Source organism: Apium graveolens, chromosome 8 (assembly GCF_009905375.1).
Source record: "Apium graveolens cultivar Ventura chromosome 8, ASM990537v1, whole genome shotgun sequence".
NCBI classification, from domain to species: domain Eukaryota; kingdom Viridiplantae; phylum Streptophyta; class Magnoliopsida; order Apiales; family Apiaceae; genus Apium; species Apium graveolens.
In genome coordinates this window covers 59,582,868-59,654,956 of record NC_133654.1, presented here as the reverse complement: position 1 = coordinate 59,654,956, position 72,089 = coordinate 59,582,868, and the positions used below count along the sequence as shown (strand labels likewise).

Here is a 72,089-nt window from a genome sequence, read left to right as displayed (position 1 = left end):
GACTTGTTTTGTTTTTATTACGGGCTCTATCTATTTAAGTGTTTAAATAAGATATACCATAGTTTAGAGTAAAGCTTTTTATGTATTATGATGAGATCATAATAGTGAGACCTAAAAGATGATAACTCTAAACTAAAATAGTTCCTGATCATAGGATTACTAACTGGTAATTAATAATCCGCAAAGACCGGTACATACTATGCTTGCTTCATTATGAAGGATGTCTGTTCTCATAGACATTTGTGTGGTGACACTATAGCTAGTATGTAGGTGCTTATTATAGAATAAGTTCACTGAACATGACTCGCACAGCTGAACAACTGATGGAGTTCACTCACGTGTCAACAGTTGTTCACATAGTGATAGTTGTACAAGTATCCTTAGACTTGAGGTCATCATAGTCATCTTATGTACACTGAACTATGCTTTGGTTTAGTTCTTAGTCTCCAGGGATAATTATTAGGGCTCTACTGGGTATAGAAATTTGTACACGAAGATAGTGTATGATCAATAAAGGATCTACCCCTTCCAGTGAAGGAAGCGAATGTTCAAGGCTGATCCACTTATGCTAGTTCAGGAATCTCTGGCCAGAGTGAATGAAATTAGAAAGGAGTTTCTAATTTGCATAGAACTAAGCATAGTAAATGGTAAGCAAGTGATTAAATTAGATAGGCTTGACACAAGATCCATGCCTTGTATTTAATCAGGACATTGTAGGGTAGAAGGAGTTTATTGTACGGTAACTATTCATTGAATAGGTTCTTGGTATTCTAAGCAGTGAATTCATATTATCCGGATAGTCGTGATATGCTGAGAAGTATCCCTCACGATGTAGAATAAATATGATTAACTAATTAATCATATTTCATAAATTAGAGAATTTATATAAATAATGATAAAATAGTTTTATTATTATTTATTTCTACTACCGGCTTAATATTGAACCTACAGGGTCACACCATAAAAAAGAATGATTTAATGGTGGAGGAATTAATTAATAATGGCCGATAATTATTTATTTATGAAATAAATAATTAATTGGCAAATTTAATAATTGATTAAATGAGATTTATTTGATTATAAATTAATTAAGAAAAGTTCTTAATATTATTAATTAAGAATTTAATTTTTGGAAATTAAATCAATAGAGATAATTATTTCTAAAGTGTTTAGAAAAAGGATTAATAATTAAAAGGTGTTTTAATTATTAATGAGAATAATAAATGGGTTAATAATAATAATATTTTATGGGAAAATTTCAGCTGAAAATTTTGCCTATAAATATATTATTATAAACCCTATTTTTATTCTAACCCGAACCCAAAAATTTTAGAAAACCTAATTCTCTCCACCTCCTCCTCCTCCTTAGCATCGTTTTCTTGGTGGATACCGGTGGAGTACTTCACGTTTGAGGAGCAGCTGTTAAGGATCTCCGTTCGTTGCTTTTGGATCGCTATTAAAGGTTAGTAACTGATTCATATGTTTTAATCACGATTTATATGCTTTTATTTGGATTTTATATGTGTAAAAGTGTTTTACCATGCCTCCGCTGCGGTTAAAATCCAACAAGAATTTGGTGTATCAGGTGCTTCAATTATAAGAGATTTTGGCTGTGACTCCACATTTATTGGAGCCACATCAACCTGACTTTGAGAAGGCGCAGTGACTGTGTCTTTAGCACCAGTTTGCACAGTGTGTGAGCCCTGTGCATCCCCAAGGGTTTTTGATCTTTTCTTTCTAGCATAAGTTTGTGGTGAGCTAGTGTCCCTACCCCTCTTGGCATGTGCTCCTGGTTGGGAGCTTGTTTCAATGGTAACATCCTTTTGGGAGGATGAAACCAGTAATGAGCTAATATCCTTATTAACAACCACAGTTTGTTGGGAAATTATGGTGTGGCTAGGTTTGGGTACACTTCTTCTCACCAGCCTTATCCTTAGGGCTTCTTTGATTTTCACCCTGTCCCTCACCTTTCTTGCCCACCTTCACACTCCCCTCTTTAGGTTTGGTGGTTTTTACAACTGATTTCTTTTGAAAGAAATCAGAGGGGGCTTTCTTAGCTTTGGATTTAGGAACTTTTATTGGTTTGGTAGCTTGGGTAGGCAACTATTTGGTTATTGACACAGTTGCCATATTTACACTAGAAAACAAAGAAATTTGTGAGATTGGAAGAGTGGAGACAGAAGAAATTACCTCACTTACCTGAGGTCCCTCCATTACTGGAAAGTAGTATAAGGGAACCTCCTTGTGATGGTTTACTCTGTTTAAATCTGCAACGATCCTTCTTTCTTGAACCCAATAATTTAACTTGTTGGTTGGGTTCTCAATCACAATATCTTCAATAAGATGGTTAGCAAGTATCATAAGGAATCTAGCATAATAGACACTTTTACCTCTCTTGTTGATCTCTCCTAACTTAAAGCCTAACTCAAACAAAACCAAGTCACTGAAATTGAAATACTTAACATTGACTAGCATGTAAAGCATGTTAAGCATAGAAATGTTTATAGAGTCAAAGTTACTAACTTTACCAGAAAACACCTTAGTTACTACATCACATAGATAACTTCATTCTTTCCTAAGACCCAACCTTCTAATTTTACTTAATTTAGAAGTAGTGAGTGCAAAGCCCATGGAATTAAGCATATTAACAATGTCAATGTCTGTGTGTGGAGCAGTTACAGTATTATCAGGAACCTTGAAGCATGCTTTAACAATATCACTATCTATGCAAAACTGCTTACCTTTCAGGTTGAATGTAATGGTCTTATCTTTCGAGTTGTACATTGTAGTTGTCCATATTTCTTTAACAACCTCACAGTAAATGGTGGGTGATTTCAGCATGGCATAGTTGAGTTTGCAGTTCTTCACAAAATCCATCATTTTGTGATAGTCACCAGACTGTTAAATCTCCTTGTTCACCAAAGCTAAGAAGTTGTTTTTCTCATAGATATAACTAGTTTGAGACATGATTTTTACTACAGGCGCCATTGTTAGAGGTTTGGAATTTGCAGAGAGAGCTTGCTTTCGAGAAGAAAGAAATTGGAGCAATTGAATCTTGAGAATGATAAAAAATGAATAAAAGTGAATTTGCTTTTATACTATCTCAGAAATTAACTGTCAAAAATAATAAAGTAAAATAAAGTAACCAATAAAAATTTCCCAAAATAGTCGTTTAAAAATAAATAAACTGTAAAAATTATGTCACTTATCCGTCGTGTCATGCTTACAGACTGTAAGTATACTCAATGGATAAAGTTCAGAGAATAAACGGATAGGATTGTGACAATTCGACGGATGAGGATAAATCAGTTATCCGTCGAGTTATGAAATATTCCAAAAAAATAATTGATTTTATTGATAAATTATATTCCGACAGATGATCAAACTCAATGGATAATTATTATCCGTCGGGATGTAAATTTTGACTTAGCCAAAATTTCATCCAAAACAGAAAAATCAAATAAATTTCTGGATAGACAACCACTTGCAAAAATATCTGAAATAATTCAAGAGAAATTAAGCATACCTAATTCACTTACCATCCTTGAAAAGGTGGATTCATCAAGTGGTTTGGTAAATATATCTGTAAGTTGCTTTTCACTTGGAACAAAATGAAGTTCCACAGTACCATTCATCACATGTTCCCTAATAAAGTGGTACTTGTTGTCTATGTGCTTTGTTCTTGAATGCTGTACTGGATTTTCAGTGATGCCAATTGCACTTGTGTTATCACGAAAAATAGGAATTCTGTCCACTTGTAGACCATAGTCCAACAGTTGGTTTTTCATCCATAAAGTCTCTGCACAGCAACTACCAGTAGCAATATATTCAGCTTCAGCTGTAGAAGTAGAAACTGAGTTTTGCTTTTTACTGAACCAGGACACAAGCTTGTTCCCTAGAAATTGACAGGTTTCTGTTGTACTTTTTCTGTCTATTTTACAACCTGCATAATCTCTTGTGAATTGATTTTCCAAAAGGAACTTTGATAAAGTATCATACCAGGCTCTAGGTGCTTGCTTCAGTCCATAGAGTACTTTCAAAAGATAGTAGACATGATTTGGGAAATCTGGATCTTCAAAACCAGGAGGCTGATTGACATAGACTTCCTCCTCCAAATCTCCATTATGAAAGGCACTCTTGACATCCATTTGATAGACCTTGATATTGGCATGGGCTGCATAGGCTAAGAAAATTCTGATGGCTTCAAGTCTTGCAACAGGAGCAAAAGTTTCATCAAAATCTATTCCTTCTTGTTGAAAATAGCCCTTCGCAGCCAATCTAGCTTTGTTCCTGACTACTACGCCATTTTCATCCATCTTGTTTCTGAATACCCATTTGGTGTCAATTGGATTCTTTCCTTTGGGCTTGGGTACCAGCTTCCGTACTTTATTCCTTTCAAATTGGTTTAGCTCCTCCTGCATAGCTAAAATCCAATCAGGATCCAACAAAGCTTCTTCTACCTTCTTTGGTTCTTCCTTAGATAGGAAGCTGCTATATAGAAATTTTTTCTTGAGTTGCTCTCCTTGTTTGAACTCTAGAAGATACATCACCAATGATGAGCTCAAAGGGGTGATCTTTTGTCCATTTTCTTTGTTGAGGTAGATTAGCTCTAGATGAAGAGGCCTCATTGTTGTCTTGATGTGTAACTGAGTTTTGATTATTAAAAACTCCCTCTGAGTTTATGGATCTTTGATTTGATAAAGGGGAACATTCTGTAAGTGATCTATTCTGACTTTCAGCTTCTTTTGATGACCCGACGGATGTGCACTTTGAGTTCCGACGGATGAAGCTGATTGTCTCCCGACGGATAAGGCAGATTGTCACCCGACGAATGAAGCATTTTGCAACTCGACAGATGACCCGGTGGATGGTGCATTTTGAGTTCCGATGGATGAAGCTGATTGTCTCCCGACGGATAAGGCAGATTGTCTCCCGACGGATGAAGCATTTTGCAACTCGACGGATTGTCTACCGATAGATGAAGTATTATGAGAATGCTCATATATTGTTAATTATTATGCATGTTATATTGGTGGGCTTGTTGCTCACCCTTGTTTTATTCTTTTATCACACAACAACAGCTAGACAAGATAAACAGGACCAAGCTCCCAATTCGCGAGTGGATAGGAAATGTTCCGCAGTTTCCTGTAGGTGTTGATGTCGTTATAGCTGAGGTAGGAACTACCAATAGGCTAGGATTTCAACTTTTGATGTACCAGACTTATGTATATTTATGAATTTTAATAATGGCAAAGAATCTGTAAATTTATTCAGAAACCCTTTTGAGGTGTAATGACTTATAATTGTGGAATAAAATGACTTGTGTTTTTTTTGGTATTCATCTCTGAGACTATAACTTGTGGTGTGTGTGTATATTGTGGGGTCACAGTACGCAGTAGTTGGTTGTTTATTAAGATTAAGTGTTATTAAGGGAAATGGAACTCGTGATAACCCGGATCCCCGACCCCGGATTTGTGGGTGTTACAGAAATGGTATCAGAGCTAAGCGTTATAAACCTCAGAGATGATGTGTCGTTAAAATAACAAGTTCACTAAGATAATAAGAACTTTTTCCAAGTTCATAATCGGACTACCTAACGTAGTACTGACAGTTAAAACCCTTATGGGAACCCTTATAAATATTGTGATAGAAGCGTAGTTCGTTATCGTATATGGTAGTTGGACTCCGAACCCTGAAATTCAAGAGCAATAATACGATGATGTTTTACTACATATCAAGGATCGGATTGTGGATCCGATGGAGCACCCTAACGAGGGACCGGATGATGTTCATATTAAGGATGTAGCGGTTGAGGATGTTATCCCAGAAGGGATTGTTGCTGAAGAAGATTATGTGGAGGATCCTAACAAGACTAAAGAGATGATCGCTAAGGAATTAATAACCGTAGTCACGGTGACTACCAGAGATAGGATTGGCCGATTACTACCATAGGATTGTTCAAGTTTGCAAAGATAGCAGCCCCTTTAACGCGGCTTACTCGTAAGACTGAAAAGTTCAAATGGACAAAGAAATGTGAGAACAGCTTCCAAGAACTGAACCAAAGATTGGTGACGGCCCCAATGTTGGCGTTGCAGGATGGAAAAGGAGATTTTATGATTTGTCGTGATGCTTCGCAAAAGGAATTAGGGTGTGTGCATATATAGCACGATAAAGTAATCGTGTACACGTCAATACAATTAAGGGAATATGAAATTTAATATCCCACCCCTGATCTTGGGCTCACGAAAATAGTTTTACCTTAATGATTGGATGCACTACTTGTATGGAGAGAAGTGCGAGATTTACACAAACCATAAGAGCTCTAGTATATGTTCACGCAGATAGAGCTCAACATGCGCCAGAGGAGGTAGTTAGACCTAATCAAGGAATACTATTATGAGATTCTTTATCATCCAGGGAAAGCCAATATGGTGGCTAACGCCCTTAGTAGAAAGGAGAGACTCAAGATGATAATGTCTTTGGGAGAGTTGATAAAAGATATTTTGAGAAAATGGAAATAGAAGTGAAGGTAACCGGAGCCGGTACCGAAAAACTGTTGAGATTTGAAATGCAGCCTGAATTACTGGAAAATATCGTATGGTGCCAAGAAAAAGTGATGAATGAAGGCAGAGAGCCAATGACTGGAGAAGAGATTAATACTGAGAAAGATGATAAGGGAATATTGAGGTATTCTTACAGAATTTGGGTTTCAAATGTTCAAGAACTTAAACATGAGATCTTAGATGAAGCCATAGTTTGAGGAATAAGATTTAGGGAAAACCCTGAGTATGATAGTCAGGGAGGCCGCCATCAAGAAAGAAGGAACCCATAACATAATGAAGTGAAAAATAAGGATTTTAACATATAAGATAACCTCGATTATGGGAGAAGGATGAAATATTTCATACTGAGAAAACAGAAATCGAGCAAGATAGGGAGAACCAGGACGGTACTCCTATGGGGAAATTCATGGACCTACCTAAACAAAACGTACACTTTTATCCCCAACCACCACCCTGAGGAAACAATGCGGTGGGAAATTCTTTCATGACCTTTAAGTCGCTAAGCTCTCAATGTTCCAAGGAACAGGTTGACCCAGTCGAGGCAAGAGCCTGGTTAAAGGAAATATAGTAATCATTTGAGATTCTACATGATTGACGAAGCGCAAAGGACTGTTTTTGTCACTTACCCTCCTATAAGAGAGGCCACCCGTTGGTGAAAGGCCAAGAAAGACGGCACCAGAGGTTATAATAAACTGATTAAAGTTCAGTCAATTATTTTCGGGAAAGTACTACCCAAGGTTATAGAGATAGTGTAAAAGCTTTAGAGCCAGAACAAAGGCGGACGAGTATGATGAATTATGAATCCTAGTTGTAAAAGTTTTCAAGATTCGTCCTGAGGACATGAATCCCAGAATGACGTGATGTTTGAAGTCAATGATTAGTGGGTTCATGAAATGATTGTAATAGAAAGGAAAATAAAAAGAAACTGAAGTGGAAAGGAATATAAGGCAATAGAGTTTGAGGAATGGTAAGGGAGTTGGGTATGAGGAAACCTTAAAGACTCATAGTAATAGAAATAGAAAAGTATATGATCATCAGGATGAGGGTGATTCGCCATTAGTTAAAGTTGATGGTTGAAGGCATAAATGATATATATATATATATATTTATCCCCTTTAAGTTGGGAGTGTTTGAAGACACTTCGAGATAGATTGATGGGCTGATAAGAAAACACGGATGGACTAAGGAGAGAGGAAAGTAAGAAATTAGGAAATTGGATGAAGGAAGTGACCTTTAAGAATATGAGGTGTATGTAACACCAGTGACTTGATATCCAAAAAGGGAGACTCCATGTATAAAGGATATCCCAATATTGAGATGACTGTTGAGATAAATGACAGAGTTAATTGAGTAATTAGAACTAAAACGTTCATGTTGAACACGACGAATATCTTCCAGAACATCCTTGTTATCGTTACCAAATCAGATAAGAAAAGCGGATAACCATTGTTATCTTTTGGAGGCCATATGGATTGACCTCATTTTGAATAAGGATGTTATTGTGAAATTAGGCATAGATTGTTGAGGTGAGAATGATTGAATAAGATACCTTTATTAGGGATATATGACTTGATTTATCTATGGAATGATGCAAGTACCTTTTAAAGGTGGAATTAAGGATAGAACCTCGATAACTTGAGATGAACCATGGGGGGGAATGCATAAAGGTTGGCATTTTACCCTTAATAGGGATATTATGAGTTTGGGTAGTATGGAATGAAGGACTAAGGCAATGACAACCTTTAAAGATCAGTGGAGAAAGTTTTCAGAATTATATAGACAATGGTTCTAGTATTAGTAAATGGTATCTTGATATGCCCTGTACCCAGGGTGTACATGATGAAGGATTCAAGGATAACCTTAGTGGTCTTACAAGGAGAAAGATAATATTCAAAGTTCTGAAGAATAGAAATTTTGATAAAGGAAATATGAAGTAATTATAATAATGCCAAGTGGGGCACGTGTTAAACCATGAGAAAGTATGGATCGAACCAGTAAAGGTCGAAATTGTTTAAGGCAATTAGGACCTAAGATAAAAGACATCCTGAGTATGATTGAGAGTTAGTCATGACAATGCTCACATCTAAAGACTGAGGCAATAACTTATGGATAAATGGTGGTATTTTTTTCTCACCAAAGCTTAAGGAAGAGCATTTTCACACAAGAAGTGATTGGAAATGAGGTAGAAAATTTAGTTGAAGATTAATCTAAAGACATTGATTATAAGGAACTATTACTATCAGGAAAGGCCAATGAGGTGGCCGACACTCTAAGTGTAAGAAAGCAATTATAGGCGCTCATACCAGAGGAATACAGTGATAATGGTTAAATCCGTGAAGGTTGTATTATGGTTTGAAAGATTGACATTCCTTCTGATGATTGTGCGATACTCAACCGTAATAGTAGTTTGGTAAAAATTTAATTCATGTAATCGCCGTGAGCGGGCTATCAATCTTAGAAGGTCCTATCTTGAGATAAGCCAGGACCATGTTATGAGAGGACTAAATGAACCTTTGAGCTTCATGTTTCCTAATAAAGACATATGATTAATAATGGTATTAATCTAATATCGTTGCTTTCATTGAAACTCTTCTGCAATTTTATTTGCTTTATGTTATGTATGTACGTCAGGATCAAGAGTGTTCTTCATGAATCGTGAATGGTGATTATGTTACCTCCTTAGAAGAATTTGATACGACAAGTATGGACTCCGTATGGATAGCTATTAAGATTCCAAGGAAAACGAAAGACTATCGTAGGTCCGCGGTGGACTATAGTAATGCAGTAATGATTCTGTTAATAATAAGATGATAACAATCGGGAGAATTGTATTTTAATGGATTTCGAGATTGAGTACCACTAATTGGGTCGTGGTGGTGTATAAGTTATCATTGATAGACTAACTAGTGGATTATCTACCTGTTGAATATTTATTCCTTCTTATCGATAAAGAGTAGTATTACGATACGAAGAAGGTTGCGGTGTAGCAATGGATTCTAGTAACGATGAGGTCTAGAATGAAATCCCAGATTTGATTTTCGCTGTCAGGGGAGTTTCAACGGTGATTGTTTATAAGCTCGAGCAAGAGCATGGGTCCATAGAATGATGGACGGAATAGTAAATATTCAGGCATGTGAATTGCGATGCTACAATACTTGATGTTGAGATATATACATATATATGTTTTGTTCTCTTGTGATAAACCTCTATAGTTCAGAGGTAGATTCCAAGCCAGATATTTTGTGGCAATATTTTTTTATATAATGCTCTTAAATTCGTTCTTTTCTCTCCTTTTTATTTTGTATAAGCTGAGAAGAACAACCCTTCCAGAAGGGGAGGTATTGCCGAATGACTATCTATCTGTGTGATAGAAGCCTAGTAGGATACCACATGTTGTTTAATTGCCTGTTAAGTACTAGAGGCTGGCCACCTTCTGTACTAACTATGCGATATAACAAGTGTTCATGATCATAGTGATCTCTCAATAAATTCTTTTACTTTTATATGATTGATCAAGCTTCCAAAGATAGAAGCATCTAGAAAAGGAATACTCTAAGTGTGTTGTATCCAAATTCGAAACATGTTCCTGCTACTAAGGTCGACGAAATTAATAGAAGGTTATAGAACGCTAGAGAGTAATAGTATAGCCAGAATGGTATTATGAAGGGAAGATAGTAACGCTTACCGACTGGAAAAGAGTGGGTATTGAGAAGCAAAATCTATAGTGCTAGAAGCTATGATGAGAGTCTGTGCAATAAAATTGAAAGAAATTTAGAATGATCACTTAACGCAGATTTAGTTTTCTTACGATAATAGATCGTATGTCAGTATCGAGATGTCACCTTATGAGATCCTTGAGGGAAGACAATGTCGATCTCCCTTATGTTAGGATGAAGTTGTAGAGCGCAAGGTGCTCGGACCAGCAGCGGTCAAAAGGACCAAGGATATAATAGATCTAATCAGAGGATGGCTGGTAGTAGCCCAAGATGGACATAAGAAGTATGTTGATTTGACAACGAAAGGACAATGAGTATGAAGTAGGGAACCTAGTATTGTTAAAGGTATACCCTTGGAGAGGATTGATGAGGTTCGGAAAGAAAGGGAAGCTAAGTCCATGATTTGTTGGACCCTTGGCTATATTAAAATATATTGGGAAGCTGTCAAATGAACTAGCCCTACCCCCGAACCTACAACAAGTCCATAACATGTTCCACATATCAATATTAAGGAAGTATAATCCGAATGTCAGACATATAGGAGAATACAAGCGCATAGACATGCAACCAGACTTGACCTATATGGAGCAACCAGTGAGGGTTATGAATCCAAAAAAAAAGAACAAGTGCTTAGGAACATGGTTATCAAACTAGTTAGAGTTTGGTGGTAGAACAACAATGTGGGTAAATTGACTTGAGAGTTAGAAAGAGCAATGCTAGAAAAGTATCCCCAATTGTTTTCTATCTGATTCCGGGACGGAATCCTTTTAAGGAGGGGAGACTGTAATAACCCCGATTTTTGGAAATTTTTGAAAACCTGATGAATAGTAACTTTTGCTGACTATGCTGATTTAGGAAAATTATCAGACCACGCTATATAGGAGTACTGTTATGGAAATTCTAATATCGTGTTAGTATTTCATAAAGTAAATGAGTGTATGTAAAGGTCGTTAACATTCGAATCTGGACACTTTGATTTTTCCCGAAAATCCACCAGATACCAAAAGAATTGAGTATAGGTAACATGATTAAAAGGATTTAAATTCAAGGATTATAAGAGAGGATCATAAAAGGAATATAAAATATTGAGAAAGGTTTAGGGGAACAAGTAATAAGATCCTGAATATGATCCCTCAAACGACGAACGAGAACAAAAGTTAAGCGAACCGTATAACAGATAAGCGGTCATTAGTTAAGTAATTAAGGGTGGATGATGATGTCATCACACCACAAGGAGAAGACATGTGTTAAAAAGATGACACAAGCATGGTGACATAAGCATGACAAAGAGTTTTGATTTGTTGGTTGATTTATAGCAAAGTAAAACTTACCATGGTAAAAATCTAAAAGAAAGAGAAGCAACCAACATAAATCATAAAACATAAAAATTAGAAGTTGACTTTTGCTTCCAAGAACAAAAGCTCTCGGCCAAAACAATACCAGCAACTTCAAACTGCCATATCTCCTTCAATACTCATTCAAATGCTGCATTCTATAGCTCATTGGAAAGATGTTGAGATGGCCTACAACTCTTGTTCACAAGTCTCATCCAAAGAAGCATGGTAAGACCCTTATTTTTACAGTTCTTTCAATCAGACTTTTAGAAACTTTAAAACATAACTTTGTGTTCTTGATTTTTTGGAAAGATCAAGCTTGTAGGAGGTTAGATTAAGGCTCCCTAAGGCTTCCTAGCAACTTAACACCTACCAAGGAAGGTATAAACTTCAAACCCTAGCCTTTAATTTATTTTTTAGTAAGTTTAATGGTTGGTTTTGTGAAATGAGAAGAATGGATTGTGATTATTAGTAGTTTGGTTTGATTTGGAAGTGTTTTGGTAAGTGAAGCTTGATTATAGTTCATAGATCTTGATTGTGGTTGTTTGAGTTGAAAACCTTGGAGTTTATGGACTGATGTGGTATGGTTTAGGTGAAATTTTGTTGTATTGATGATTTTGAGTTGGTTGGGGGTTAATTGGAGTGGTATGAACATGGGTAATCGCGTAAACATAGCCGTCGTAATGCCCGTTTTCATTCAACTGCTTGTTTTAGTGTTCGGGACAGAAATCCAACTGACTAATCTGTAACTTTGCCATGTTTAGCTAGATTGTGTCGTAAGCTTCATTTTGATATGTGGTTCACTTGAATCCGATGTACGGTTTAGGAGAAACGACCGTTTTAAGTAACGGCGTTTCGCGAACGAACTGTTACCCCTTGCTTTACTTTGAAACCTTGATTAAAGCCCTTAAAAGACTAATTGGAGTACGAAACAATTATGTAAGATTAATTGGTCAATTGTTAGAGTATTCGTGAAAGAGTCGCCTTAAAAAGTTAAACGGTTAATTTTATAAAAATGGTGGAGACGAGGGTACTCGAGCGACTTATGTGAATCGTTAAGCGCAAAAGCGACTTATAAAAATGGTTAACGTCTAGTTTCTTAAGCGACCATGGTTTAATTCCAACTTATGTTATTGTTCATAGGTTACCGGACCCACTCTAAGCTTAAGTCTACCCCGGAACGTTCAGGCAAGTTTTCTACCCGTTATACTGTTGTTGTGATGTATATATGTATATGCATTATCTTGTGATAAGTGCATGATTGTTATTAGAAAATCTTGCGATATATTGGAGCATGTTGATATGATATATATGCATGCATGTTTCGTGATCTTGATATCTTGTTATCGATTCAATTGTTTATAAACTGCATAATACCTATGCTAGAGATAGGTATTATTTGCGTATACCCTTAGTATAGGGGACCCAGAGTTGAACATTTTTCTAAACCGGGAGGCGATGTTCCCGAGTATATTATATATATATAGTTTTCAAAATTATTAAACGAATAATATTTATTTGATAGTTTTATATTATAAATGAATATTATTTTGAATATTCATTCGAGGACTTATGACTCCGCTTATTTTATTTAATGAATATTATTTTGAATATTCATTCAAGGACTTATGACTCTGCTTATTTTATTAAATAATATTCTTTAATTTATTAAAGAATAATATTTCGATATTTGCCAAATTATTCAGAAAATAGTTGATACTATCAAATCATTCTTACTTTAAATATTTCCAGAGATTATTTTCAAACTTTATAAAAACTATTTTTGGAAGGTTAGAGCAGATCCTAAAACTCGTTTTCAAATTTAAGATCTTCCTTTCGAAGGGGGTTTAAAGGCTCGCTCAAAAATCTGAGGGATCCGGCTCCGTGATGTATTTTTATATTCGCAACAAGGTTGTTGTTTTGATAAAAGAGTTTTTGATTACTTACCCAACACTCGGGAAGTAAAATTCTTGGAATAAGTTAATCCATTAACAGGCATCACCTGGGAAATATCGGTGAGTTTTCCTTTCCAACTAGATACAACTTCTTGGTGGAGCCGTATCAACAAGTTTCTACTTGGGGAAAGGGGGGATGAGCTTTACGTTTCAGAGTCATGGATTTCATCTGAACTAGGAGTGGCGTAAGTGGTCGAGTGGCGCCGGCCCAACCTTATTATATTGACCCAAATGGCCCGGAAGTTCTGCTAAGATGGTCCATTCCTTAGGAGTCCAGTGTTCAGTTGACAAGTAAATCCGACTGTTCTCCTCTACATGTAGAAAATGGTGGGGTTGCACTACTGCGACTGATCATCGTGAGTGGTCTTCCTGGCGCGGCAAACTCCCGTAATGATTTCATCATCCAGTTTGGATATTTCTGCAACACTACCCAGAGCATTTCGATAGAAAGGCTTCGGATGGGTGATTGCTGAAGTGTTGACAAGGTCAAATGGTTATAATGATGTTTCCATCAAATGAAGTATCTCGTAACTTCATTTCTTTTAAACAATATTTCAAAGATTGAATCTATTCAAGTCTTATCTTGTAGTCTCATCTATGTGATGAACTTTTGGAACTGATTATAGCTTGAATGGTGGTAGTTCGAGTAGTATTCGGAAAGAAAGTATATTGGAGTATCTTGTAACTTCATCTTTTCAGCTTATATCTAGTTAACGATTATCTTATGCATGACAAAGATTTTCAGAAAAACGTTGAGACAAGGTTAGATATATGAGATCACCTTGCAACGATATTTTTATACAGTTATGAACTGGAACTCTGTGTATATTATACATGTCAGAGGATTTCAAAGATTTTGAAAAGTATATATGTATATATATACTGAATATTTTGCGACTTTGTCGTACTAAGATATCAAACTGGGTTCATTTCTTCTTGACCAAGACTTTCATGAGTATTATGAGAATGCTCATATATTATTAGTTATTATACATGTTATTTTGGTGGGCTTGTTGCTCACCCTTGCTTTATTCTTTCATCACACAACAACAGCTAGACAAGATGAACATGACCAAGCACCCAATTCGGGAGCGGATAGGAAATATTCCGCAATTTCCTGTAGGTGTTGATGACATTGTAGCTGAGGTAGGAACTACCAATAGGCCAGGATTTCAACTTTTGATGTACCAAACTTATGTATATTTATGAATTGTAATAATGGCAAAGAATTTGTAAATTTCTTCAGAAACCCTTTTGAGGTGTAATGACTTATAATTGTGGAATAAAAACTCCCAATTGTTCCTGACTACTACGCCATTTTCATCCATCTTGTTTCTGAATACCCATTTGGTGTCAATTGGATTCTTTCCTTTGGGCTTGGGTACCAGCTTCCGTACTTTATTCCTTTCAAATTGGTTTAGCTCCTCCTGCATAGCTAAAATCCAATCAGGATCCAACAAAGCTTCTTCTACCTTCTTTGGTTCTTCCTTAGATAGGAAGCTGCTATATAGAAATTTTTTCTTGAGTTGCTCTCCTTGTTTGAACTCTAGAAGATACATCACCAATGATGAGCTCAAAGGGGTGATCTTTTGTCCATTTTCTTTGTTGAGGTAGATTAGCTCTAGATGAAGAGGCCTCATTGTTGTCTTGATGTGTAACTGAGTTTTGATTATTAAAAACTCCCTCTGAGTTTATGGATCTTTGATTTGATAAAGGGGAACATTCTGTAAGTGATCTATTCTGACTTTCAGCTTCTTTTGATGACCCGACGGATGTGCACTTTGAGTTCCGACGGATGAAGCTGATTGTCTCCCGACGGATAAGGCAGATTGTCACCCGACGAATGAAGCATTTTGCAACTCGACAGATGACCCGGTGGATGGTGCATTTTGAGTTCCGATGGATGAAGCTGATTGTCTCCCGACGGATAAGGCAGATTGTCTCCCGACGGATGAAGCATTTTGCAACTCGACGGATTGTCTACCGATAGATGAAGTATTATGAGAATGCTCATATATTGTTAATTATTATGCATGTTATATTGGTGGGCTTGTTGCTCACCCTTGTTTTATTCTTTTATCACACAACAACAGCTAGACAAGATAAACAGGACCAAGCTCCCAATTCGCGAGTGGATAGGAAATGTTCCGCAGTTTCCTGTAGGTGTTGATGTCGTTATAGCTGAGGTAGGAACTACCAATAGGCTAGGATTTCAACTTTTGATGTACCAGACTTATGTATATTTATGAATTTTAATAATGGCAAAGAATCTGTAAATTTATTCAGAAACCCTTTTGAGGTGTAATGACTTATAATTGTGGAATAAAATGACTTGTGTTATTTTTGGTATTCATCTCTGAGACTATAACTTGTGGTGTGTGTGTGTATATTGTGGGGTCACAATACGCAGTAGTTGGTTGTTTATTAAGATTAAGTGTTATTAAGGGAAATGGAACTCGTGACAACCCGGATCCCCGACCCCGGATTTGGGGGTGTTACAACAGACCTTTGTAGTAGACTCGACAACTTCTACGTTCACTTCCTTCTCCGTTTCTAACTCAGCAACCAGTGCTATGGACCCTCCTTTATTCCTTCCTTTCTCCATCATCTTATCTTGCTCTATTTCAAGCTCATAAGTCTATAAGATGCCATATAGTCTCTCTAAAGTAAACTCCTTGTAATCTTGAGAGTTTCTCAATGACACTGTCATTGGTTTCCATTCCTTTGGAAGAGACCTAAGGAACTTGAGATTGGAGTCTTTTGTTTGATAGACTCTTTAATGCAACTTCAGAGCATTTAGTAGTTTTTGAAATCTACTAAAAATGTCAATGAGAGACTCACTATCTTTGTGACGGCCTCAACCCCGGGGTCAGGAGTTGACGTCACCAAACTCAATTACCAAAATATAAATAACAAGATTATTATTAAAATATACTAACTTGACCCCAAACCAAGATCCGATCCAGGTTTAAGTATGATTCAGGTTCACATTATTACAAACCATTTATTCCACATCTAACACACTCTAAATTTATTCAGCAACTCCTCAGACCTCATGGTCTGATACAAACTACCTCAGGGGAGCCGGGTCTTGAAGGGGCGGGAACATGGGTATGTCTGACTGGTCTTCTAGGCTTCTGCGAGATATACATAACAGTTTGCAAGGGTGAGCATAATCGCTCAGCAGTACCAACATATGAATAACGGAATAAAAATAGTAATGTAACAATAATAGGAACAGAGCTGTAATCATGATATCAACACTATATAAAGAAAATCGGAGATAACTGGATATCAATAACTAGCATGCTTTTATCAAAACAACATAGTAGTGTATTGTGTAAATACCAGGGTCCAATTTTAGCATGCTATTCATAATTATAAAACCGTTGTATCAACTACTTATACCCTTACGGGAATCACAAATCCAAATCAGATACATAACGGATATGTGAAGACAGCTGATCAGGCTATCAACACCAGACGGCTCGAACTGCCATCCCATTTACCTGTTCCGGAACTCAGAGACTAGCTAGGTATATAACCTACTGGACTAATCGGTTATATATTGCGCGCAACCGAATTAGTCTCTTACGCCACCTCAATAGGCCTACTCTGGCCCCTACGTATACCATATCTGATCGTTTTATCCAGTTTTCAAAACACTTGTACCTATCTCATTTTCAAAACCATTTATTTAACCAGCACACATATAAAATCCAGTTCGCAATTTATTTCATTCGAGATAGGTACCTTTCGAAGTTACTTTTCCCCAAAACAATTTGAAAACAGTGATTTACAACTACAGGGGATACGTAACTTAAAACGTTTCTGTTTCATTACGAGAATAAAAAATTTAGCTATTCATATGTACTGAACCATAAAAGAATGGTCAGGGGTACTTGCCTTGCAACGCTTTACAAAACCCTAAGTAGCTTTCACGCTGACTTCGGTCTTGGGGAAACTCGACTGGGATCTACAAATACAGAATAACCTATTCAGTTATACTGACATGCTTGATATCCTCAAATCCTAATAACCCAATCCGATAACCCGACTCGTATAGTTATTATACCCATAATCACGTAATCACGTAATCCGAACATAAATAGGGGTAACACGAATAATATAAATACGTACGTTTACAAATACATTTTTAGAAAATTTTGGCAGCACTCCTTTATTTATAAGACTTCCCGTCGATTACAATCGACGTCAACAATTACAATAATCCACAATATCAACTCCACCATTTTATACAACGTACATCAAAATGCCATTCGTAAATAATTATTTAAATCCAAAAGTATTTTTTGTAAATCATTTTATTTATTTATAAAATTTAGGACTCAGAACAACGTCATCGCCGTCCACCGTCCGCTCGTAACGAGTCATCGCGGTACGGCGGCAAAATTCTCGGGGTACCCGGTAATTCAGATTCCAACCAAAATTTTGCCGATTAATTGAAATACTTTCCGCATGAAATTAAGTATTTTATTTCATAAAATTCAACTGAACCAATTTCCTGCAGAAAATAATTAAGTTAACTAAATAAAAATTTCAACAGCACACGCACACAAGCACGCACACAACACAGACACGACCGGAAAGCACAGGGCAGCCGGAAAACGACAACAAAAACAAGGCTACACAGGAAACTCAGGCAACACACCACCACAATCACAAGTACGCACATATATACATGAATATATATATATACATATACATACAACCAATAAACCACCAAGCTCACCGGATAAAGGCGACGGCGGAACCACGGCGGCAATCGGACAACATCGAGAAAAGCCGAGGAAGAAAGTGGAGGTGAGGAAACAAGAGAAACAATGAGCAAAAGAGAGAACAGAGAGAGAATCGATATTGTTCGAGAGGCACAGCCGAGAGCAAAGGGAAATTGATGTTTAAGGGAAGAAATATGGCCGCCACACGTGTCCTACAAAAATAGGATACGTGTTGATTTATTAACACGTATCCCTGAATACCCGGAGACCCGATCTTTTATCCCGACTTTATATTTTTAACGAACAGAGTGTAATTGAAAACATATCGAAATAAATCCCAACTAGTCTCAAAAGATCAGAAATATCCTAGAGTAATTAAAACATAATTTTTGAAATTTTAAAAACAATTTTAAAAATACAATTTATACCCGCTCTTTAACCATTAAACGAAACAACGTGCGGGTGAAATTAATTCCAAAAATTCCCAAAATAATTTTAAAATTCTCAGAAAAATACGAACTTAATAAAATATGAGTTTCATGATTTTTGAAGATTTCCTGAATTAAATATGGATTTTACACATAAACACAATCTGGAAAATCATTTAAAATAAATAATTAATTAAATATTGATTTCTCAATTTTATAAAGTCCTAAGAATAATTATTGAAATTATAAAATTATAAAACCAATTTTAGAAACCGTCCAAATATTTTTGGAATTAAAACTGCAATAAATTCACTTTTACAAGCGAAATAAAATCGTATAACTCACTAATAAATCACACAATTTAATCCCACATATCAACATATCACAAATTATTAAATATCAATCAATAACTACTGCCAAAATCATTACACACATTTTATTTAATTATTTAAACCTTTATTACACTTTGAATATAATAAAAATAAAAGAATATACCCGAGTCGTTATATCCTTTCCCCCTTAAAAAGATTTTGTCCCCAGAAATTGACTTAGCTAAACAAATGAGGATATTTATCAAGCATGTCTGATTCTAATTCCCAAGTAGACTCTTCTACTCGAGGATTTCTCCACAAAACTTTTACTATAGGGATCGACTTATTCCTAAGGACTCGTTCCTTACGGTCTAGGATTTGGATCGGTTGTTCCACATAGGACAAATCTGGCTGAAGCTCAATCGGTTCATATTCTATGACTTGATTAGAACTAGGGATATAGGGCTTCAACATAGATACGTGGAACACATTATGAATGTGCTGCCACTGCGGTGGTAATGCTATTTCGTAAGCAACCTTTTCCACTTTCTTCAAAACCTCAAAGGGTCCTATAAATCTAGGGCTAAGTTTACCCTTCTGACCAAATCGTACCAACCCTTTCCAAGGTGATACCTTTAGTAATACTAGAGCTCCTATCTCAAAGTCCATATCCTTCATATGCAAATCTGCATACTTTCTCTATCTATCTTGGGCTGCTTCTAACCTTTTTCGAATCAACACTATTGCATCTCTGGTTTGCTGAACCAACTCAAGACCTAACACTTTCTTCTCCCCTACCTCATCCCAATATAACGGTGATCTACACTTACGTCCATACAAAGCTTCGTAAGGCGACATCCCGATGCTGGCATGATAACTGTTATTATACGAGAACTCAATCAAGGGTAGGTGTTCATCCCAATTACCCTTAAAATCCAAAACACAGACTCTCAACATATCCTCTATGGTCCGAATCTTTCTTTCCCTTTGGCCGTCTGTCTGAGAATGATAAGCGGTGCTCATATTCAACTTTGTTCCTAGGCACTCTTGGAATTTAGTCCAAAACCTGGAATTAAATCTCGGGTCTCGATCTGACACTACAGACACAGGCACTCCATGTTTGGTAACTATCTCATCCAAGTATAACTTAACTAGCTTTTCCAACGAATACCTTACATTGATCGGAAGAAAATGCGCTGACTTAGTCAACCTATCAATGATTACCCAAATAGCATTATAATTTGCTCTCGTCCTTGGCAATCCTACTACAAAATCCATAACAATCTCTTCCCATTTCCATTGAGGAATCTCCAAAGGTTGCAACAATCCACTCGGCCGTTGATGTTCCACTTTCACCGTTTGACACACATGACATTTACTTACCCAATTGGCAATATCCTTCTTCATTCCTGGCCACCAAAAGTTTCTCTTCAAGTCTTGGTACATCTTAGTACTGCCAGGGTGGATAGAAAACCTAGAGTTAGGTGCTTCGTGTAATACTTCATTCTTCAATTCTGTTACATTAGGAATCCAAACTCTGGATGAAAATCTATACAAACCTTGATTATCTTTTTGAGTACACAACTCTTCTCTCGTCAAGGTATTCGACTCTTGTTCCATAACTCCTTCTTGATACCTTTTGATCTTTTCCATCAATGTCGGCTGGAAAGTAACTTCATTTAGTTGCTCTTAATTTTCCCTAGGTACTCGAACCTCAATCTCCATTCTTTCCAAATCTTGTGCTAGTTCTTCCGCAATCTGAATCATATTCAACCTTTCTTTTCTAATTAAGGCATCAGCCATCACATTGGCTTTCCTGGGTGATAATTAATCGAACAATCGTAGTCCTTGATCAGTTCCAACCACCTTCTCTGTCTCATGTTCAAATCCTTCTGTGTGAATATGTACTTCAGGCTTTTATGATATGTATAAATATCGCATTTCTCTCCATACAAGTAGTGACGCCATAACTTCAGAGCAAGCACTATAGCCGCCAACTCAAGGTCATGAACCGGATATTTCTGCTCGTGAGGCTTTAACTGTCTGGAGGCATAAGCAAGAACTTTATCATGCTGCATTAGCATACAACCCAATCCTTTCAACGAAGCATCACTATAGATCACAAAGTTTCCCGTCTCATCTGGAAATGCTAATACTGGAGCCGTTACTAATCTCCGTTTCAATTCCAGGAAACTTTCTTCACACTTTTCCGTCCAAACGAACTTCTCATTCTTCTTAGTCAACTTAGTTAATGGGGATGCAATCTTCAAGAAATCTTTTACAAACCTTCGATAATATCCTGCCAACCCAAGAAAACTTCTTATTTCCATCGGTGTCTTCGGTTGCTCCCACTTTGATACGGATTCAATCTTTACTGGGTCTACTTTGATACCGTCCTTACTCACCACATGTCCAAGAAACTGCACTTCTGTCAACCAAAACTCACACTTGGATAACTTTGCATACAATTGCTTTTCTTTTAACTTCTGAAGAGCAATCCATAGATGCGTTGCATGATCTTCTGGATTCTTTGAATATATGAGGATGTCATCAATAAATACGATAACAAACTCATCCAAATACTCCTTATATACCCTATTCATTAAATCCATAAAAGTCGCTGGCGCATTCGTCAATCCAAATGACATCACTAGAAACTCACAATGGTCATACTTTGTTTTGAATGCAGTCTTGGGGATATCCTCAGGCTTTATCTTCAATTGGTGGTAGCCAGACCTTAAATTAATCTTTGAGAAATAACATGCTCCCTTAAGCTGATCAAACAAGTCGATGCGTGGCAAAGGATACTTATTCTTTATCGTCAACTTGTTCAGCTCTCTGTAGTCAATACACAATCTCATGCTTCCATCCTTTTTCTTCACAAATAGCACTGGAGCACCCCACGGAGAAACACTGGGTCGAATGACTCCCTTATCCAATAGTTCCTGAAGTTGCTTAGCCAATTCTTTCATATCCATTGGGGCCATCCTGTATGGAGCCTTAGAAATTGGTTCAGCTTCAGGTATCAAATCAATGGATAATTCTATCTCTCGATCAGGTGGCAACCCTGGTAACTCTTCTAGGAAAATATCAGGGAACTCTATCACTATAGGAATCTCATCCAAAGTAGGGGTCTCTTCCTTCGTATCCACCAAATGAGCCAAATACGCCTCACACCCTTGCCGCAACAATATTTTTGCTTGCATTACTGAAAGGAACTTTTTTTCATGCCTCTGTCCTTGGTAGCTGACCCTTTTATTATCTGGGGTGTACATAATAACTCTCTTTTTCTTACAGTCAATATTTGCCTTATATAGAGACAATCAATCCATACCTAAAATAATATCAAAGTCTCCCAACTCGAAGGGTATTAAGTCAACAGGGAACATATATCCGGAAATCTCTAAGGAACATTTAGGACAAAATTGACTTACGGGTACTTTATCTTTATTAGCCACTTCTATGGTCAAAGGTTCCTCTAAGTCTTCCAACATCAATTGCATTTTATTCACACAATTCACAGATATAAAAGATTTGGACGCTCCCGAATCAAACAAGACGTTAACAGGTACGGAATTAAGAGAAAGTGTACCTGCAACCACATCGGAATCATGAACTGGAGAATTCTTGGTCATCTTAAAAGTCCAAGTTCAAGCAGTACTGGTTGCTGGTCCTTGGGACACACTCCTTCCAGCATTACCTTGGGTCACAGACTTGCAATTTCTAGCTATGTGTCCCACTTTGCCGCAACTGAAACAAGTTACTGAAAGGAATATGTCCTAAGTCCAATCAGGTATTAGGATTTAGGAATAACTCTTTATGTAATCTGTTTTGATTTCATTGATATTAATAAAGACTTGTTTTATTTTTATTACGGGCTTTATCTATTTAAGTGTTTAAATAAGATATACCATAGTTTAGAGTAAAGCTTTTTATGGATTATGATGAGATCATAATAGTGAGACCTAAAAAGATGATAACTCTAAACTTAAATAGTTCCTGGTCATAGGATTACTAATTGGTAATTAATAATCCGCAAAGATCGGTACATACTATGCTTGCTTCATTATGAAGGATGTCTGTTCTCATAGACATTTGTGTGGTGACACTATAGCTAGTATGTAGGTGCTTATTATGGAATAAGTTCACTGAACATGACTCGCACAGCTGAACAACTGATGGAGTTCACTCACGTGTCAGCAGTTATTCACATAGTGATAGTTGTACAAGTATCCTTAGACTTGAGGTCATCATAGTCATCTTGTGTACACTGAACTATGCTTTGGTTTAGTTCTTAGTCTCCAGGGACAATTATTAGGGCTCTTCTGGGTATAGGAATTTGTACACGAAGATAGTGTATGATCAATAAAGGATCTACCCCTTCCAGTGAAGGAAGCGAATGTTCAAGGCTGATCCACTTATGCTAGTTCAGGAATCTCTGGCCAGAGTGAATGAAATTAGAAAGGAGTTTCTAATTTGCATAGAACTACGCATAGTAAATGGTAAGCAAGTGATTGAATTAGATAGGCTTGACACGAGATCCATGCCTTGTATTTAATCGGGACATTGTAGGGAATAAGGAGTTTATTGTACGGAAACTATTCACTGACAGGTTCTTTGTATTCTAAGCAGTGAATTCATATTATCCGGATAGTCGCGATATGTTGAGAAGCATCACTCACGATGTAGAATAAATGTGATTAATTAATTAATCATATTTAATAAATTAGAGAATTTATATAAATAATGATAAAATAGTTTTATTATTATTTATTTCTACTACCGGCTTAATATTGAACCTACAGGGTCACACCATAAAAAGAGAATGATTTAATGGTGGAGGAATTAATTAATAATGGCTAATAATTATTTATTTATGAAATAAATAAATTGGCAAATTTAATAATTGATTAAATGAGATTTAATTGATTATAAATTAAATAAGAAAAGTTCTTAATATTATTAATTAAAGGATTTAATTTTTTGGAAATTAAATCAAGAGAGAGAATTATTTCTAAAGTGTTTAGAAAAAGAATTAATGATTAAAAGGTGTTTTAATTATTAATGAGAATAATAAATGGGATAATAATAATATTTATGGGAAAATTTTAGCTGAAAATTTTGCCTATAAATACACTATTATAGACCCTATTTTATTCTAACCTACATCGTTTTCTTGGTGGATACCGGTGGAGTGCTTCACACTTGAGGAGCAACTGCTATGGATCTCTAATCGTTGTCTCCGAATTATTTTAAAAGGTTAGATTCGATCCCTTGAATTTTTATTCACGATTTATATGCTTTTATTTGGATTTTGTATGTGTAAAAGTGTTTTGCCATGCCCCCGCTGCGTTAAAAATCCAACAATGGTATCAGAGCATAGGTTGTATGCATATAGATCTGTGGTAAAAATTTCAGAATTTTATGTGCTTGTATGAATTAATTATGATTTTTACAAGTTATATCATGGATTAATTTTGTCTGATGAGAAATCGTTTCTCAGAATAATTTTGAATGTTGATCTGGGTTCTACAAGTGTTGTAGATCGTCTGGGTATTTTTTTTCATAATTTTATGATGTATAGATTTTTTATTATGAATTTTTGAAGTTGTTTCAATTAAATTCTTAATTAAATAAAGATATATAAATAATTATATATATATATATGAATTGTATGTATGTATATATCTGTCATCTACTTGTTGTACTGCTGCTGTGAGTTGCACGGAGAAAGACAGGAACAGGACTGACAGGCGCGGAAATCGATGCGAGAAAAAAAAAATTGTCGGCTGCTGTAAAAAAAAAAAATATAGGGGTGTAACGCATTCCGGGAATGCGTTACACACCTGTGGCGCATTCACGGAATGCTTTACACCCTTTAATGGCTTAAAAGGGGTGTAACGCATCACCGGAATGCGTTCCAGGGCTTGTAACGCGTTCCTGTAATGCGTTACAGCCCTTCTGTTGATTTTAAAATTAGTTTTCTGGGAGTTTCGTAACTCCGTTTTAGGCGTGCAATATACCGTTGGATTCGTTTTTTCGAGACGGATCTAATGGAGTGATCAATTTTAGTTTATATAAAAGTTTTGAACTGTTTATATTTCCATGAAGTATTTTAAAGTTGTTTTTGACTGTTTTAATTGATTTTAAATGCTTCATGAGATACATAGAGATGTATAATGCTTAGACTAATGTGCTAGATGATGTAACATGCCTACCTTGATGTTTATTCATGTTGATATATGTGATATATGCTTAGTTTATCATGCGATGATAGATTTAGGTGAACTTAAATAAACATAAGGCGTTTGTTAGACAACCTAGTATAGTGAAATTGTTTCATAACCTTAAGAACAATATTATGAATACAATCATGAGATTCTTGTGTTTGTGAAACACGTAATTGAATATGAATTTTCGATATGAGAGAAAGGATGATTCTGTCAACAACAGATTTCTATCTGTAAGAAAGGGTTATTAAGTGACGCCTCTTAACAATGCTCCACCCGATCTGGGAATCGTCTGATTATTGATTATTGATTTGAAATATTTAATTTAAAAGGAAGAATCTCTTTATAATATGATTATGATTGTAACGTAATATAATCCCTCTAAATGTAATAATATCAAGTAGTAATTGGCCAATGATACAACGGGCTTGTGTCGGTCATAGCCTTCCAACATAGTAGAAAGTAGTTCTTATTTTTGAATCATTATCGTTTTGTGCCACAGCCGAGGGCTTTGATTTCGAAATAAGAAATACTTGTCTATTACATAGAGATGTGTACATTGAATAAGAATCTAAAGGTCGTTACGTGCCACAGCCGTGGGCCTTTGGGGACTGATTCAATTGTACGGAATGTTGGGTTAGACTTGACTTAGAATATTGAGTTTGTCGTGCCACAGCCGTGACTCAATTATTCAAGAGGCTAAAGTTTGATTAGGGAATAACATTAGATGTAATTGACAAGAGTTTTCTTCCTATTGAACATTACATGGCGTTTCGTGCCACAGCCGGGGTTGTGTAATGGAATGTAGGATCCCTATTCCTACTAGCATTATGAATGCTTAATTTTTCATGTAGGGGTTGAATAAATTAGGAAAACTAGTGAGAGCCACTTATGAATAAAGACCCGATTCATATAGTATTTTGAAATGAAATCGAATATTTGCTAAGTGTTGTTATGTGTTTATCATTTACAGATTTACTTTGTACGTTATGTCTTCTGCACTATCACTCAGGAGCATACTAGATGCTCATAAATTGACTGGTCCTAATTATGCTGACTGGCTTCGAAACTTGAGAATTGTTCTCAGGATTGAAAAGCTGGAATACGTGATTGACTCACCTAAGCCTACTGAACCTGCTAGTGATGCACATAATGATGAACATGTTGTGTATCGTAAGTGGATAGATGATGCAAATGTTGTTCAATGCATCATGTTAGCTTCCATGAACATTGAGCTACAGAAGCAACATGAGCATATGGATGCTCACACTATCCTCATGCATCTACAAGAGTTGTATGATGTGGCGGGGAGGACAGCTCGATATGAGATATCGAAGGAGCTGTTCGGTTGTAGGATGTCTGAGGGATCATCTGTGAATGACCATGTACTTAAGATGATCAATTTGATTGAACGTCTTGGACAACTTGGTTTTGCCATGGATGGGGAGCTGAGCCAAGACTTGGTCTTGCAATCGCTTTCGAGTTCGTTCTCGCAGTTTGTTGTGAACTTTCACATGAATAAGTTGGATGTCAGCCTGCCTGAACTCCACAACATGTTGAAGACTGCGGAATCGAATTTTCCCCCTAAGAAGAGTTCTATTCTTCTAATTGGTGAAGGTTCCAATCCTAAGAAAAGGAAGAGGAACCCTTCCAAGAAGAAGAAAGTAGGTGAGAAAACGCCGGTTCCACCAAAAGCTGAAGACCCCAAGAGCAAAGTTGTTTGCTTTTACTGTAACAAGGTGGGGCACTGGAAGAGGAACTGCAAGGTTTACCATGCAGAAATGAAGAAGAAGAAGGGTAGTGAGACTACCGCTTCTGATTCAGGTATGTTCATGAAAGAAGTGAATATGTCATTAAATCAAATTTCTACTTGGGTATTAGATACCGCCTATGGTTCTGACATCTGCAATTTGTTGCAGGGACCAAGGAGAAGTAGGACTCTTGAGGAAGAGTTGCTGCTGAAGATGTAGAATCATTTCATTTACATATGCCTACGGGCAAGACTATTGTTTTAAATAATTGTTATTTTGTTCCCTCGATTGTGAGGAATATTATTCCCATGTTAGACTTGGCTGGATTTTCATTTATTATTGAGAATAATGAATGTTCTATTCTTAGAGATAATATTCTTTATGAACGTTGTGCTTTAAATAATGGTCTGCATATATGTGACATAATTTACTTCAGATTGAACAAACTAATAAAAGAAAAGGGATGATGAAAATCTCACTTCATTGTGGCACTGCAGTCTCCATTTAGTAGACATGGAGAAAGGGCTGCAAATTTGCTAGGAATGGTACACACAGATGTATGTGGACCAATGTCTACGCAAGCCATGGGTGGATTTTCATACTTCATTACTTTCATAGATGATAGATCTGGATTCAGATATGTGTTTGATGAAACACAAGTCTGAGGCCTTTGAAAGGTTCAAAGAATATAAGTATGAAGTGGAGAAATAAACCAAACATAGTATTATAATTCTTCGATTAGATCGAGATGGTGAATACTTTAATGGAGTGTTTCTAGATTATCTCAAAGTAAATGATATAGTCTCCCACTGGACTCCTCCAGATTGGTATCTGAAAGGAGAAATTGAACTTTGTTAGACATAGTTCGGTCTATGATGAGCTATGCAAATCTTCCAGTATTCCTATGGGGTTATGCATTGGAAACCTCAGCATATTTACTGAATATGGTGCCTTCCAAATCTGTTCCTCAAACTCCGTATGAGATATGGAAAGAAAGGAAACCGAGTCTTAAACACGTTAAGATTTGGGGATGTCCAGCTTATGTCAAGTAAGTTGACCCAAATAAGCTGGAATATCGATCCGTAAAATGTAGTTTTGTGGGATATCCTAAAGAGACTTTAGGGTATTACTTTTACATCGATCATCGGGTGTTTGTATCCAGACATGCTACCTTCTTGGAAAAGGAGTTTATCCTTGAAGGAAACAGTAGGAGCAAAATTGAACTTGATGAAGTTCAAGAAGCATAAACTACTACGGATCAAGTGGAAACACCTGTTCTGACTGAACAACCTTTTGTGGAACAGCCCATTCATAGGTCAGGGAGAGTGTCTCGCCAACCTGAGAGGTAATATGGCCTTGTCATTGAGAATGACAATGAGTTGTCGATCATTAATGATGACGACCCTGTGACCTATAATGAGGCTATGAGTAGTGTTGACTCAGAGAAATGGCATAGTGCCATGAAATCCAGAATGGAATCTATGTATACGGTATACAAAAGATAGATTATAGCAGATGGCCAGGTGGAGACCTATAAGGCCAGGCTTGTGGCAAAAGAATTCAAACAAAGGCAATGGATTGACTTTGATGAAGTCTTTTACCTGTAGCCCTGTTAAAATCAGTTCGGATTTTGCTTGCGATTGCTGCTTACTACGACTATGTGATCTGGCATATAGCCAGATGGTTTTCTTTCCAAGGGAAATGAAAACCTAGTGTGTAAGCTACTGCGAACCATATGTGGTTTAAAGCAAGCTTCTCGTAGATGGAACATTCGTTTTGATGAAACAATCAAAGAGTTTGATTTTATCAAAAACATAGATGAACCATGCGTCTACAAAAGGGTTAGTGGGAGCGTGGTAATATTTCTTATATTGTATTGAAATAGAGTTGACACACATAACAACATAGCAGACCCACTCACAAAGCTACTTTTTGAAAGTCACTTTGATCGTCATAAAGATGAGATGGGTATTAGATACCAGAGTGATTGGCTTTAGTACAAGTGGGAGATTGAAAGGAATATGTCCTAAGTCCAATCAGGTATTGGGATTTAGGAATAACTCTTTATGTAATCTGTTTTGATTTCATTGATATTAATAAAGACTTGTTTTGTTTTTATTACGGGCTTTATCTATTTAAGTGTTTAAATAAGATATACCATAGTTTATAGTAAAGCTTTTTATGGATTATGATGAGATCATAATAGTGAGACCTAAAAAGATGATAACTCTAAACTTAAATAGTTCATGGTCATAGGATTACTAATTGGTAATTAATAATCCACAAAGATTGGTACATACTATACTTGTTTCATTATGAAGGATGTCTGTTCTCATAGACATTTGTGTGGTGACACTATAGCTAGTATGTAGGTGCTTATTATGGAATAAGTTCACTGAACATGACTCGCACAGCTGAACAACTGATGGAGTTTACTCACGTGTCAGCAGTTGTTCACATAGTGATAGTTGTACAAGTATCCTTAGACTTGAGGTCATCATAGTCATCTTGTGTACACTGAACTATGCTTTGGTTTAGTTCTTAGTCTCCAGGGACAATTATTAGGGCTCTTCTAGGTATAGGAATTTGTACACGAAGATAGTGTATGATCAATAAAGGATCTACCCCTTCCAGTGAAGGAAGCGAATGTTCAAGGCTGATCCACTTATGTTAGTTCAGGAATCTCTGGCCAGAGTGAATGAAATTAGAAAGGAGTTTCTAATTTGCATAGAACTACGCATAGTGAATGGTAAGCAAGTGATTGAATTAGATAGGCTTGACACGAGATCCATGCCTTATATTTAATCGGGACATTGTAGGGAAGAAGGAGTTTATTGTACGGTAACTATTCACTGACAGGTTCTTTGTATTCTAAGTAGTGAATTCATATTATCCGGATAGTCGCGATATGTTGAGAAGCATCACTCACGATGTAGAATAAATGTGATTAATTAATTAATCATATTTAATAAATTAGAGAATTTATATAAATAATGATAAAATAGTTTTATTATTATTTATTTCTACTACCGGCTTAATATTGAACCTACAGGGTCACACCATAAAAAGAGAATGATTTAATGGTGGAGGAATTAATTAATAATGGCTAATAATTATTTATTTATGAAATAAATAAATTGGCAAATTTAATAATTGATTAAATGAGATTTAATTGATTATAAATTAATTAAAAAAAGTTCTTAATATTATTAATTAAAGGATTTAATTTTTTGGAAATTAAATCAAGAGAGAGAATTATTTCTAAAGTGTTTAGAAAAAGGATTAATGATTAAAAGGTGTTTTAATTATTAATGAGAATAATAAATGGGATAATAATAATATTTATGGGAAAATTTCAGCTGAAAATTTTGCCTATAAATATACTATTATAGACCCTATTTTATTCTAACCTACATCGTTTTCTTGGTGGATACCGGTGGAGTGCTTCACATTTGAGGAGCAACTGCTATGGATCTCTGATCGTTGTCTCCGAATTATTTTAAAAGGTTAGATTCGATCCCTCGAATTTTTATTCACGATTTATATGCTTTTATTTGGATTTTGTATGTGTAAAAGTGTTTTGCCATGCCCCCACTGCGTTAAAAATCCAACAGTTACTCATTGAATCTCAGACTTACACTCCGTGGAATAATGACCTTTCTGTCCACACTTAAAACAGTTGATATTTTCTCGGCACTGTCCACTGTGCTTCTTCCTACACGTCTTACAATCAACCACTGGCTTACTAACCCTAGTCGGGGCAGAATTAACTGAAGTAGTACTGGGTCTAACCTGGGGAAAATTCTGCCTCTTGAACCTCTTATTCTTATTCTTTCTGGCTTCAACCCTTGTTGAAACCGCTTCACTCGTTGAGCTTCCGAACTCACATATTCTGGTGCTATACGGGCCAATTCCGTAAACTTCGCTTCATATTCTGTAACACTCCTATCTCCTTGCTTCAATTCCAAAAATTCCATCTCCATTTGACTCCGGAGACAGTCCGGAAAGTATTTCTCCAAAAACAACTCTGTGAATCTGGCCCATGGAATAGGACCTTCTCCTTCTAGGGCTCGCGTAGATTCCCACCAATAATTTGAATCATTCTTTAGAAAATAACTAGCATAATCCGTCTTTAAATCCTCACTCACCTTGGTGAGCGCAAACGCCTTTTCCATCTCCTTTAACCATATCCTGGCAGCAACAGGATCTACTTCTCCTTCAAACTCTAGGGGCTTTACTTCCTGAAAAGACTTGAAACTAACACCCTGATTGGTGCCCCTCATCTCATGCTGCTGCTGGATTTGTAGTTGTTGCTGTTGGATTTGCTGTTGTTGTTGTATGAGCTGATGTTGCTATAGTTGTTGTTGCTGTAATTGTTGTTGCTGCTACTGGAATTGTTGTTGCTGTTGGGCTAGCTGTGTAGACTGCTGATGCAACAAGTTCATCAATTCACTCATGGAAGGATCCCCAGTAGATCCGTGATTGGGTTGTGAGTTTCTCTTTAGTGGCATCTCCTGAAACATAATAGTTATATATAAGAAAATGGATTGCTCCAAGCAGTTTATATTTATGCATCAGGAGAGCGTTTCCACTAAGACAATATCCTCATCCCTAGTTTAATTGGATCCAGCCTGAGTAAATGATTATAATCTAAAAATGCTAGCAACAGAAACAACAACAACAACAACAACAATCATAATAATAATAATAATAATAATAATAATAATAATAGCAACGCACAATGTATAAAAGCTAAACAATGAAATAAAGCAGCTACAATACAATAACCAATAGGATCCAACTAGTACAACTGAAAATCCAACTGAAAAGAAACCATCTGAATACACACCAAAATTGGCTGTCATAGCAGCCCCACCTACTACAAACTATCACAACATAATATACATATACAAAGTAAATAACTACAGAACTCCTGGAAGCCAACTCTGAGCTCTGTATCTCTCTGCTACAACCCTGGTCTAACCACTACGACTGTCACCGATGGAACCTAGCTCAAATACTAGCCAGTTGACTAGGTCCTGATACTGCACAGCTCTGAACTCTGAGCTAATGAAATGGTCAACAGATCTAGCCCTCTCAACAGCCATCTGGGTCAATGCTCGCACACGGGCCCGCACCTCAGGGGAAGGGGCAGAAATGCCCAGGAAAGGTGCAATAGGTATCTGATCGAACTGAGCAGCCAATCCCGGACTTTGATCTCTAATAAATGAAGTATTCACCGCTCGGAGAACATGGTAAGGGATCGGTGAAGAAGTACCACTAGGGGCCACAGGAGGTACTGGAGGTCTCATCGAGGAAGAACTGGGACCACAGCCGGGAGGGAAATCCCTAATAGCAGACACAGACTTACGTACCCAACGGGGACGAGTACCAGGTCCAGGGATGTCTCTCGGCACAAAGGAAGGGACTGGTGGACGAGGCATAGGGGTCTCCTCAGCAACAACATCCAGGGTCCTCTCAGAATCTGAGTTATCCGAGTCAGAGGGATTCTCCCGAGATGGAGAACTCGAAGTCGCAATAGGCCACTATCAACATAATAAATATACAGGGAAGACACAACCAGGTCAAGGCAATTCTATCAAAACATTTAATAGATGCCAGGGTAACGCCGTCAGAACCCTCGACTGACTCTAAAGGTATGCTCCTCTACATGAGTTGCTGACTCACACCTAAAGACTCACTTTATCACCTTTTCGACACAATCCCTAACCTGGATCAGGGACTTGAACCTGTAGCTCTGATACCAACTGTGACGGCCTCAACCCCGAGGTCAGGAGTTGACGTCACCAAACACAATTACCAAAATATAAACGATAAAATTATTATTAAAATATACTAACTTGACCCCAAACCAAGATCCGATCCAGGTTCAAGTATGATTCAGGTTCACATTATTACAAACCATTTATTCCACATCTAACACACTCTAACTTTATTCAGCAACTCCTCAGACCTCATGGTCTGATACAAACTACCTCAGAGGAGCCGGTCCTGAAGGGGCGGGAACATGGGTATGTCTGACTGGTCTTCTAGGCATTTGCGAGATATACATAACAGTTTGCAAGGGTGAGCATAATCGCTCAGCAGTACCAACATATGAATAACGGAATAAAAATAGTAATGTAACAATAATAGGAACAGAGTTGTAATCATGATATCAACACTATATAAAGAAAATCGGAGATAACTGGATATCAATAACTAGCATGCTTTTATCAAAACAACGTAGTAGTGTGTTGTGTAAATACCAGAGTCCAATTTTAGCATGCTATTCACAATTATAAAACCGTTGTATCAACTACTTATACCCTTACGGGAATCACAAATCCAAATCATATATATAACGGATATGTGAAGACAGCTGATCAGGCTATCAACACCAGAAGGCTCGAACTGCCATCCCATTTACCTGTTCCGGAACTCAGAGACTAGCTAGGTCTCTGACCTGCTAGACTATCGGTTATATATCGCGTGCAACGGAATTAGCCTCTTACACCACCTCAATAGGCCTACTCTGACCCCTATGTATCCCATATCTGATCGTTTTATCCAGTTTTCAAAACACTTATACCTATCTCATTTTCAAAACCATTTATTTAACCAGCACACATATAAAATCCAGTTCGCAATTTATTTCATTCGAGATAGGTACCTTTCGAAGTTACTTTTCCCCAAAACAATTTGAAAACAGTGATTTATAACTACACGGGATACGTAACTTAAAACGTTTATGTTCCATTACGAGAATAAAACATTTATCTATTCATATGTACTGAACCATAAAAGAATGGTCAGGGGTACTTGCCTTGCAACGCTTTACAAAACCCTAAGTAGCTTTCACGATGACTTCGGTCCTGGGGAAACTCGACTGAGATCTACAAATACAGAATAACCTATTCAGTTATACTGACATGCTTGATATCCTCAAATCCTAATAACCCAATCCGATAACCCGACTCATATAGTTATTATACCCATAATCACGTAATCACGTAATCTGAACACAAATAGGGGTAACACGCATAATATAAATATGTACGTTTATAAATAAATTTTTAGAAAATTTTGGCAGCACTCCTTTGTTTATAAGACTTCCCGTCGATTACAATCGACGTCAACAATACAACAATCCACAATAACAACTCCACCATTTTATACAACGTACATCACAACACTATTCGTAAATAATTCTTTAAATCCAAAAGTATTTTTCATAAATCATTTTATTTATTTATAAAATTTAGGACTCAGAACAACGTCATCACCGTCCACCGTCCGCTCGTAACGAATCATCGTAGTACGGCGGCAAAATTCTCGGGGTACCCGGTAATTCGGATTCCAACCAAAATTTCGCCGATTAATTGAAATACTTTACGCATGAAATTATGTATTTTATTTCACAAAATTCAACTCAACCAATTTCCTACAGAAAATAATTAAGTTAACTAAATAAAAATTTCAACAGCACACGTGCACAAGCACGCACACAACACAGACACGACCGGAGAGCACAGGGCAGCCGAAAAATGGCAAGAAAAACAAGGCTACACAGGAAACTCAGGAAACACACCACCACAATCACAAGTACGCACATATATACATGAATATATATATATATATATATGCATATACCTACAACCAGTAAACCACCAAGCTCACCGGATAACGGCGGCGGCGGAACCACGGCGGCAATCGGACAACACCGAGAAAAGCCGAGGAAGAAAGTGGAGGTGAGGAAACAAGAGAAACAAGGAGCAAAAAAGAGAACAGAGAGAGAGAATCGAGATTGTTCGAGAGGCACAACTGAGAGCAAAGGGAAATTGATGTTTAAGGGAAGAAATATGGCAGTCACATGTGTCCTGCAAAAACAGGATACGTGTTAATTTATTAACACGTGTCCCTGAATACCCGGAGACCCGATCTTTTATCCCGACTTTATATTTTAACGAATAGAGTGTAATTGAAAACATATAGAAATAAATCCCAACTAGTCTCAAAAGATCAGAAATATCCCAAAGTAATTAAAACATAATTTTTGAAATTTTAAAAACAATTTTTAAAACACAATTTATACCCGTTTTTTAACCATTAAACGAAACAACGCGCGGTGAAATTAATTCTGAAAATTCCCAAAATAATTTTACAATTCTCAGAATTATACGAACTTAATAAAATATGAGTTTCACGATTTTTGAAGATTTCCTGAATTAAATATGGATTTTACACATAAACACAATCAGAAAATCATTTAAAAATAAATAATTAATGAAATATTGATTTCTCAATTTTATAAAGTCCTAAAAATAATTATTGAAATTATAAAATTATAAAACCAATTTTAGAAACCATCCAAATATTTTTGAAATTAAAATTGCAATAAATTCACTTTTACAAGCGAAATAAAATCGTATAACTCACTAATAAATCACACAATTCAATCCCACATATAAACAAATCACAAATTATTAAATATCAATCAATAACTGCTGCCAAAATCATTACACACATTTTATTTAATTATTTAAACCTTTATTATACTTTGAATATAATAAAAATTAAAGAATATACACGAGTCGTTATAATCTTCACAATGAAAGTGCTCATATTGCTGAATTAACAGCTGCATCTTATTTTCCCTTACTTGCTCAGTACCATCACAGATAATCTGAATTGTGTCCCAAACCTCCTTGGTTGTTTTGCAGTTAATGATGTTATCAAACATATAACTATCAACTCCATTGAATAATATATTCATGGCCTTTTTATCTTTCCTGACTTGCTCAATATCAGGATCTGACCATTCATGCCTAGGCTTGGGAATAGATGGTTCATTGCCTGTTGCAGCTCTTATTGGCACATGAGGACTTCTCTCTATGCAATCCACATAGGCCTCATCTTGAGAAAGTAGATGTAGGTGCATCTTCACCTTCCAATGGTGATAATTGTCTTTGTCCAGAAATGGAATCTTCACTCCAACATCCTTCTTGTTCATCTTGTTGTTTTGTTGTGATCTTTAAACTCTTTGTACTTCAAGAGCTTGCTCTGATACCAATTATTATTCCCTAAAAATACAACAAGAATTACAGAAGGGGGGGTTGAATGTAATTCTGGATTCTTTTTGAGATTTTTGAAAAATGATTCTAACTCAATAATATATATGTGTTTGATTTGCAAAGTGCAGAATGAAAGAATTATATAAATCAAAACACAAATAATAAAAACACAAGTCTTTAAAACTTTCTGGTGGATTTGAATGTATCCACCAGATATATATATATATATCAAGAGAACCCTGTGAAACTTGAATAGCTCACAACTGCTTTACAAGTGAACAAACAAACTACGGAGAAATTCTATAGAATACAGCTTACAAATGTTTCTCTGCTAAAAATGTGTTTGCTTAATTATTTTCCAGTCAGTTAGCTACACTTGGTTTATATATCACCAAGTTTACATAGAATAAGACAAGATAATAAAACAAAACCTATCAAGTCTAACTCCATGCTGCTTCACTACTCTATTCCAGCATCTTTGAATATCTTCATAATAGCATGGAAATGGTAATGCTTCTTTGTTCTCAAAATCCTGCTAAACCGGCTGCCACATTCCTTTTGCAAACACTCGACGCATGTGACTGTGTTGTCACTGTCAACAGATATTTGAATTGATCATCCGTCGGGTACATGCTTGTTATCCGTCTGGTAGCCTTGTTGATCATCCGTCGGGTAACTTTGTTGATCATCCGTCGGGTAGCCATTTAGCACTTGACTCTATTTCATTTGTGCAGAATTACAAGATATCTTATATTTACATTTAATCAACCTATTCTGCACATCTACTAGTAGTCTACATGATTCATAAGCTACTACAGAATCTTATACAAAGTTGTTTGCAAAAATGTGCTACATGACTTATTGTTACATAAGCTACTCACCCAGTGGATATCAATTAGTCATCCGTCAGGAGTATATTGAATCATCCGTCGGGACTATAATTGATCATCCGTCGGGTGCTACAAAATTCACTAAGTTAAATCTACTAAGGTATTTTGTTTAGCTTATCATCAAGTACACAACATATTCCTAACAAATTTGGGTTGTTTATAACTAAGAATTAATCTAACAATTATAACTAAGAGAATAAGATTGGTTGAATTAATATATATGACAAACATGGGATTCTAACTTCATTAAATACTTCATTCAATAGCCTTATTGTTCTTAACCTTAGCATGCAATGGTGATGCCACTAATTAGACAACTCGAAACTGATAAACACCAACTTTCGTTGCACGAGTACCATACTACCAGACATCCACAAAAGAGACAGAAGCTGAATAGACACCAATTATATTGAGACCCTATATGTCTATAGAATTTGACAACATAACGGTTTAAGCACAAGTTATCTATCTTGATTACATAGGGCAAGTAAGATGGGTAAAATTACCTACGAATCATGCATAACAATAACACATGAACCTATGCTAGCATGGCAAGTTCTAAATCCTTAAATTCAATGTTGCTTCATTAAGAATTAACACGCTATCTTACAAGTTTGCGACTCTTATAAGACGAATAAGCACAACCAATACTAGGTTATCATACAATCAACACACACTAAGGCATCAAAATAATTTAACTAAAGAAATCCATAAATAAATCCGCTAGAACCCCATGATAACGATTAGCCCATAATCGGACTCATCATCAACGTGGGTTCCGATGAAAGCATGGTATAACAAATGTAGCTTTTATACTTAAATAACAAAACCAAGTACGAAACAAGAGTAAAGGTTCACAAGTAAGAAAACTAGCATCCAATTTACAACTTAAAACAAAGATTCACAAATAAAAACAAGATCTTCTTCGTCTTTGTTGAATCGTGCTAACACGGTCTTCTTACGGCTCTCCTTGCGCTATGGTACATCTCTCTCATGAAAACGTTCTTATTTGAATATATATATAGCAGCTTTAATCAATCTGGAAGTCTCCCAATTAGAGTTGCATTAGAATCAGGATTCAAAACTTTCGCACCGGCGCGGGCGCGCACTATCACAGCGCGGGCGCGCTGTCATTCTGGAATCCTGGCGCGGGCGCGTCGTCCTTCTGGGAAAAACTCAGATTTAATCTTTTTCCTTGCTGCTTCGAGACGGATTTCCACGAGCTTTTATTCCAACACCACCTTGACACTAAATTAGCACCAAAACAATGCTAATTCACCTGATTACCTAGATAATGCCTGAAATACAAAAACATTAGAAAACATATTAAAACACTTAACAACTTGAGTACAAATGCATCAATTCAAAACTTATTAGAGCATAATAAAGTGTCATAAATGTCACTCAACACCTTCTTTGGTTCTTCCTTAGAAAGAAAGCTTCTATATAGACATTCTTTTTGAGTTGCTTTCCTTGTTTGAACTCCAGAAGATGCATCGCCAATGATGAGCTCAAAAGGGTGATCTTTAGTCCATTTTCTTTGTTGAGGTAGATTAGCTCTAGATGAAGAGGCCTCATTGTTGTCTTGATGTGTGACTGAGTTCTGATTATGAGAAACTCCCCCTGAGTTTGTGAATCTTTGATTTGAGAAAGGGGAACTTCTGGTAGGTGATCTATTCTGACTTTCAGCTTCTCTCATTGTTCCGACGGATGATGCACTTTGTATCCCGATGGTTGAGGCTGATTGTCTCCCGACGGATGAGGCAGATTGTCCATATATTCATAATCAACAAACAATCAGTAGTAAATTCAGAAAATCGATTCAAAATTTCGAAAAAAACTTGAACTCGACAAACAACTTCCAGGGGTTATATCATAAATTTTATATATCAGTCGATTACAAATCACATACTAAAGCTATCCCTATCATCAGAATCAACAAACGGTTCATGAATCAAAAATCCCCAAATCGAGTCATAAACCCTAAAATCAAATTTTATAAATTACTAACTAGAGATACTTTTTGATGATATAATTGGATAGAGCTTGAAGAGAGGATCGGATTGACTACATACATGATATGATTTTCTTTCCATATCACTCCAAAATCATACTTTGATTCTCAAGAACACCAAGAACTAATTCAGAGAATTTTTCAGAATTATTATTTTTTTTTATTTTATATAATAAAATAATAATTCAATATTAAATAAATGGTATTTATAGTTATAAAAATAATACCCCCAAAATTATTTAGGGTGTAATTATATCATTTAATAAAAATAATTAACCCAAAATTAATAATTAACGGGGAATAAATTTTATTCCAATAAATACAAAAATATGTCAAAAATTTGCAAAAATTACGAATAATCCAATAATGCGAAAATATTGAATATTTGATAGTCCCACAATTTAATAAAAATAAAAATACGATTTTTGTGGGCTTTTACGTCCCGATAGGGGTCCGAAAAAGTCATTTTTCACGAAACAAAACACTTTCTAAATTAATCGGATGTTCGAAAAATCACTATGGTATACGCCATATCATCAGGGGTTTCCTCGATTCAAACGGGATTTATTGGAGTCGAGCTTTAAATGCCAATATCGTGGTTCCGACTGTCAGATCTAAGGTTCTTTTCAATTTCATTTGTTTTGGTTTGTTTTTATTTTGATTTTTGGCTTGTGTTTTTAGGTTGTTTTCTCTCATTGGTGAGAGGTTTATTTTCCGCTTCTTCATTATAAGCGGGGGTCTTTATTTGGTGATGAAATTTTATATAGAATCGCAGTTCTGGTCGACAACTCAAACAATAGCTTCATCGGGACATGATGAAAAGGGTACCAATTGTTAGGAGTTCCCCCACATCATTTGTGGGAGGGGCAGATTTCTAGAATATAAGTAAACAGATAACTCCATTAGTATGAGGTCTTTTGGTATGTGCCCAAAAATAAATCTGTGTGGGCTCGGTCCAAAGCTGACAATTTCATAATAATGTGGAATTAGGCATGCTTAACAAGCCCAACAAGTGGTATCAGAGTTATGGTTGCAACAGTCCAGAACAATCTGAAACAGACTCCAGAATGGACCTAGGAGGAGGCAGATGGGCTACATAGTATGGGCTAAAGGGAAAGGCAGACAGGCCTTTCAATATGGGACTAGGGGAGTCAGAAAGTCAGAATGATTCCGGTATGGGTCTAGGGGGAGCAGATCACACAATTAGTGGGATGGGCAGTTTGCTAGTACATAAGCAACCAGACAAGATGCTCTGTATTAGTATGAGGCCTTTTGGGAGTGACCCAAAAATAAATCTGTGCGGGCTCGGCCCAAAACGGACAATATTATACTAATATGGAGTTAGGCATGCCCAGCAAGCCCAACAAGTGGCATCAGAGTTTCAGGTTGTAACGGTCCAAAACAATCTCAGACGGGCTCTCAGAATGTACCTAGGAGGAGGCAGATGGGCTACCCAGTATGGATCCAGGGGGAGCAGATTACATAATCAGGTGGCGATGTCTAGTCCGATTTGTGAAGGGGGAGATTGTTAGGAGTTATCCCACATTGCTTGTGGGAGGAGCAGATCGCTAGAATATAAGCAGTCAGATAACTCTATTAGAATGAGGCCTTTTGGGACTGACCCAAAAACAAATCCGTGTGGGCTCGGCCTAAAGCGGATAATATCATACTAATGTGGAGTTAGGCTTGCTCAGCAAGCCCAACACCAATAATTCAACGAAAATGCATGAAATGTGTACTTATATTTGTATATACATTATCTTCAAAATATCGTTTAACTATCCTTTCATGCGAACAGACGATTACAATTTACTGTTTGTTCGACTCAATCATTGGTTTAGATGTCGCATGGCTTTTTATTATCGAATTAACATATTTGTTCTTCAAAAAAACATGTCAAAGTTGTGTTTTCCAAAAAAGATATAAAATAGTATTTTGAGCCGTCAAATGATAGTTGCTTGCTGGGCTTCCTCGTTACTTACAAATTTCAGGTTTCGTCTAAAATTCAAGTTGGATAACATTGAAGTTCAAGGACTTATGATTGGAGTTGATTGACTTTTGGATTTCCGTTAGCTGTGCTTTTGGATTGTAACATACTTAAATTCAAATATTCAACTAACATTTTAAATTACAATATAAACTTATTTTTTAATAAATAAGAACGTTAACTTGGTATATATTAAATGTTATTAGCTTTCTTGAAATGTATCTGATATCTCAATTATTACTTTGGTCAATATTTTGACCAGTCGATTGCAGATTATAAATATAATTTATAAGTTGTAACACCTACTTGCACTTACCGAACAATCATCCTAATAAATATAATTTATAAACCTACTAATGGATTTTGGTTCATGGTGTGAATTTTGGAGTAGCAAAAAACAAATTAATTCACGATATAAAAATTAAAATTTATTATTGTTATTATCATCGTACATTATTTAAGATGTTTAGCTTGTTATAAAGATTAAATGTATGTATAGAATATGTATGAATAGTTTATATTATAACATTTTTTAATTAATTAGAAAAGTAGAGTATTGTAAATATTAAGTGTGTTATTCTGAAATTATTTTAAATGCAGTGATATTTTTAGGTTGAAATTAAAAATAAGATAATATAATCAAATAAGTTTTGTGAAATCGAAGTGAAAACTTGAAAACTCGACAATAACCCTAATTGGCTCAAAAACTCGACAACTCGTTGAAAGCTCTATAAGCTCGAACTGGTTAAAATAAGATAAGTTCGAAAACTCGTTAAAAAACTCGAAAACTCGTTAAAAAAACTCAAAAACTCGATAAAAAACTAGTTAAGCTCGAAAACTCGCGAATACGTCCAAATCGACTAATCTGTTTTACTGGTCGAGTTCGAACATAAATTTCAGATTCGATTATTTTTTGGACCAACTCGACAAAATAGTTTGAACTCAAATTTGATAAGTACAAATTCGACTCGAATTACATCCTTATCAAGACGCACTTTGAAATATATGATGAGAGATTTCTGAGGTACCCAAAACTGGAAATTTTGAATAGTTTGAACTAGAGGTCATTCACTATCCGCATAAAAAGACGTCGTAACAATTTTTTTTAAAAAATGCGAGACTATAGGGATGACATGACGGTTTTCAGCCAAGAAAAAGCAAAAAAAAATTTATCATCTTGCGTAGAACCTTTGATGCATCTGCTACGAAAGTGTGCTACAAGTAACGAATAATGGATACTTTCGATGCTATTGTCAAGTGGTTAGCATTTGCACGTGTTATAAATAAAGTTAGTACTTCCGGTCTTACTGTCAAGTGATCAACATTTGCATGATTATGAAATATAAAATGACCTTAAAAATGATGAAAATTTCAAAATTTGTCCTTTCTTTTATTTTTATACATAATCATCCTTTCCACGTGATTTATGTATATTACCATTAAACTTATTGAAACTATAACACAAAGTTTATTATGTAAGAATTTACTTTTAAAAATTTAAAAGATTATTAATCTAACATAAATAGTGGCATTTTCATTTATATTAAAATACATAATATTTATTAATAGAGAATAATAATAAATCATCAATATACCAATCTATATATATATAAGAGAGAAGAGAAGAAAACGACAATGAGGTAGCACCTCTCTAATTGTGACAATTTATTTTTCTTATTTTCTCTAATTTTGATTTATTAAATAGAAAAAAGTTAATTATCTTATATTTTCCGAAACTTTATGCTTAGATCGACTTACCATCCTAATAATGTATTCTACTTAAATTTCTCTTATATATTTTAGATAATTAAATAATAATAAAAGACAAGAATTTAAAAATATGTTAAATATATTTATAACATATATATATATATATATTCTTATGTCAACTTAAACTCTTAAAATCATGTTAATTTTTTTTAATTGTTAGATAATTAAGATCTTATCGTCTAAATTTTCGAAGTATTATGTATGATTTATGATTAGATGATAAATTTTAGAATGAACAAATATTTCTATTTGCCGCATTGTAATTCGATATAATTTATCTTATTTATAAGATCGTAAAAATTATAAAAAATTTCGAACCCTGTTCTCCATTTCAAAAGTTGGTAGTCATAATTTAAACTATTAAATAAAATATTAAATCAATAAAGGCGTTTGTGTTGAGAATTTGATTCAACAAATTAATAAAACCCAAAATCAAACTATATATCGGACAGGTCCAGCAAGAAATCAACAATGGCGTCGAGTGCGTCGCGAGAGCCACAACGCGATTTAGAGAACAAAGCCAACGATCTAAGCAAGCTACAGAAAGGCAAGTTATCTTCTATTCAGTTTATCCCCCTAATTCAGGTAAACCTTTTTATTTAGGGTTTAATAATTTTTAATTATTTATTTTCTGCTTTTCAGATATAGCTAAGAATCATCAAGTCAGAAAAAAGTACACTATCCAGCTCGGCGAAAATGAGCTCGTCTTGAAGGTGAATTAATAATCTCGATAAATTAGTAATTTTTCGAGTTATAGTGGTTTTAAGTGAATAATGTTACGTATAGTAGATATGATATGATGATATGTTGTTAATTGAGTGAAGTTTTGAAGGAGTTGGATTTGCTGAAAGAGGATGCCAATGTGTACAAGTTGATTGGACCGGTCCTGGTTAAGCAGGATTTGGCTGAAGCCAATGCCAATGTTCGCAAGCGTATCGAATATATCTCTGCTGAATTGTATGTTTCGGTTTTTCCTCATATACACATTTCAGTTTTCATTTTTGTAGTTTAGCTTTAGCACTTTAGCTAATTAATTAGGTTATTTGTGATATTTCCCATCCTGTGGTTTACTTCGTATATAAGATATGTAGGGGGTGAGATGTTAGTTATTTAGTTATTTATCACTAACACAGCTATTAAACGACTTCGACTGTCATCAAGTAGGATTTGCGAGGCGTGTGTTATCTTTTAACTAAGTAATTGTGGTACAACTATTGTTGATGAATGTTTTTTTCTATATATATATATATATATATACCGATGATGATTTCCTATTTGATGATGAAAATTCTGTTGTATATTTGCGATGTGTTACTATTGTTGTATATTTACTGTTCCGGTGCTTCTACTACTTGTTCAAGATAAATAGTATGTGATATTGTTGAAATGTTCAAGGTTCGTGCATTGTTTTAGGATAAGAAGAGGTTCTCTTTCTGAAGGGGCAGCAGGAAATACGAAAAGTGGCTGTTAAGTAAATCAATATCTAATTGTGGAAGTATTAGATACTAAATCAGTTGTGAAGAAGGCTAAAGAAAGAAAAACTGCGATGTCCATGGTATTTAGACGATGACTACATAAACTAGATCTATGTAGAACACTAATACCACACATCTTCATCGTTATAAGTATAAGAAACTGTAAAATCACATCTTTAAGTACCAGTGATGGAAAGCCTAGAACATCGAATCTCGTTTCGTAATTCCTAATAAAATGCCTCTTCCGCCTCCAGTTTTTCCGTTTCCCTCCAAAGTTCTGAGCAATCCCATCAATCAGACAGGAGTATGTATATAATGCTTCCCATAACAAACCCAACTACAATCCCTCTTCCAGTTCCCGCTAACATGAATATCCTAATCCACGTGAAAACGTATCATCACCAGAATCATAGATGCCAAACGAAGAATTATAATATTAGTTTGTATTTATTTTATATTATTAGTTAGGAATAGACTTAAATATTTTTGGTTAAGAATAATATTAAATGTAGTGGGTAACAATTATTAGGTAGTAGTTATCAATTAGAGTTTCTTTGCAATTTTTAAGGATCTTCCTTTTTCACCAAGTTTTAGGAATTTTATATAATCTCATGTAATTTTCATTATGGGATAAAATGATTATTATTGAATTGAGAATTGTTTCTCTCTTGTTATGGGTTGTGATCCTAACAAACTTCTTTTCTGCCGTTGAGAAACCCTAGGAGTTGTGTTTCTTCTTTGGTTGGATCACCTTAGGCGTAGGTTTTCTGCGGTTAATCCACAAATATCTATTTATTTACTTGTTTTTAAACCCTTGTCCTGCATTAATCATCTTCAAAGTCGTGATGGTCATCAGCTGTTGCTGACTGCAACATTTTACAGTTCTTAGATAAGATCCACAAATTCATATCTTTGCAAATACAGTTTTATTATTTATTTTGTAAGTAACTGTAATGTTTTTTTACAGTAATATGCAGCGGTTTGTAACTGAATTGTATTGCATTCTTATCTTAGAACAGGTCATATGATTACCATTACTTTTTTGATTACCAGGCCTATTCTATTGAGTTATGGGTATGACCGCCAGTTGTAAACATAATTAAAATTAGCCATTAGTTGTATGGGATTACATTAATTTATAACTACGCAATTGATGAGCCATAAGTAGTACTATTTGCTAATAATGTTTTATAAATGATTGTGTTCTGATGCTACTACATGATGTGATCTGAACCAAAATGTCACCTAATGTGTTATTATGGCTCAGCAAATGCATAACATGCCAAATACATGGATTAACCTGTTGTATGAGCTGCTACATTGATGTGACAGTAACCAAATACCACTTGATATGTTTTATGTGTTAACAAATGCATAATATGCCAAAGTCATGCATCTGCCTGGTCCATGATAAAGCTTTCAGCTGTGATGACATTTTCTCTGGGTTACATCGCTTTTAATTGATATAATATAATGGTCTTTCACGCAAAAATTAAAAGCACCATGTATCTATTGAACATGTGCCCGTTGCATGCCTTAAAAACTAAAACAGTAATTTAATACACTGTTTCTGGGCATGGTTAGTTATGAGCACAGTATTTTGAGAACAAAAATCCAATGATTAAGGTTTACACTTTGCAAAAAAAAAATGAACAAGGTTTATGTTTTACTTTGATGCAGCCTATGACATCAAATTGTTAGATTTTAATTTGACCATCACAATAAATAGTTAAACTTAAATAGCAAAGGGGGTGACTTGCCAACAGAAAATATTTTGAAAGCATCAAAAGAAGAAAATTTTCACTTGGTGTAATACCAGATCTTAATTACATAACTCAGTTATGTCATGCCCAAAAAAATATCTGGTGTATCTAGACCTATCATTTTTGTTCTTTGGAATATTTCGCTAATGCTTATTATCTCAAAAGGCCCTATTTCTGGTTGTTGGAATGTAATTTAACAATTGATGTATATATATATATATATATATAATGAATCAGTATATCGTATATTATTATGCCATCAAGGTCTGATTAGTCTTAAAGAGGATAACTGTGGTCATGTTTGAGATATTGTCTTAGATAAATGTGTTGGGTGCTCATGTTAAAGTTTGAAATTGTCTTCTTGTCCTCCTCTCTGTTGGTTTACTAAATTTTGCCCCACAGGAAACGTTTGGATGCAGCTCTTCAGGATCTGGAAGAAAAGCAAACTAGCAAAAAAGAAGCGGTCAGTAATAATTTTTGCATACAAGATCATGATCACGTGCCTCAAATTTGTCAGCACATTGTTATCTTATTCATATGTATAGGTCGATTTGAAACCTTACCATGCCACTCAAATGTCTGATCTGATACCAATTTCAATTATCAATAAATGATTAAAAGAAGATAAATTATGTGTTAATGAGTATAAATATATGATGTAAGTCAATAAAATTTGACTTATATATCGAGAATAGGTTCGGTGTCTATTTATAGATACATATACATAATGTTTCATGCTCACATCTCTACCCATACACACCTAAGAGGAGCAATCAAAATTTAAAAAGCATTTAACTTGGCTGCTGCTCCTTTTTCCCCACAAGTACAGGGTCTTTGGACATAACTGCTATGGCCTTGTAGTAAATCCCAAAAATTACATATGGGAAAGTCTGTTGCCAACTGCAACATTTTAAAGATGAGAGAACTAATGTTGAAAATCTGGAATGTGGATATTGGATGTTCCCTTTTAGTTTTTACCGATTGTATTATAATTTCATCAATTTTATTGCTAACGGAAGTTGGTCACAATATGTAAATAAGGAGAGTTGAACTATTATTGAATGTGGAGAGTGGGTATAGTTAGAAGTCTCTTTTTGTGCATAATAATGTGATAAGTATATGTTTGCATGTAGTGATATGTTAGGGAGATTTATAGAACTTTAAATGCCGTGGCCTTGCGTATATGATTATACACTCAAAAAAATTGTTTGGCTCTGCTTTTTTTTTTCCAATACCATTTGTCATGTTTGTAATAGTTGTTTTTCCGTCGCATGATACAGATTTTCAAGTTACAGCAAAGGATCCAGTCTCTACAAGCTGGGAAAGCCAAGGCTTAATGTTGTAGGTTTTGTACTGAGCACTTCTGTTTGCTGTAATGAACTTGATACTAGTGTCTACTGAATTTAGCCAGGCTTTGATTGTTTTAAAGCAATAAGCACATGTATTATGTCTTTTTTGAAATGCATTGTTAGTTGAATCCACTAGTGGTTCACAAAAAATTTAGTGGTTGTTTCTGTCTGGGACCGGCTTTTATACCAAACTGAGCAGAATTTTGAATGAAACATGTGGATTATGTAAGAGCTGTATTGAACTACTACTGCGAGTATGAACTGTACCACTAGATGAAGTTGGTAAAGATGTGCGTCGCAGTTGTAAACTAGTTTTGTATTGAACCCTATACTCTCGCTATGATTAATAGTCAAGAACAATGTCTTGCAAGAAGTTCTAAACGTGCAAGCTAGCCTATGACCCGAAACTCAACTCTCAAGAAAGCATTAAAGTTTAATCACTTCCATTTCTTGGACTTGAGATTGGTTAGCTCATGAGATTTTCATCTTTAATATTTTTTGGAAAAATAATGATATGAATTGCTGTTTATCCTTCATTTATAAATACGTGATCAGCAGAAATCATGAACTACCCACGCCTGATGACAATGTGAATGTTAACATGTAAGATAGATGATTGGGATATGTATCGGTGTATATATATATATATATATAGAAAGTAAAATTCTATGGAGTCCACCTTTAATTGGAGTCCTCGGAGTCCATATATGTTCTGCAAGTAAAATATAGCTTAAAATATTGCAAAACATATTATTTTTCGACAAACATCACTATTCTATCAAAAATCTTGTAGATTGCATACATTTTACAAGCAGAACATTGCAAAAATATATATTCTACAAAACATGTTTAGTTTGCAGAACATAAATGTTCATGTTGCAGAACATATTGCAGAACATACTTATTGTACCGTAAATATATGAGATTTGCATGATTTTGTTGAAGTTATGCTATTTGTGTAACATGTTTTGCAAAATAACACGTTTTACAATATATTTTATTTGCAGAATGTAGATGGACTCCGAGGACTCCGATAAAAAGGTGGACTCCATAGAACTCAGCCCATAGATATATATATATATATATATATTGGTCCACAACCCCGAGTGGTTGTAGTAACCACCTTCCGCATTGAAACATTGCGGCAGTATCTGCCGCAATGTTTCATGGCAAAGGCTGCAACATTGCTGCAGATGCTGCCGCATTGTTTCAATGCAACAATACCCCGCATTGTTTCATTGCAACAGCGCAATGAAACAATGAAGCAATTATTTAATTTCTTAAATAACAAAAAATTATATTTTAATAATTTAATTTGTTTCCGTTTATAACAGAGTTAAAAAATACTCCCTCAGTCCGACTTCCAATTGTTTACATTTCTGAGTAAGTGTCCGGCACGCATTTTAAGGTGCATAAAAAGTATAGTTATGTAACTTATTTTTATAATTTTCTTTTTCTGAATAAAAGTTAAATGTTTTAATTTTTATTCAGAAAAATAAAATTGTAAAAAAAAATTACAGAGCTATACATAATATGCACCTTAAAATGCGTGTCGGACACTCTCTAAAAAATGTAAACAATTGAAAGGGACGGAGGGAGTATATAACTAATTTGAACAACAACTTGTTTCTATATTTACTAATTTTATTACTACTTCCCATTTATATTATCAATTGTATAATGAGTTAAGAATTTAAAATTTAATTAGATATATAATCGGAAAAATAATTAAAATATTAGTTTTAATGGAAAAAAAACGCAGATGATAACTGAAATGTTCAATGTTATGATTGTTTATTGATCGAAAGGTGTTGTCAACACCTTTCGATCAATAAACAATCATACTTGTTTGCCTTGAACTTTTTTGAGTGATTCTAATTAAACAATTTTAATTTAAATTTTAAATATTTCAAATTTATGAATAATAACACATTTGTACTGTATAATGAAGTTATACCGAATTAAAAAAAATTCTATACAATTTTTCCATTTTAAATAAATAAGAACAAAATAATAAAAAAATCCCACCCTCTCGCAATGTGTCAATGTGGGAGGTGTAAATCACAGCCACAACATATTTAAAACACGTGAGCGGGTGGTTGAAGAGCCACCTGCCGCAATGACACAATACGGTAGGTGGCTGAGTTATTCTAAGTTATTTTATATTTTTTATAGGCAAAGAAAATTCAATAAAATTTCATTTTTTTAGTTTTTCACATTTTTAATATGTGCATGATAACATAACAAGAAATTTTTATATAGTTTGTTACCAAGAAATTTTTAACATTTTAGAGGCTAAGTTATTTTATATTTTTTATAGGCAAAGAAAATTCAATAAAAATTCATTTTTTTAGTTTTCCACATTTTTAATTTTTAACATTATATTTGTTTATTATAAATTAAAAATTGATAAATTAAATTTTCGACAATACAAGAAAGATAAATATTAAATAATTTATTTCATTCAAATAGAAAAGGAGTACATTCAAATATTTTCTTAAACAAATACATAATAACTTAAACATTTTATTCCGACGAGAATGATCAAGTTTTAACGGTGTTGGAATAACCACCTTTATCACCCTTATCGTCGTCCTTCTTCCTCTTCAACTTTTCCGCCTTCGCCTTCGCCTCATTTTCCTTTCTTTTCTTGCGCTCAAGCGCCATTTGAATACGGCGGAGAGCTATTGCTATGTCTTCATCTCCTTCCGGCCCGTCATAAGCCACGCCATCGATAATTACCTTGTTATTGTCCCAATCATAGTAGAAAACCATTTTTCGGAAAATAGAGAAGAGAATGTTGAAGATAAAATTAGAATGAAAAAAAAATGAGATTACAAAAGCACTATTTATAGGCTGAAAACCGGAATTTTAAAAACCAAAAATTTAATTTAGGCACAAAAGGAAGCTGAGGGGTAAGACTGTTGACTAATCTGCCGCATTGACCCAATGCGGCAGGAACGACTGCAGCAATGGGTCAATGCGGAAAGTGATTTTGCAGTAATGAGCCAATGCGGTATGTCGGTCCAACCTTTGACCAGTCAACTTATAATAATAATGGCACAAAAATTAAGTATGAATTCACAAAAAAGTATAAAATTATTAATATAAATTTTAAAAACAAAAATTAGGTATGAATTCACAAATATTGATATTGATTTAATATTTGCACAAAAATTAAGTATGAATTCACAAAAAAGTATAAAATTAATAATATAAATTTTATTATTAAAATTGATAATTTGATTTTTTAACTAAAATAACATATATGACAATTTTTAAAAACATAAAACTCACAAAATATTGTAATCATAAAAATTCAGAAATACTATTTGAAAACCAAAAATTTAATTTAGGCACAAAAAAAATGTTGCGGAAGCTGAGGGGTAAGACTGTTGACTACTGCAGCAATGGGTCCATGCAGGAGTACTCCCGTATTGATTCATTGCGTCAGGAACTCGGCTATAATGGCTCCAAAATCTGGTTGGTGGTTATATTTAATGGGTCACTCCAGCAATGTTTCATTGCTGGAGACAGTTTTGTTTGATTCAACATTTACTTCTTATTACTCATTTTACAATTTACAATATACTTTCTAACAATTTCAAATTTACTTTCAATTTACTCATTCTTGAAGGTGATCTCAAAAGGTTAGTTTTCGATTGTTGATGGCTTCTTTTTTATTTAAAGCTTGTAGTTCCTCTTCTAGTGAAAATGATAATTACGATTATTATACCCCCGTTAGACGAAACCCCGTAGCTCGTCGTAAGTTATTTGTTGATGAAGATACTGTAAATCTTGATAGTGATGATAATATGAATAATGTTGGTGGTGATAATATTGATGTTGATAATGTTATTGTTCATAATGTTGATAATAACGTTGGTGGTAATAATGTTGGCGGTCATAATGTTGATGATAACGTTGGTGGTGATAATGTTGGCGGTCATAATGTTGATGATAACGTTGGCGGTGATAATTTTGGCGGTGAAAATGTTGATGACGTAAAAGATGAGAAAAATGTTGAGAAAAAGAATCATGGATTTAAGAATAGTAACGATGTTGTGCCTTATGTCGGCAAGATTTTCGATACATTGGATGATGCGGAAGCATTTTATAGGAATTATGGTCGAAAAGAGGGATTCGAGATAATAACTAGGAATACTCATAAGCGAACAAACACAAATGAACCATCATACCGTTTATTTATTTGTCGAAAAGGTGGAAGGGTAGGAGCGACGCCGTTGGATTTTGGTAAAGGAAAACGAGTTAGAGAGGTAATTCCACGAACGAATTGTGGTGCTCGAATGTGTGTCATTCACAAAGTGAAGATGGACAAATGGCAAATTAGTTCGGGGGATTTAGAACACAATCATAAATTGGTGTCGCCGGAAAAAGTTCAATTTTTTCAAAGATCACTCAACATAGATCCTATGACGCGATCATTGATTGAGTTATTTAACAAATCGGGAATCGAGACGGGAAAAGTAATGAAGTTTCTTAGCGAGACAAAGGGGGGTGTTGAAAATCTTGGTTTTTCTAATCAAGACGTACGTAATGTCATACGTGATATTTGGCGCCGAGTGTTTGATTCGGGTTATGCGGAGTGTGGATTACTTTTGTTACGAGAACTACAAGAAAATAGTTTTGGTAATTTCTTTTATCGGGTGGATGTAGATGATGAGAATCGTGTACAGGGTTTGGTGTGGGTTGATCCTCGGTCCATGAACGCGTACAAGAATTTTGGTGATGTGGTTACGTTTGATTCAACTTACCGGACGAATAGGTATTGTATGCCTTTCATACCTATTACGGGCGTAAACCACCATTATCAAAATATACTATTTGGATTTGCACTTGTAAGGGATGAGACTGAGGCATCGTATAAGTGGGTTTTGAGGACATGGTTGGAAGCCATCGACAATAAACCGCCTCGAACAATTATTATTGATCAAGACATTGCATTGGGTAATGCCATTGCCGAGGTCATGCCTATGCCACAAACAAAGCATACGTATTGTACATGGCATATAAGTAGTAAGTTTTCCGAGAAGTTGTCTTATTTGTACACAAATTATCCGGAGTTCAAGAAAGAGTTTAATGCATGTGTGTACAAGTCGTTGACACTTACAGAATTTGAAGGTAAATGGGAGCAATTAGTCGAGAAGTACGATCTTGAGGATCATGCTTGGTTAAATGACATGTATGCTATTAGAACTCAATGGATTGGTGCTTACACGAAGTAACATTTTTCCGCTGGCATGACTACAACTTCAAGAAGCGAGTCTACAAATTCTTTTTTTGATGAATATGTGCAATCATCTACCGCTTTGAAGGAATTTATTGAGAACTCCCAAAAGGCTTTGGAGACACAATATCTGAAGGAGGTTAAAGCCGATTATGACAGCGAACAATTGGAAAGGAGATTAGTTTTGCACTCATCCTTGGAAATGCATGCATCCGAAATCTACACGAAAGAAATGTTCAAACGGTTTCAAAAGGAGCTTATGAAAAGTACATGTTACATCGTGAACAGTGTCAAAAACAATGGAACTTATATGTCGAAACTGTATTTGGTTGAGAAGGCTACCCTGCCGGAGAATTGCAGAAGAAAATATCGAGTGACGGTTTTCATGTATGAAAAAATTGAATGCTTGTGTAAGAAGTTTGAACATTCCGGGATGATTTGCAAATACATAATCCGTTATCTTGACAAAAAACAAAAAATCAAGATACCGGAAAGTCTCATCATGGGTAGGTGGACAATGAACGGCAACAAAATTGCGGGGCCTCTTCCATATGCTCCTCCTGGTATTGGTAATGATGGTGCATCACAACCATTAAGGTATGGTGCATTGTGCAAATCTTTTCAAGATTTAGCTGCTTCCGGTAGTTGTTCTGTTTCACTGTATAAATACTTAATGGATGTGATTGATAGAGAGAAGAGATACTTGAAAGATGCTTTTGCGGATGAAGAGCGTAGAGAAAGAACCAATGAGGCGAAAACTCAAGAGGACTACCAACATGATCCAATATTTGATCCTCCAATGTCGAAAACTAAAGGAAGGAAGAAAACAAAAAGATATAAAAGTGGAATTGAGACGGCAACTTCAAAGATCAAGATCAAGCCTCGAAAGTGCAATTATTGTGGGGCGATCGGAGGAGAACATGATGCAAGAAACTGTCCCCTAAGGGAGTAGCATGATCGAAGAAATTTTTAGGTTTTAACCAAACAATTGTTGACAAGTAGTACATTAGTTCTTTTAATGTTATTTAAATTTACACATAATATTAATGTTGCATATTAATATTATTTTTTAACAAAAATATTATCCAACTCTTATTATTAATATTAATATTGTTTAAAATATTTTCAACACCAAAACTCTTATTATCCAACTTAAAATATTGTAAGAGAATTGTGACAGAGCACCCAACAATGAGACATTGCTAGAGGTCTCACTGCAGTAATGACTCATTGCTGGGTACTCTGCTCCACCCAAAACTCACTGCCCCTTTTTGTTAACAAAAGTGAGTTTATTAATATTAATATTTTTAAAATATTTTCCAACACCAAAATTCTTAAAATATTTAAAATATGCAGTATTAATGTAAAAATTTGAAAGAAGTGATTTAATCAACAAAGTCAACTAGACATTAAGTCAACTAGTTAATGCGAACTAGTGACGGATAACTCGACGGATAATCCTTTTGATTATTCGACGGATGACTCTCCCGCAATGATTCAATGCTGAGGTCTCCGACGGATGAGGATTTATATCACTCGACGGATAATCCTTTTGATTATCCGACGGATGACTCTCCCGCAATGATTCAATGCTGAGGTCTCCGACGGATGAAGATTTATATCACTCGACGGATAATCAAAAGGATTATCCGACGGATGACTCTCCCGCAATGATTCAATGCTGAGGTCTGTGACCAGTTTTCTGCAGAAAACTAACAAGCAACCTAGTGCTTGCCAGTTTTCTGCAGAAAACTGGTCACAGACCTTTATACTTCTAACATCAACATGGTTCCGTTTATTTTTATAACTTACCAACCTGTTTCAACTAAATCTAAATCAACCAACCAATCAACATCAAATCTAAATGCAACATCAATCCAATAAAAATAATCATAATCAATAACAAAGAAAACACCGGAACAAATCCAAAATATAAATTATAGTCCCCTGTTCCTCTGCTGGATCCCATAGTCATTTATCCGTCTAGCGAGCCCTTTTGAAAGCTCCCAAGCTATGCGATATCGGAATGTCCAAATACCCAATACAGGCTCCCAAACAGCATCTCTCAACGATATGCCATTAAGTATAACATCCATGTACTTGAACACGTACACGCCACAATCATGGGTATTGGACTGCATCGGTCGTTCCTGTACGAAATGAACCTTCAACTTATGTCCATCAAATCTGGAAGGATCCAAGTAATGCAACATAGCTGGCACTATGCACTCCTAGAAAGGTTTGGTTTCATATAATTAGTAACCAACAATGACAAGTGTATGTAAATTGACTAGTAATTACGAAGAACATAAAATACCATGGCATATATATATCGAGAGTAAATACTCTTAAGACTATCCCCCCATTCAGCTAGAGGATCAATTAAAAGGAGCTTATGTTGTTTAATGTCCAGAATGAACAAAAACCAGTGAGCATCATTGCAGCAAGGGTAGAAAGCAAAGTCACAATCCAATAATGATGGCCCAATCCGCTGGACTGCATATGAATTATATAAACTATGCAGACCGGCCAACTGCACATCTGAAAGTTCAGCTTCGGGATGGGCCTGCAACATTGAAACAATTATAAAAGATCAAATGAACTACAAAATCAAAGAGTTATCAATTATCATTAACTTAGTAACACATGAACTAAAAAGTACTTTTTGTTTTACCTTCAAGTCCTTGCAATAATCTATTAACAGCAGTTGCACGAAAAAGCTGAAGTTAAAGAAAAACTTCTTAGCCGTGGGCTCCAGACCCGAGATGGACTCCCTAACCTTCAACAACTCTATATAGGCATCCACGACATTGCTGTCTAAATCACATTCGGGCTTTAAGGTCTGGACATAATCCCAAGTAAGCTCAGCAGTGCCTCTATGATCTCTCCAAATAAAATCATTCTTATTACCCCACCAGTGCTTGTATAGCCAAAAAATCTTCCTGTTTTTTAATGGCCTCGTCATATCAGCACGCCGCCCAGGACCACCCCGCCTCAGTTTATCCTTCAACTTGTCTTCATCAGTGTCCATCTGCAAATACATTTTAAGAGAATCAAATCAAACACATATTCAAAATACGTACTGCAAGAATCAAACATAAAAAATGGAATGATTCAACATACGTACATCAAGAATCATCCTCAAACTATCAGGAATAACACCACTACGACTACCGAATTTCACCATGCCACCTGCAAGTGGAGTCAACTCAGTAGCAGGAGTCAACTCAGAACTCCCAAAAGTGCGCTCGGTAGTAGGAGTAACAGGGGTAGCAGTAGCAGCAACCTACAAATACATTGAGTATCAAACATTATATACACCTCTAAATCTAAAGAGTTAGACTACTCGAATAACATACTCGAATATGTATAAGACACACAATAGTAAAAAAAAGTAAAGCTCTAAAACTAAAGAGTAGTACCTCAGACTGAACAACATCAGACTAAACAACAGGGGGGCGGATAGGGGGTCGACTGTGAAGCAGGGGGAGCAGTAGCAACAACCTACAAATGCATTGAGTATCAAACATTATATACACCTCTAAAACTAAAGAGTTAGACTACTCGAATAACATACTCGAATATGTATAAGACACACAATAGTAAAAAAAAGTAAAGTTCTAAAACTAAAGAGTAGTACCTCAGACTGAACAAAATCAGACTGAACAACAGGGGGGGCGGATAGGGGGGTCGACTGTGAAGCAGGGGGAGCAGTAGCAGCAACCTACAAATGCATTGAGTATCAAACATTATATACATCTTAAAACTAAAGAGTTAGACTACGCGAATATGAATAAGTACCTCAATCTGAACAGGATGAGAGACATGTATAGGGATAGCCGCAGCGTTAGGGACTACAGTCTCATCCTACATTAGATGTCAATAACTCGATCAAACTACATATAATTCAGTGTAGTAGACTACTCGAATAACTTACTCGAGTAAGTACCTGACGAGGACGTTTACTGGCTGCCTGTGTAGGTGAATCATGAGAATCAGAAGCAAACTCCTGCAATAACACGATAAGATAACGATCATACACACATTCACATTCAATATAGTAGACTGGATTTTGGAATGACTTAAATGAAACGCACCTCACGTGTACGTTTATGTGGTGAAGAAGGAGCACTTGGATCAATATGCATATCCTGTGCACGTGAGGGTCTATCAAAACTGGGCCTACTGAATGCAAGACCCCTCCACTCAGTGTTGACTCGATCATAACGAATCAGAAACTCAGGAATGCACTCATAGAACCAGTCTGGGGGATCATGGATGTGAATAGCATGCAATGTCCTCATCCCACAGTCAAGCTACACAAATCATTAACTATTAATCATCTACCTAAATACCCTATAAAAATGCAACAATGAAATAAATGAATACAGGATTCAAATATTAATCTAAACTCTAAAACATACCGCATCAACCATGTCCTGCTGAGAGTACCAGTCATGCGGCACTATCTTGCATGAATCAACACCCACAAAACGAGCAATCCTCAGCTTACTATGGGTCCTATACCAGTACATATACTGGTCAATGCTCACGTACTTCCCCTCTCCAACGGGCTCTATCTGGCCATCAAGATAAGCATACCACTCATCCCGATACTGTCTCAGAGTAGTCATATGCTGGTCCCTCTGCCAACGAGATAACTTGTCCCTCCGCAGAGCAAACATATCAATAGGATCATCTGGAATATGCTGCAGCATACCGAACTGACTCAAGACTCTGTCCGGCATGACATACTCGACAATCTCGAAGCAAATAAGTGGAATACGACCGAGACTCATATACGAAGCATCCATTAGCTCGACATCATACTGCTCCTCAGAATAGTCCACCGCATCAAAGAATAACCGATAAGCCTCCCATGTCAGCCAACTCATCTCAAATCGGTCAAAATCCCCTCGGTACTGACCTATAGGCAAAACAATAAGGGAACATATGAAATTGGATAGTTCAAAAGCATGCAAATGTTTATTCGAAGGAGAGTTCAAATAGTAAATATGCAAAAAAGAATAGTACCAGTATGGAGGTGAGGGTTCTCCCTCCGATCAGGGTTCGGCTTAGCCCATGCCAAAGCCCTCGGCCAAACAAGCTCCACCCCAGGTGCAATCTTAGGATCACCAGGTAACAACCTCTTGTGTGCCCACAACATCAGTAGCATCGTGCATCCATTAAGTGCTGTTGCACTCTTATGAGCAGCCTTGGTCAAACCTCTAAATAAATAGCTCAATACAGCAGCTCCCCATGCATACGATTTAATCTGAGGTGAATCCTGGATGAGTTGTAAGTACCTGCGACAAAGGAAATACAGAGTAAGTAAGAATACAGGGCAAAATAAGGGCATGATAATAAATGAGAATACAAGAATTATAGTGTCAAATTGAAAATAAATGAGAATACAGGGCTTCATATGCAAAATCAACAAAAAAGGACAAGTAAAGGACTAAGATGCTATAAACTAAAATTTAAAAACTGAAATGCAACAAATACGAGTAAATAACTCGGATGCACGGTATATCGACTCGATGAAGGAACAATATGCCCCCAATGATGTAAAAAAGATAAGCTCGAGTGTAAACCACAAGATCCTCTTCTAGCATCCCCTCTGGTAGCTTCGCATATCGTTCCCTTAATATGTAAAGCTTGACCCCGTCCCTATACATATCTTTACGCCCCACCTCCCGCCCATATGGCAGTACTAATACATCCTCGAGGGTGATGGTCAACTCACCAAATGGAAAGTGATAACTCCTGGTGGCGGGGCTGCTCCTTCGACGCCGTCCTGGATCCTTCGCCGCTGTAGAGGTGTAGCTGTGGTTGGGTTCCTACAAAACAACACCGGAAGGGGGGTTGGAGTCCTGCGGCGCCTCCGGCGTGAGAGTAAGAACTAGCCTTTTGGGAAGATGAAGATGAATATGAATGTAAGGTGGTTATGTGTGTATATGAGTGTGAAAGAATGATTAACCCCAAAATCTCACCTTCTTGGGCTATTTATAGCCCAAGGGTAGGGTTTTGGGGTTGGTACCTTTGAATCGTAGCCATTGGTTCTGGGAGCGGAGGACACCTGGCGGGAGTGGATGCTTTACACGTGTCAGCGCGGGACTAGTCGAGGAATATTCTGAGGATCCTCTGACACGTGCCCTGATTATTCCCATGATTGATGTGTGACAGTTGTCCCCGTCACGTGCTGGGGCCAACGTCTCGCGTGCTGGGGTTTATCAGGGTTCTGCTTGCGGGACTAAGCTAGTTAGGAGTGGTGCTGCGCGGGACTACTCCTCCCAGGAGCCGCGTGCCGGGAGCGGTATGGAGTTAGGAGCGTACGAGTAGGTCTCCCAGGAGCTGTATGGAGTTAGGAGCTTATGAGTGGCCTCCCAGGAGCTGTATGGAGTTAGGGGCGTAGGAGTAGGCCTCCCAGGAGCTGTATGGAGTTAGGAGCTTAGGAGTAGGCCTCCCGGGAGCTGTATGGAGTTAGGCGCTTAGGAGTGGGTCTACGAGGAGCTGTATGTACTATCATGTGCCCCCACTCCCTTATGCAGATTTTCTGGATGGGGGAGTGTTTTTGGGTTTGTTTTTAGAACATGATTTTTTTTATTTTTTTGTTGGAAGGAGTTGTGCTTTTCCTGCCCCCCAGACGGATTGCGCGGAGTTCAGTGAATCTGGACTAAGATGGTTGTCCCTCGCAGGAGTTGAGCTTTTCTTGGCCCCCAGTCCGGATTGTGCGGAGTTCGGCGAATCGGGACTAAGGTGGTTGTCCTTGTCAGGAGTTGAGCTTTTCTTGCCCCCAAGTCCGGATTGGGCCGAGTTCGGCGAATCGGGACTAAGGTGGTTGTCCTTGTCAGGAGTTGAGCTTTTCTTGCCCCCCAGTCCGGATTGCGCGGAGTTCGGCGAATCAGGACTAAGGTGGTTGTCGTTGTTAGGAGTTGAGCTTTTCTTGCCCCCAGTCCGGATTGCGCTGAGTTCGGCTAATCAGGACTAAGGTGGTAGTCCTTGTCAGTAGCTGAGCTTTTGTTGCCCCCCAGTTCGGATTGCATTGAGTTCGGCGAATCAAGACTGAGATGGTTGCCCTTGTCAGGAGTTGCGCTTTTCTTGCCCCCCAGTCCGGATTGCACTGAGTTGAATTCGGACTAAGGTTGTTGCCCTTGTCAGGAGTTGCGCTTTTTTTTCCCCTCAGTCCGGATTGCACTGAGTTCGGCGAATCCGGACTAAGGTTGTTGCCCTTGTCAGGAGTTGCTCTTTTATTGCCCCCCAGTCCGGATTGCACGGAGTTCGACGAATCAGGACTAAGGTGGTTGTCGTTGTCAGGAGTTGAGCTTTTCTTGCCCCCCAGTCTGGATTGTGCTGAGTTCGGCGAATCAGGACTTAGGTGGTTGTCCTTGTCAGGAGTTGAGGTTTTCTTGCCCCCAGTCCGGATTGCGCAAAGTTCGGCGAATCAGGACTAAGGTGGTTGTCGTTGTCAGGAGTTGAGCTTTTCTTGCCCCAGTCCGGCTTGCTGTGTGCAAAGGAGTCCGGACTTGGAAGTTGAAATGGTTTTGGGGGTTTTCCCCCCAATTATTTGAATTATTACAGCTGTAAGGGTATGGAGAGACGTGCCGTAATAATTACTGTTTAATGATTACTGCTTATGATGGGTGGCTGGGATCGTGCCACGTGGCGCGGCTTTTAAGTTTTTTACTGCCTCTATAAAAGGAGGCCCTGTCCTTCTTTCTTGTTTTTATCTATATTCATCTTTTCTCTAACTTTTTCTGTTTTCTCTGAGTGTTGTTCTTTGTTGCTCTTTCCGTCGCCGCTGTTTATTCCATCACCGCCGCTTGTTACAGGGGTTTGTGGTGGTTCTTTGCTGTTTCTTGGTCGTCCCCAACCTCTCCGTTATCTCTACTCTGTAAGTCTTTTCCCTTGCTTTTCTGCTTCATTCTTTTAGTTTGCTGCTGAATTGAATTTTTTCTTTGTGCTATTGTGTTCGGTATTTGTTGAATGTTCTTGTATATATGTGTATATATGTGTGTTCTTGTCTATATTTTGGTTTTTGATAATGTTTTGATAGTGTTTCTAAAATTAGGGTTTTCTGTTAGGGTCCGGGCTTGGATATTTAATCTGGACTAATAGGCTAGATTTTGAGTTTGTGATTGGTTGTTGTTTTTGAGTTGTTTTGATATCTAAGTTCAGAGTAACAGGCTAGGGTTGTCTGTTTGGGTTCGGGGGTTTCCAGTCTGGAGTGGTCATTTAGTTTTGTATTTTGGTGGGGTCTCCGGACTGTCTGATTTTGACTTGTAATAAAATTGAATCATAGGGTAGTCCGGACCATGTAGCTTCAAAGATAAATAAACTGTAGGAATTTTAGACTAACCTTTGTAACTTGTTTTAGGTTTATGGTCCGGACTAAAGCTCTTGCCAAGACCTTCATAACTTGTTATCCGGGGCCATCTAGTTCAGATTCTGAGTCTTCTGCTGATTCTGAACGGGTCGGGATGGGGAAGAGGGCTTCCACTTCGGATTCTGAGGCAATAACGAAGCTTACAGTTGCTAAAATATCTTCAAGAAAGGTACCCTGTAGTCCGGAGGGTTTGTGGGTGGAGAATCTTGGTTATTTTGTTATTAAGAGCGAGAAGATAGAAAACAATTTTTATTTTAGGAGCATTAGGTCCGTGTAACACCCCCAAATCCGGGGTCGGGGATCCGGCTTGTCACGAGTTCCATTTCCCTTAATAACACCCAATCTTAATAATTAATCAACTACTCTGTACTGTGACCCCACAATAAACACACACACCACAAGTTATAGTCTCGGAGATGAACACTCAAAAATAACACAAGTCCTTATATTCCACAATTATAAACCGTTACACCTTAAAAAGGTTCTGAATAAATTTATATATTCCTTGCCATTATTACAATTCATATTATACATAAGTCTGGTTCATCAATAGTTGAAAACCTAGCCTATTGGTAGCTCCTACCTCAGCTACGGCAGCATCAACGCTTTCAGAAGACTGCGGAACGTTTTCTAACCGCTTGCGAATCGGGAGCTTGGTCCTGTTCATCTTTTCTATCTGTTGTTGTGTGATGAAGAAGAAAGCAAGGGTGAGCAGCAAGCCCACCAAAATAATATGTATAATGATTAACAATATATGAGCCTTCTCATAGTACTCATGAAAGTCTTGGTCAAAAGAAATGAACCAAGTTTGATATCTTAATGCGATGAAGTCGCAAAATATTCAGTATATATACATATATACTTTTCAAAATCTTGGAAGTCCTCTTCCATGCATAATATATACAGAGTTCCAGTTTATAACTGTATAAAAATATCGTTGCAAGGTGATCTCATATATCTACCCTTGTCTCAACATTTTTCTGAAAATCTTTGATATGCATAAGATAATCATTAACTAGATATAAGTTGAAAATATGAAGTTACAAGATACCCCAATATACTTATATCTTTTCCAAATATTACTTGAACTACCACCGTTCAAGTTATAATCAGTTCAAAAGTTCATCACATAGATGAGACTACAAGACAAGATTTGAATAGATTCAATCTTTGAATATCATTATAAATAATGAAGTTACGAGATACTTCATTAAATCCCGATATATATATACACCTGTATATATACATTTCATACACTCCTTGAAAACCTCTGTTATGAAAATTATAAACAGAGTTGCAATATCCAATGAATTTGGAAAGGAGAAAACCTTGGCATAAACCTGATATCTTGTTGATCAGGCAAAGATACCAATAAGTAACCTTTTCTACTAGTAGATGGACGAATTCCCCACTGGTCATCACCCTGGCCGCAATAGGACCTTATGCTGGACTGCCACTCAGCCACTTACGCATTTGATGGACTCCCACTGAGCCACTTACACTTTCATGGACGCCCACTGAGCCCATGTTGCTTATGCCGACTCAAATAGATGAACTTACTTCCCGAACGATGGGCAAGTAATCAAGATGTTTTCTCAAAACAGCAACCTCGTTGCGAATGTAAAATACACCACTGAGCCGGATCCCTCAAGTTTTGAATGAGTATTTAAATCCCCTTTAAAAGGAAGATCTTAAATATAAAAATGAGTTTTGGGATCCGCTCTAACTTTTAAAAATCATTTTGAAGAATCGAAAACACTTTAAAGAGTGTTTGGAGTAATGCTGATTTAATGAAATAAATCAGTCCCAATATATTAGAAAATATCTGAATATTATTATTTAAATAATATTCCCATAAAGAATAATCTTTATAAAAATAATTGAAGTAGAAGTTTTAAAACTTATACTTGAAATGAGTATTAAATAACCAAAGATATACTTATACGAAAGTACTATCTTTATTTGAATAATCAAAGATAAGTTTGATTATCGACACCTTATTCTTTAATAAAATAAAGAATATATGTCAGCAAATAATCGGAGTCATAGATCCTCAAATGAATATTCAAATAATATTCATTAAATAATATAAACTGAGTCATAAGCCCTCGAATGAATATTCAAATAATATTCAATAAATAATATAAAGGAGTCATAAGCCCTCGAATGAATATTCAAATAATATTCAAATAATAAAATAAAAGGGGTCATAAGTCCTCGAATGAATATTTAAAATAATATTCATTTAATAAAATAAAGAAGTCATAAGCCCTCGAATGAATATTCAAAATAATATTCATTTAATAAAATAAAGAAGTCATAAGCCCTCGAATGAATATTCGAAATAATATTCAATAATAAAATAAAGGAGTCATAAGTCCTCGGATGAATATTCGAAATAATATTCAATAATAAAATAAAGGAGTTATAAGTCCTCGGATGAATATTCGAAATAATATTCAATAATAAAATAAAGGAGTCATAAGTCCTCGGATGAATATTCGAAATAATATTCAATAATAATATAAATGAGTCATAAGTCCTCGGATGAATATTCGAAATAATATTCAATAATAAAATAAAGGAGTCATAAGTCCTCAGATGAATATTCGAAATAATATTCAATAATAAAATAAAGGAGTCATAAGTCCTCGGATGAATATTCGAAATAATATTCAATAATAATATAAAGGAGTCATAAGTCCTCGGATGAATATTCGAAATAATATTCAATAATAAAATAAAGTTAAAGTTATCGAATAAACCTTATTCGATTAATAGTTTTGAAAACTATTACCATATATATATATAAAAATATATATATTATACTCGGGAACATCGACTCCCGGTTTAGAAATATGTTCACCTTTTGATCCTCTATACTAAGGGTAAATTCAAATACCGCTTATCTCTAGCATATGTATTATGCAACTGTAAGCATTTTAACCAACAGATATATAATCTAAGAATATGAAACAGGCATGCATATATACCATATCACATACTACAATATATCGCAAGAATTTGCTAATAACAAATATGCATTTATCGCAAGATCGTGCATATACACATATACATAACAACAACAGTATAACGGGTAGAAAACTTGCCTGAGTGCTCCCGGATAGACTTAAGCTTAGAGTGGGTCCGATAACCTATGAACAACAACATAAGTCGGAATTAAACCCCGGTCGCTTAAGAAACTAGACTTTAACCATTTAGAGTCCTAACGTTCGCTTTCGCCCTTAACGATTTACTTAAGTCGCTCGAGTACCCTCGGCTCCACCATTTTTAATAAATTAACCATTAAGGGTTTTAAGGCGATTCTTTCGCGAGTACCTTACCAACTGCCTAATCCACTTTACATAATTGTTTCTTACCTCAATTAGTCATTTAAGGTCCTTAACCAAGGTTTCAAATTAAGGCAAGGGGTAATGGTTCGGTCGCGAAACGCCGTTACTTAAAACGGTCGTTTCTCCTAAACCGTACATCGGAATCAAACGAACTACATATCAAAATGAAGCTCGTAACATGAACTATCTAATCATGGCAATGGTCAAAACCTAGCAGTGAGTTCACGGGTCCTAATGTTAAGAACAAAAACAGCCTAAAGTAAATCGGACATTACGACGGCTATGTTTACGCGATTTCCCAAAATTTTACCAACCAATTCAACACCAAACCATCACCAATCAATCCCAATACAACCATATGACCATATCACTCCTCAACCACTTTAAACCATTTAAACCAATCTCAAATCACACCATGAATCATCAAGAACAACTAGTGCTACTTTTTAACTCCAAAATCAACAAAAGCACTTAACCACTAAGATCTCAACATGACAAAACAACTACTACACTTAATCTATCATTCCATCATCATAATCATTTATATCAAACAATCTTAATACTAAGATCATGAAGAGTTATACCTTCCTTGAAGCTTTTAATCAATGAAAGATCCTTGGAATGTCCATAGAAGCCTTAATATATGCTTAAGCTACCTTGACCTTGCAAATAAAATCAAGAATCAAAAATTTGTTCTTGAAAGTTACTATTCACCCTAAACTAAAATGATTTGTTTGAGATAGAAAACCTTTGATTCAAGCACTCAAACTACTTGCTCTTCTTAGTTATGAAATATAGGATCCAAAGAAACAAACCTTATAATTTTCCATGGAGTATAGCTTGTGTTTTGAATTTCCAATTCACCATTTTGGTGAAAAATTCGAAATGAAGAAGATGAAAAGCGGGGAGAGAGAAGCTTGCTTTGTTTTATTGATCTTTGTGCATAAAAGGCTTGGTTGATATCCTTTTGTTTTGTTAATTACCTTTTAACCATGGTAAAATTTGTGTGGCTTGAAATCAACCAACAATACCTTCCCTTTGGTCATGCTTATGTCATCCTCCTATGTCATCTTCCCACACTTGTCATCTTCTTGTTGGTGTGGTGACATCATCATCACTAACCTCTTTGATTAGCTCTTAATTACTTGGCTAATGACCGCTGATCTGTTATACGGTTCCCTTAACTTTTGTTCTCGTTTATCGTTTGAGGGATCATACCCGGGATCTTATTACTTGGGTTCCCTTAACCTTTCTCAATACATTATATTCCTTTTATGATCCTCTCTTATAATCCTTGAATTTAAATCCTTTTAATCATGTTACCTTATACTCAATTCTTTCGGTATCTGGTGGATTTTCGGGAAAAATCAAAGTGTTTGAATTTGGATTCTGACGATCTTTACATACACTTATATTCCATATAAAGTACTAATAAGATCTCAGAATAACAATAGAAGAACCCCTACATAGTGTGGCATGAAAAGTTTTCTTATTCAGCATAATCAGCAAAATCACTATTCATAACGGTTTCAAAAAAATTTCAAAAAAATTGGGGTTATTACAGTCTCCCCTCCTTAAAAGGATTCCGTCCCAGAATCAGATAGAAAATGAATAGGGATACTCTCTTAGCATTGCACTTTCTAACTCTCAAGTAATTTTCCCACATTGTGGTTCTACCATCAAACTCTGACTAGTTTGATAACCCTTCTCCTAAGCACTTGTCCCTTTTAATCTATAACCCTTCCTGGTTGCTCCATATAGGTTACGTCGGGTTGCATGTCTATGCGCTCATATGCCCCTATTTATCTGGCATCCGAATTACACTTCCTTAACATTGATACGTGGAACACGTTATGAACTTGTTACAGGTCCGGGGGTGGGGCTAGCTCGTATGCTAACTTCCCAATATGTTTAAGTATATCCAAGGGTCCAACAATTCGTGGACTTAAACTTTCCTTTCTTTCCAACCCTCATCAATCCTTTCCACGGGATACCTATAACATCACTAGGTCCCCTATTTCATACTCTTTGTCCTTTCGAGTCAAATCAGCATACCTCTTATGTCCATCTTGGGTTACTACCAGTCGTCCTCTGATTAGATCTATTATATCCTTGGTCCTTTGGACTACTGCGGGTCCGAGCATCTTGCGCTCTACAACTTCATCCTAACATAAGGGAGATCGACATTGTCTTCCCTCAAGGATCTCATAAGGCGACAACTCGATAATGACATAAGATCTATTGTCGTAAGAAAACTCAATCCGTGTTAAGTGATCATTCCAATTTTTTTCAAGTCTATTGCACAGACTCTCATTATAGCTTTTAGCATTAGAGCTTTTGCTTCTCAATACCCATTCTTTTCCAGTTCGTAATCGCTACTACCTTCCGTTCCTAATATTATACTGGTTATACTTTTGCTCGTTAGCGTTCTATAACCTTTTAATAACCTCGTCAACCTTAGTATCACGAATGTGTTTCCATTCCGCATACCACCACAACTTTACTACTCCTTTTTCAGCTGCTTCTATCTTCGAAAGCTTAGTCCTTCATATAGAAGTAAAAGAATTTATTGAGAGATCACTATGATCATGAACACTTGTTACATTGCATAGTTAGTACAGAAGGTGGCCAGCCTTTAGTACTTGACAAGCAATTAAACAATATATGGTATCCTACTCGGCTTCTATCACACAGATAGATAGTCATTCGACAATACCTCCCCTTCTGGAAGGGTTGTTCTTCTCAGCTTATATGAAATGAAAAGAAGAGAAAAGAACGAATTGAAGAGAATTGTATATGTGAAAAATAATATACTGCCACCAAATATCTGGCTTGGAACCTACCTCTGAACTATAGAGGTTTGATATAGGAGAACAAAACATATGTGTATTTATATCAACATCAAGTATTATAGCATCACATTTTACATGCTTAAATATTTACTATTCCATCCATCATTCTATAGACCCATGCTCTTGCTCGAGCTTATACACAATCACCTTTGAAACTCCCTCGACATCGAAAATCGAATCTGGGTTTTCATTCTAGACATCACCGTTACTAAAATTCTATGCTTGCACTGCAACCTTCCTCGTATAGTAATACGACTCTCTATTGATAAGAAGGAATAAGTATTCAATAGGTAGATAATCGACTTAATTAGTCTATCAATGATAACTTATACATCACCACAACCCGATTAGTGGTACTTAATCTCAACATCCATTCCAATACAACTCTTACGGTTGTAATTAATTGGCTCATTAATCGCAGAATCATTCCTGCACTACTAGGGTCCATCGTTGACCTACTGTAGTCATTCATTTTCCATGAAGTCTTAATAGCTAACCATACGGAGTCCATACATCTCGTATCGAATTCTTCTAAGGAGGTAACATGATCACCGTTCATGATTCATGAAGAACACTCCTGAACTTGACGTACATATGACATGAAGCAGATAAAATTGCAGAAGAGTTTCAATGAAAGCGACGATAGCAGGTTAATACCATTATTAACCATATGTCTTTATTAGGAGACATGAAGCTCAAAGGTTCATTTAGTCCTTTCGTAACATGGTCCTGGCTTATCTTAAGATATGACCCTCTAAGATAGATAGCCCGCTCACGGTGATTACAAAAATTAATCTTTACCCAACTACTATCACGGTTGAGTATCGCACAATCATCAGAAGGAATGTCAATCTTCCACACCATAATACAACCTTCACAGCCTTAACCATTATCACTATATTCCTCTGGCACGAGCGCCTATAATTGTCCTCTTACACTTAAAGTGTCGACCACCTCTTTGGCCTTTCTTGATAGTAATATTTCCTTACAATCAATGTCATTTTAACCACCTTAACTAAATTTTCTACCTCATTTCCAATCACTGCTTGTGTGAAGATGTTTTCCTTAAAATCTGATGAGTAAAAAAAATATCACCATTTTTCCATAAGTTATTGCCTCAGTCTTTAGAGGTTAATCACTATCACGACTGACTCTCAATCATACTTAGAACATCTTTTATCCTAGGCCCTAATTACCCTGAACAATTTCGACCTTTACTGGTTCGATCCATACTTTCTCGTGGTTTAACACGTGCCCCACTTGGCATCATTATAATTACGTCATATTTCCTTTATCAACATTTTTATTCTTGAGAATTTTGAATATTACCTTTCTCCTTGTAAAACCTCTAAGATTATCCTCGAATCGTTCCTCCTGTATTCCCTAGATACAGGGCATATCAAGATACCATTTATTAATACCAGAATCATTGTCTATATACTTCTGAAAAATTTCTCCACTGATTCTTAAAGGTTGTTATTACCTTAATCCTTTCCAATTCATACTGTCAAAACTCATACTATCCCTATTAAGGGTGAAATGCCAACCTTTATGCATTTCCCTAGGATTCATTTTAAGTTACTGATGTTTTATCCTTAATTCCACCTTTAAAAAGGTACATGCATCCTTCCATGGATAAATTAAGTCATATATCCCTGATAAGGGTGTCTTATTCAATTATTCCCACCTCGATAGTATATGCCGAATTTCACAATAACATCTGTATTCAAAATGAGGTCAATCAATATGGCCTCCAAAAGATAACAACGGTTATCCGCTTTTATTGCCTAAATTGGGTAACGATAACAAGGGTTTCTGGAAGATATTGGTCGTGTTCAACGTGAACTTCTTCTTAATAATTCCTTATTTACTTTTGTTGTTTATCTCAACAGTCATCTCAATGTTGGGATATCTTTCATACATGGCGTCTCCCTTTATGGGTATCAAGCCACCGGTCTTACACTTCATATTCTTGAAGGTCACTTCCTTCATCCAATTTTCCTAATTTTTTACTTTCTTGACTCCTCAGTCCATCCGCATTTCCTTATTAATCAATCAATCTATCTCAAAGTTTCATCGAATACTGTCAACTTCAAGGGAATTAACTATACGTATCGCTTACGTCTTCAAACCTTGAATTTATCTCATGATCAGTCACCATCGCGCTGATGATGACACACTTCTCTATATTTATTGCAAGGGTTTCTTAGGGTTTCCCATACCTAACTCTCTTATCACTTCTCAACTCTATTTCCTTTATATCCCTTTATACTCCTACCCTTTTCAGTCTTTTATTTTCATTTCCATTACAACCACAACATAAGCATTGATTTCAAACATCCCGTCATTCTAGATTCGTGTCCTCAGAATGAATCTTGACAACTTTTACAATTTAAATTCATAATTCATCATACTTGTCCGCTTTTGTTCTGGCTCTAAAGTTTTTTATACTACCTTCATAACCTTGGGAGTTACTTTCCCGAAAAAACAATTGACTGAACTTTAATCAGTTTATTCTAACCTCTGGCTCCGTGCCTTCCTTGGCCTTTCACCAGCGGGTGGCCTCTCTCTTAGGAGGGTAAGTGACAAAACAGTCTTTTGTGATTCGTCAATCATTTAGAATCTCAAATGATTCCTATATTTCCTTTAGCCAGGCTCTTGCCTCGACTGGGTCAACCTGTTCCTTGGAACTCTGAGAGCTTAGTGATTTAAAGGTCATGAAAGAATTTCCTACCGCATTGTTTCCTCAAGGTGGTGGTTGGGGATAATAGTCTAAGTTCTTTTTAGACAGGTCCATGAATTGCCGTATAGGAGAACCGTCTCGGGTCTCCTTTCCTTACTCGACTTTCTGTTTCCTTAGTATGAAATGTTTCATCCTTCTCCCATACTTGGGGTTATTTTATACGTTAAAATCCTCATTTTCCACTTCATTATGTTATGGGTTCCTTCTATCTTGAGGCGACCTCCCTGACTATCACGTTCAGGGTTTGCTCTAAATCTTATTCCTCAAACTAGCTTTCATCTAAGATTTCATCTTTAGGCTCTAGAACATTTGGAACCCAAATTCTGTAGGAATACCTCATTATTCCCTTATCATCTTTCTTGGTATTAATCTTTTATCTAATTGTTAGCTCTCTGCCTTCATTCATCACTTTTTCTGGCATAATATGTTCTTTTCCGATAATTCGGACTGTATTGCAATCTCAAACATCTTTTCGGTACCGGCTACGGTTACCTTCACTTCTATTTCCATTTTCTCAAAATCTCTTGTAAACTCTCTCAAAGACATTATCATCTTGAGTCTCTCCTTTTTACTAAGGGCATCAGCCACCATATTGGCTTTCCCCGAATGATAAAGAATCTCATAATCGTAATCCTTGATTAGCTCTAACCACCTCATTTGGTGCATGTTGAGCTCTTTTCTGCGTGAAAATGTACTAGAGCACTTATGGCTTAGGTAATTCTCGCACTTCTCTCCATACAAGTAGTGCCTCCAATCTTTAGGGCAAAACTATTGCCATGAGCCCAAGCTCATAGGTGGGGATATCGAATTTTATATTCCCTTAATTTTCTTGACGCGTACGCGAGTACCTTGTTGTGCTGTATATAAGCACCCTAATTCCTTATGCGAAGCGTCAATACAAACCACAAAATCTCCTTTTTCCATCCGGCAATGCCAACATAGGGGCCATCACCAATCTTTGCTTCAGTTCTTGAAAGTTCTTCTCGTATTTCTCTGTCCATTCGAACTTCTCAGTCTTACGAGTAAGCCGCGTTAAAGGGGCTACTATCTTTAGGAACTTGAACGAACCTCTGGTAGTAACCGGCCAATCCTACCTCTGGTAGTCGCCCTAACCATAGTCATCAATTCCTTAGTGGTCCTTTATTCATTCTTGTCAGGATCCTCCACGAGATTCTTCTCAGCAACAATCCCTTCTAGGACAACATTCTCAACCGCTACATCCTCAATATGAACATCATCCGGTCCCATGTTAGGACGCTCTATCGGATCCATAATCTGATCTCCAATAAGTAATAAAACATCATCGCGTTGTTGCTCCTCAACCTCAGGGTTCGGAGTCCCGCTACCATATACGATAACGAACTACGCTTTTATCACGATATTTATAAGGGTTCCCATAAGGGTTTTAACTGTCAGTACTACGTTAGGTAGTCCGACTATGAACTTGGCAAAAGTTCTTATTATCTTAGTGAACTTATTATCTTAACGTCACATCATCTCTGAGGTTTATAACGCTTAGCTCTGATACCACTTCTGTAACACCCCCAAATCCGGGGTCGGGGATCCGGTTTGTCACGAGTTCCATTTCCCTTAATAACACCCAATCTTAATAATTAATCAACTACTCTGTACTGTGACCCCACAATAAACACACACACCACAAGTTATAGTCTCGGAGATGAACACTCAAAAATAACACAAGTCCTTATATTCCACAATTATAAACCGTTACACCTTAAAAAGGTTCTGAATAAATTTATATATTCCTTGCCATTATTACAATTCATGTTATACATAAGTCTGGTTCATCAATAGTTGAAAACCTAGCCTATTGGTAGCTCCTACCTCAGCTACGGCGGCATCAACGCTTTCAGAAGACTGCGGAACGTTTTCTAACCGCTTGCGGATCGGGAGCTTGGTTCTGTTCATCTTTTTTATCTGTTGTTGTGTGATGAAAGAAGAAAGCAAGGGTGAGCAGCAAGCCCACCAAAATAATATGTATAATGATTAACAATATATGAGCCTTCTCATAGTACTCATGAAAGTCTTGGTCAAAAGAAATGAACCAAGTTTGATATCTTAATGCGATGAAGTCGCAAAATATTCAGTATATATACATATATACTTTTCAAAATCTTGGAAGTCCTCTTCCATGCAT

The 72,089-nt window shown here is 36.2% G+C and overlaps 4 protein-coding genes across 4 annotated transcripts; 3 read left to right on the top strand and 1 right to left on the bottom strand.

The window, feature by feature from the left end:
* The first annotated feature begins 43,153 nt into the window (after window positions 1-43,153).
* On the top strand, window positions 43,154-47,578 carry LOC141681039 (prefoldin subunit 6). The gene is made up of 5 exons (XM_074487101.1): window positions 43,154-43,309; window positions 43,405-43,475; window positions 43,595-43,719; window positions 46,403-46,463; window positions 47,281-47,578. Exons 1-5 carry the CDS (start codon window positions 43,234-43,236, stop codon window positions 47,335-47,337), a joined length of 390 nt encoding a protein of 129 aa, XP_074343202.1. The 5' UTR covers window positions 43,154-43,233; the 3' UTR covers window positions 47,338-47,578.
* A 3,439-nt stretch (window positions 47,579-51,017) lies between these two features.
* On the top strand, window positions 51,018-52,595 carry LOC141679616 (protein FAR1-RELATED SEQUENCE 5-like). The gene has a single exon (XM_074486070.1). The coding sequence runs from the start codon at window positions 51,018-51,020 to the stop codon at window positions 52,593-52,595; it is 1,578 nt and encodes a 525-aa protein (XP_074342171.1).
* Window positions 52,596-52,610: 15 nt separating this feature from the next.
* Window positions 52,611-53,549, top strand: LOC141679615 (protein FAR1-RELATED SEQUENCE 5-like). Its single transcript, XM_074486069.1, has one exon. It carries the CDS (start codon window positions 52,611-52,613, stop codon window positions 53,547-53,549), a length of 939 nt encoding a protein of 312 aa, XP_074342170.1.
* A 968-nt stretch (window positions 53,550-54,517) lies between these two features.
* Window positions 54,518-56,103, bottom strand: LOC141676597 (ubiquitin-like-specific protease ESD4). The gene is made up of 5 exons (XM_074482279.1): window positions 56,020-56,103; window positions 55,725-55,883; window positions 55,272-55,628; window positions 54,915-55,163; window positions 54,518-54,828 (listed from the first exon to the last, which is right to left on the bottom strand). The coding sequence occupies exons 2-5, from the start codon at window positions 55,782-55,784 to the stop codon at window positions 54,535-54,537; spliced, it is 960 nt and encodes a 319-aa protein (XP_074338380.1). The 5' UTR covers window positions 55,785-55,883; window positions 56,020-56,103; the 3' UTR covers window positions 54,518-54,534.
* Between the last annotated feature and the right edge of the window lie 15,986 nt (window positions 56,104-72,089).

What these genes read in the sequence shown, in the direction of transcription:
- LOC141681039 (XM_074487101.1), top strand. Translation starts at nt 43,234, where the DNA reads ATGGCGTCGAGTGCGTCGCGAGAGCCACAACGCGATTTAGAGAACAAA. An exon ending in GAATATATCTCTGCTGAATT is followed by an intron (nt 43,720 to 46,402) that starts GTATGTTTCGGT and finishes TTTGCCCCACAG; the next exon opens with GAAACGTTTGGATGCAGCTC. An exon ending in AAACTAGCAAAAAAGAAGCG is followed by an intron (nt 46,464 to 47,280) that starts GTCAGTAATAAT and finishes CGCATGATACAG; the next exon opens with ATTTTCAAGTTACAGCAAAG.
- LOC141679616 (XM_074486070.1), top strand. Translation starts at nt 51,018, where the DNA reads ATGGCTTCTTTTTTATTTAAAGCTTGTAGTTCCTCTTCTAGTGAAAAT.
- LOC141679615 (XM_074486069.1), top strand. Translation starts at nt 52,611, where the DNA reads ATGACTACAACTTCAAGAAGCGAGTCTACAAATTCTTTTTTTGATGAA.
- LOC141676597 (XM_074482279.1), bottom strand. Translation starts at nt 55,784, where the DNA reads ATGGTGAAATTCGGTAGTCGTAGTGGTGTTATTCCTGATAGTTTGAGG. An exon ending in GTTTGAGGATGATTCTTGAT is followed by an intron (nt 55,629 to 55,724) that starts GTACGTATGTTG and finishes ATGTATTTGCAG; the next exon opens with ATGGACACTGATGAAGACAA. An exon ending in CTCGATATATATATGCCATG is followed by an intron (nt 54,829 to 54,914) that starts GTATTTTATGTT and finishes AAACCTTTCTAG; the next exon opens with GAGTGCATAGTGCCAGCTAT.